Below are 72,089 nucleotides of genomic sequence, written 5' to 3'. Positions count from 1 at the left end.
AGCATAGGGAGGATTTAGTTGACTTCAATATTCGTATCAGGAAGATAAGATGTTGACACACTGCTGGGCAAGGAACAGCTACATTCTAGGCTTCATTCCCACTATCCTGTCAGGGTCCTGCGCTCACCTCTGCTGTACGTTCCATCCCGACATACCTCAGTCTCTTTGAAAAGCCCTGCTTATTCTTAAAACTCTCCCTACGTATGTTATCTAACCCAGACTCCAGAACTCTCCCTATCTCTGTCGGAACTAGACAGTCAAAGTGGCTCCAATAACTTCAAATCTTCCTCATCTTTCTAACTCCCTTCGGTTGTGAAACTCTCCCCAACTCTGTAACGTCATATCCTACAGGGTCGAAAGCCCTACCTATCATGTATGCTCATCCAATCCCTACAACTGTCCTTATTTTTGCAACATTGTCCTGACTCTTGAAACCTGTTTGTTAACCCTTTTCAGGCACTGCACTTTCTATGTTTCTGTTACTTTCCCCTGCTCTTAACTCTCCCTATCCCTATGATCCCCTGCAGTGTCTGCAGCCTTCCCTATCTCGAACTACCAACTGCCTCACAACCCTCCCTACATCATTCATCTCTTCCAGTCCCTTCAGCACATTCTATATCTGCAAACGTCGCATGTTCCAAGCTACTCCAGCTCCCACAATGTTGGTCAGAATCTGAAACTCATACTCTGTCTAACCTGCAGCTCTCTCTATAATCCGTGAACATCTGCAGCCACCATGACTGTCCGTGCCTTCTTTCGGTCATCCAGTCCCATTAAGCTTCTATGGAGCCCCTTTAATCTTCCTTTGTTGGGTAATCCCTTGAAATACCTACCAATTTCCCGATCTTAGCAGCAACCCCAATCTTTGTGACTCTCCAGTTCCTATAAGACTCGCATTCAATGCTAGCTCATGTAGTCTCTAAATCCACCTGTAATCGACTTATTCTTCTCTAATTCTTAGAAACTAACCTATTTCAAATTCACCCCCCTAACCTCCTCACAATAGGAAGCTCTCTCAATTTGTCGAACGCTCCCATTTTTCGAACTGTCTCCAAACCAGCAACGTTGGATCCTCCATTGCCTTTCTATCTAAACAGCCTCAAGAACCGAGAAGCCTTCTTATATCAGTGAACATCTTCAGTCACTACAATCTTCCATATCTCAATATTATGTGCAATACTCTTCTCCCTGAAGCACCCCTGTATGTGCCACTCAGTTTGCCTGCCTCTCTCTATATCCATCCCTATCTCGATGTTTAGAATTTAATCCAGCTCCCTCTACTTCTGTAAATTCCTCTAGTCCCCAAACTCCTTTGTCCACTGACATTCTTGACTAGATGTAACTCTGCTAAATGATAGCGTCCTCAAGCCCCTGTAAGCCTCCCTATCCCTGTACCCTTTACCCACCGTTCATTTCCACTCCCCCAACTAAGGAATGACTCCCGACATTTCCCAAAAGGCAGATTATTTTATAGGCACCAGACAGTGAATGTAATCTAAATATGGTTACAGTCAGGACACTGAATGTACTTGCAGCAAGGGCAGTACTGTAACGATGCATGACAGTGGTCTCCATGTCGACTGGATAACTATTGAGTGTGACTGCTGTAATGGATAGAATCCTGGATTGTATACGAGATGGTTTTCTCATTCATATCAAGAAGCCACGAGAGTTCAGGCCATGAGATGTAGGAGTAGAATTACGCCATTTGGCCCATTGTGTGTGCTCTGCCTTTCAATGGGATCCTGGCTGATCTGATGATCCTCAACTCTACATTCCTGCCTTTTCCACAAAACTATTGATGCGCTGATTTATTAAAATCTGACCATCTCTGCTGTAAATATTTTCAATGACCCTGCCTTGACAGCCGTCTGTCATAAGAAATTCCTACATGGTAATTACCCTCTGAGTGAAGACAATCCTCCTCTTCTCCATGTTAAATGAGTGAGCACTTGCTGGGATTTCATGTCCTCTGGTTACAGATTCTCCCAAACGTGAAATAAAAAGCAGTGACAAAGATAATTATTGCAGATGACATGAAAATTAGTGGAGTTTGGGTGAATGTGCAAGAATATCAAGGTTGCAGGAGGTTACAGATTAGTTGGAAAGATGTGCAGAGAAATGACGAATTGAGTTTAATCTGGACATGTGTCAGATGATGGAGTTCAGGATGACCAATTCAAGAAAAAATAGGATACTGAGGGACATTGATGTACAGAATTATCTTGGTGCAAGTCAGTAATTCCTTGAAAATAGCAGCAGAAGTGTTACAGATGGGAAAGAAAGCAAATTGAGCACTTCCCTTCGCCAGTCACAACGTTGGGGATAATGGTTTGCACTTTATGTTATAATTGTATAAAATGTTTGTTTGGGCACATTTGGGGTGCTGTGTGCAGTTCTCCTCTCCATACAATAGGAAGGATGTGGAGTGTTGGAGAAGATGAAAAAAGGGGTTGATCAGCATTGTATGTATGTTCGGTTTTTTAAAGTGTATGTTAGGTGTAAGAGGAAATTCAACAACGTTGGATTGCTTTGCGAGAGTATCAGAGGTTTGGAGGCGACCAGGTACAGGGTTACAACATTAGGACATGGACAGATATCATGGATAGTCAGGATCTGTTTTCCAATGTGTATGCTTCAAATACTAGAGCGTATCGTTTTAAGGTGAGAAAGAGAAATTTTAAACGAGAGATGTGAGACAAGTTTTTTTTTAACAGAGACAGTGAAATTTACTGAGAGAGGTCAGAGAAGCAGAAATGTGAGTAACGTTTTGAAATGACATTTAGACAGAAACATGAGCAGGCAGAGAGTAGAGGGATATGGATCATGTACAGGCAGATGGTATCAGTTGAGTCATGGTCATGGTCGGTACAGCCATTGTGAGCCAAAAAGCCGATTGCTGTGCTGTCGTGTTCGGTTTTCTAACTTCCCAGCATCTACCCTGAATCGTGGATGCTTCATTCAATTTCTCTCTCATTTTATCTAAAATTCAATGCGTTCAACCTCAATCTACACCACCTCTTCTCATTTAAAGAATCCCTCCATTCCCAGGATCAGCCGAATGAACCTTCTCTGGCCTATTTCCAATGCGACAATATCTTTCCTTATGGTACTCATAGAGTTTATAACATTCTGGGTGTGGTCTGACTCGTACCTTGTATAGTTGTGGCAAGACCTCCTTCTGCTTGAACTCCATTCCCTTTGTTATTACCTGCTGACTTTGAAAGCTACCTTTTTCAGATTGATAAACAAGAAATGCCACAACCCTTTCTTCTGCAGGTCTGAAATCAAATAGTGTTAGCCTGACAGTAAATCGTGAGCTGAAATGTGTTAGAAAGGATATGTCAATAAACAATAACTAGAAACTTAGGAATACTTTTTTTATAAACGAGAATTTGTTATTGAGCCTGTTGGATTTTGATTGTTGGTGTGAATATAAATGGCAGAGTAGATAAGGCTGAAGAGGGGTGTGGTGGTATGGGGCATATGTTTTATTTGGATTTTCAGAAGCCTTTATTTATGTTTCAATAATGTCTAAAGAGTAAATTGATCGAGAATTGGTCGACTCCTTCATTATCAGTAATTTCCTCTATGCGTGGAAACAGAGGAGGTGGGTGCGATATTAAGCAAGAAAAGTTACCGTCAGAATTTACTGTGGAGAAAGACATGGAAGCTCGGGAACTTGGGGAAATAAATAGTGATGTCTTGGAAAGAATTCTCCACATAAAAGAGAAAGCACTGGAACCTTAAAACAAATAAAGGCAGATCAATCCTCCGTAGCTCATTAGGTCGATCCTAGAATATTGTGGGAAGCTAGGGAAGAGATTGCAGTGTCCGTAACAGAAATATCTATGCTATCAACAGACACAGTGAGGTGCCGGAGGACTGGAGCGCGGCTAATGGCATTCCATCACTTAAGGACTGCAGGGAAAAACAAGGAAATTACAGACCAGTGAGACTGGTTCCAGGACCTCTGCTCTTTGCGATTTCTAGAAATGACTTGGATATGGGTGTGGAAGAGTGGGTTAGTAAGTTTGCAAATGAAACGAAGGTTGGTGGAGCGGTGGCCAGTGTGGACATCCGTTGCAGTTTGCAACGGGATATTGACAGAATGCGGACCTGGGCTGAGAAGTGGCAGATGGAGTTCAAATTGGAAAAGTGTGAAACGATTCATTTTGGAATGTTGAACTTGAATTCAGAGTACAGTGTAGTGTAGCTTAACAGAGAGACCTTGGGGTCCATATCCATACATACCTCAAAGTTGCCACGCAAGCTGACATGGTTGTTGAGAAAGACTATGTTGTTCTGGCTTTCATTAGCTGGGAAATTGAGTTTTAAAGCCATGAGGTCATGCTGCAACTCTATCGAGTTCTGGTTATACCACACTTAGATACTGTGTTCATTTCTGGTGCTCTCATTCCAGGACGGATGTGGAAGCTTTAGAGGGGGTACAGAGGAGATTTAGAGAGCTGCTGCCTGTACTAGAGAGCGTGACTTATGAAGAAAGGTAGAGGAGACTAGGCTTTTCTGATTCGAGAGAAGAAGGGTGAGGGGCGACTTGGTTGAGGTGAACAAGACGATTTGATGATTCGGAGATGATGTGAGGCATAGATAGAGTGAATAGTGAGAGACTTTTTTTCCCATAGCATAAATGGCTATTTTGAGGGGGCACAATGTTAACATGATTGGACGAGGGTTAGGGGAGCTTTCAGTGGTAGGTTCTTTACCCAGAGTTTGCCAGGTGCGTGCAATGCACTGTCAGTGGTGGTAGGAGATTCAAATAATGTGGGACATTTAATGCACTCTTGCATAGGCACATGGATGATAGTAAAATGAAGGAAATATCGATTAGTTTGATCGTACAGTCGGATAAAAGGTTTGCATGATGTGAGGGGCTGAAGGGTCTTGTGCTGTACTGTTCTGTGTTCTACATTCCGAATGGTAAACTGGATAATGAGTTCTGATCAACATAAAAAGATATGGCATTCATGTGGAGCTAGTGAACTGGATTCAAAATGCAACATGAGCTGAGGTTTTGGAAACATGCTCTGGCGATCACACCACTAGATCATCACTTCGCCTGCACACTGTTTGCTCATCCCCGAGCGCTCATACCAGTGCACCAAAAAGCAAAACCCGTTCTTCATACCCAATTGCTTGATTGTGAAATCATGCTGAAAGCTGGTACTCTAACTCAGTATCTCTCCATGTGGTATCCCTCACTGTGTGGGTCTAATTGCTGTCTCTGTCAGCGCCTCTCGCTCTTGCAGCTACTCCAGATCCTGAGCCAACAGGATTCTCCACTCCAGAGAGACGAGGCAGCACAGGATAGGGATGGGGACTGGGATTTTCCAGAACTCTGTCGGACACAGTACCATTATTCATGTGCAACTCTCACTACATCAGTCTAATTTGGCATTCTGTCTATTTCTCTGTCTCCCGTAGGTACTCAGGAAGTGCGTGACTGAATAAACTTCCAAACTGCTGGGTGTCTTGTCCATCGCCACATTGAAAATGTTTGGTCAGCCAGGGAGACAAAGGCAGGGAGATCTGGAGCCTTTAATAAATCCTAGAGCGAATTAAGTTCGCTCACGTTGAACAAAGCAGAGAGCAATGAAAGGGTTCCAAACATCAGCTAACAAGATATGACTTAGATACAGTGCTGGAGGTGAAGCACAGTACAAACCCGACCGAGGCTAAATCACCACCACTACTGTAAGTTATTGTGGCACTGGGACACCATAGGGAGTGCCACACTTATCAATCCAAGCCTATTCTGTCTTCGTGAACAGAGGGGAAAGCAGGCATCCCACGAGAGGGCTGGAATTCTGCCTGGGATCTTTCTGTTCCGTGTTCCCCCTTCAACACTGTGTCTATGGCATGTCTTGCAGACTAGTGTCTTCATTTTCTTTTAATTTCCTCTAACAGTTCCTGTCCCTGTAATCTCCTTTATTCCCGTAGGGCCTCCAAATCTTTTTAAACAAAATCTTTACAGTGTGAAAACCGGCCCTTCAACCCAACTATTCCACATCACACTCGGAATACTAACCCACCAAGACACATTCCGCCGAACTTATAATTACCCCTGACTAATGCACCTCACTTACATATCTTGGGCAACCTACCAATGCACAGCCAATTCATCGAACCTGCACATCTTTGGGCTGTGGGACGAAACCGGAGCAATGCCACACAGACCCAGGGAGAAAGTGCAAACTCTACAGAGGCAGTCACCCGAGGCTGGTATCAAACCCGGGTCCCTCGCACTGTTAGGCCACCGTGTCGCCCCCACGAAACATACCGCAAACCAGATTACCATCTCTATTGCTGTAACTTGCTTCACTGTCTACACTCCTCCAATGAGTAACGACAGAGTCATACAGCACAAAAACAACGCATCCAACTTCTCTGTGCCAACCACTGTTCCTCAACTGAACGAGTCGCATTTGGCTGCATCTGGCTCATATCCCTTAAACCTTCTCCTTTCCATGTGTCTGCCCTAATGTCTTTTACTGTTGGCACAGTAGATTTCTCTACCAATTCCCCTGGCAGCTCATTCAGTACGTGCACCATTCTCTGTTTGGAAAATGTTCTCCTCCAATCCCTTTTACCAATCTCCTCTCTCACCTCATATTAATACCCACCAGCTATGGTCTCCCCAAAGTGGGGTAAAGTCTTTGGTTGTTCACCTTACGCGTTCCCCTCATGGTATTATAAACCTTTATAAGGACAACCCTCGGCTATCGATGCCCAATGCGAATAGGAAGGACCATATAAATATCTCTGCTCGCGTCCCCGCCACGACTTTGCCACAATGTTCTTTGATACACTTGTTCAATACCTTGGGCTTTCTCTACCTTTGTGTTGTAAAACCTGCAGCACCACCTCTTCCGTAATGGGGACCCTTTTTTAAGACATCGCTGTTTCTTTCCCTTTGTTTCCAAATCTGGGTCCACAGAACGTTCTGACACAAAATATTCATTTAGGCTTTCGCCCATCTCCTTTCGTTGCACATATGGATGGCGTCATTGATCGTCGAGGGGCCTGTTGTGTCTCTAGCTACTTGTTTGTACATGCATGCCATAGAATCTCTTTGGATTTTCCTTAACCTTATCTGCCACAGCTGTCTCATCCCCTCGTTTTGCTTTCCAGTTAGTCAAACCCTCCTGTATCAGTGACATCTTTGTCAATATTTGCTTCATTTACAGTTTCGGCAAAAAAGCTTCCTAAAGCAGGATGATCAGAAGTCGATACAGTACTCCGAAGTGAGACCCAGCAATGTCTTGTACAGCCGTAGCATGATTTACCAACTCATGTACTCAAATGTCTGACCCATGAGGCCAGTTGTACCAAATGCTTCTTTCACCATCCTGTCCGCTTCTGATGCCACTTCAAAGGAACAATATAACTGCACCCCTTGGTCTCTCTCTGTTCAACAACACTGCCCAGGGCCCAATCATTAACTGTGTTACTCCCCCCTGGTTTGTCTTAACAAAATCCAACAACTGAATTCAACTCCTTTATTCATTGCTTATCCCACTGGTCCCTCACGATAACTGCATTCACTGCTCACTATAACAGTAATTCTGTTATCCACAATATGATTAACAATGAATCATTTGTTTAAATGATACGCAACAGTGGACATAGCACTGCTCCTTATGGCACATCGCTGGACACAGGACACCACAACCTGCTCTCACTAACCTCTGTCTCCTGTTCTCAAGCCAATTTTGTACACACTACTAACCATTCTACCCAACAACACCCAGTCAAAGGGCTTGCTGTAAACAGTACAGGCAACGTTTACTGCTCTGTCTTCATCAATCTTTTTGGTCATCACCTTAACAAAATCTGTCAAGTCAGAGAGACACTATTTTTACGCACAAAGTTGTGCTGACTCTCCCTGATCAATCGTCGCCTTTCCAAATGCATGCAACTTCTGTACCTCAGAATCGCTTCCAACAACATTCACACCACTGACATCAAGCTCATTGGTGTTTCTGTACGTCGCTTTCCCTCACAGCCTTTCTTAAATACTGGCACATTAGTCACCCTCCAGGTTTCCAGGTCACCACCCGTGGCGGTAAGTGATTCCCTAGCTTCACACAATGTCCTTGAACACACTTGATAAGTTCCCAGGTGTTCGTCTATTTTGAATGCGTTTTAAAACATCCAGCACCTCCTGTCCTCCAATGTAAACTGCTTTGAATACATCACTGTTTATATCCACATTCACCAGTCTTTTGCCACAGTAAGTTCTGACGTGAAATTTTCTTTTAGGATCTTCCCCATTAATAGTCGTTCTCATTGGTCTTTCAGGGGTCACATTCGGTGTCAAGTTCATCTTCTGTTGTTCATATTCATGCAGAGTGCCTTTGGATTTTGCTTATGCTTATCTGCCAAAGCTCTCTCAGGTCCCCTTTGGGCCCTCCTGATTTCCGTGTATTACTACACCAGTAAAGTTCTTCAAGGGATTCACTTAACCCAGCTGGCAACATATGACATTTGCCACTTTTTTTCTTGGCCTGAGCCTCGATATCACTATTCATTCAGTGTTTCCTACTTGTGTCAGCATTGTCATTCTCATTAAAAGGGATATGCTTGCCCTGAACTCTCATTTTATCTCTCTTTTGAAAGCATTCCACTTGCCAGACGTCCTTTACCTGCTAATAGCCTCCATGAATCAATGTTTGAATGTCTTGTCTAATACCTTCTGGATTGAAGCAAGGCCAATTTTGATCTTTCACTTGTGGAGCACGCCAGTCCCTTTCCATAGCTATTTCCCCACTAACACTTCAGACCCTTTCCCTATCTTGTTCCTTGAATACGCTGAACAAATCCAAACCATCCAAGCTCTGAATACCCTGGCAGTGCCAGTGGAGGTTTGGAAGGTTACAATCCCTGACCATTACAATCCTATCATACTTACACATACCTGAGATCTCAAGACATATTTGCTGCTCAATTTCCCGCTGACTGTTGCGGGCCTGTAGTACAGTCATACCAAAGTGATGACTCATGCTTATTTCTCCGTTTCATTAATATAGCTTCACTGGATGGTACACAGGAATATCCCCTCGAAGTGCTGCAGTGATGTTTTCACTGATCAAAAACTCCACTTCACCACCTCTCTTCTCTTCTCTTCTTTTCCTTCAGGTAGTAGATTTATTCTGGAACATTGAGCTGCTTGGATGTCCCTACCTCAGCTGTAGTTCTGTAATTCATTTGATTTTCCAGTCCCTTGTTCCCATCCATGTGGTGACTTCATCTGACTGAATTGCAGGCATTTTACATCTAGGTAATTGCAGTTTAATTGAGGAGTTTTCCTCGTTTTCTGCTGTGTTCTTGCCTGCCTTGTCTATTTAAATTATTCCCTTGAAGTTCTGTCCCAGCCTCAACAATCAGTCTGTATCCTGACACCATCCGCTTCACTGTGAACAACACCTCACTTTTCATGTCATCTGCAAACCTGCTAACGATACCTTGTGGTTAGCATCCAATTTATTAATGCATATAATAAACAGCAATGGTTCCTGAATAGATGCCAGACGAACAGCAATTGGTGAAAGAATTTCAACACATAAACATCCCTCCACCAATTTTAGATCCAATTTACCAACTTGACTTGGATCCCATCGGCTCTTCTCTTTTGGACCAGCCTTCCAAGTGGGATATTGTCAAAGGCCTTACTGGAGTCGCTGTCCTCGTCAATATTTTCAATTGTAATTTCAAAGATGTCTCAGCTGAATTTATCAGACAGGACCTTCCTCTGTCAAATTCATGCTGACTATCTCTAACAGACCCCTACCATTCCAAATGTTGATTCATCCTGCACCGCAGAATTGTTTATACTAATTTTCCTCCCACTGCTGTCAGACTATCGGCTGTGTAATTACCTGGCCTATTCCTGCTGCCTTTCTTGAACAAAACAACCACATTAGCTGTCATCAAGTAATTTGGCACTTCACCTGTGGCCAGCAAAGTATTAAATATACTCACCTTTGCCCCAGAAAATTCCTCCCTTTCCTCCCATAGCATTCTGGATACATTTCATTGTGCACGGGGAATATTTCCAACTTTATGCCTGTGAAAACATTTAATACCACCTCCTTATTGATATTAACATGTTCTAGAACCTCACCATCCCGACTGAAATCCCGACTACAATGACTTTCGCCTGTGTGAATACAGATAGGAAGTATTCATTGAGGATCTCACCTTCTTCCCCTGGCTCCATGCAGATTGTCCCTTTTGTTTCTAACAGGCCCCACTCTTCATCTAGGCATCTTCCTCCTTTAAATATACAGATAAAATACCTTGTGGCATTTCTGCAATCGTGTCTGTAAAATATATTTCATGGCCATTGTTTGCCCCGCATTTTCCACAGTCCCCTTGCAGTCTTTATACTTGTGAAAGGCTTCACCTGTTTTTTACTGCACTCTAATTTATTCATCAAACTCACGATATCGATTGATCAGTATTCACTGGACATGTTGCCTTTACGGTTCCCTTGTGCACCACAACCACCTGATGAAGATGCGCGCCCCAAAAGCTCGTGCCTCCAAATAAATCTGTTGGACTGTAACCTGGTGTCCTTTAATTTTTAACTTTGACTACTCCAGTCGAATACCAGCAACTCTGCATTATAAACTCCCATCGGTTGACTGAATCGTTTTGAAAGAAATGGAACCACTGGCAAATAGAAGTCTTTTATAGGTGTAATATGAGGAATCAAGGGCCAATACGTCCCTGTTAGAGTGAAGGGAAAAGCTGGCAAATTGAGGAATTCCTGGCTGATGGAGGCGTAGAGGCTCTAATCAGGAAACAAGAAAGCTTTAAGCTCTCATTATCTATGTAACCTCTTCCATTCATAGACACGATCAATATGTGGAGTCCCTACAATCCACTCAGGTCTCTGTAACACTCGTGATCTGTCGACCTCACTCAAATGCCTGTGATTCACTAGATCCAGTTCCGAAAAGACTCACTATCTGTGTAACATCCTCCCGTCAATCGCACCCCACCGTCAATGTAATATCCTCCAGTATCTCCATCTATCTACTCATCTCCATAACCTTTTCCAGCTCTTACACACCTATCTGTGTAAACGTCACCATCCCCTGCAAACCTACCCACTGTGACCAAACTAGAGGAGGTTACTAATCTCCCTTATCTGTGAAACTGTGTCCAACCAAAATTGCTGTACTCATCTCCTGGGAAAAAAAAAACTGTTCAAGGCCACACCCTCTACATCTAAATAACTGGCAGAACATCAGCTTTCCTATGTCAATAAACATGTTCAGTCCAAACTACCCTCCACATGTTTGTTTGTTCTTCTAGTCTATACAAGTCACACTATCTCTCTAATCTACTTCATTCCCTAAACAGTCCCTGCCTGTGTAAACCAGCCCTGTCCTACCAAAACCCTTATCCCTGAAAAATGATCCATCCCTCCCAATCTCCCCATTTCCATGAACACCTGTGCGTCCTACAGCTCGCCACATTTCTGTAACCTCCTGTGGCTCTGTTGTCCTCCGTTCCTGTGAAACCACCTCCAGTCTCCACAACTCTCCCAGTCTGGATCGTCTGCTCCAGATCAGCCCATTGCTATCACTGTTCCTCCCAACAATCCGAGCAAGCCTTCCTAGTCGTGTGTCTTCATTCAGACCCAATTCTCTCCAGCTTTCCGAAACCTCTTCCTGTCATTGTGATTCTCCCTATTTCAAACATAGAACAATACAGCAAGCAACCGGCCCTCCAGCCCTCGATATTGTTCTGACCTTTAATCCTACTGTCAGATTAAACTAACCTACAGATCATTAATTTCATTGTCATGCATGTGCCGATCGAAGAGTTGATTAAATGCCCCCAATGTATTTGAATCTACTACCGCTGTCAGTGCATTCCACACACCCACCACTCTCTGTGTAAAGCAGCTACGTCTATCATCTAAGCTAAACTTTCAATTACCTTAAAATTATCTCCCCTTGCGACAGCCATTTCTGCCTTGGGAAGATGTCTCTGGCTATCTACTCTCTCTATGCCTCTCATTACCCCTACCAAATTACTAGTCTTCCATCTTTGCTCCAATGAGAAAAGGCCTGGCATCATCAACGGTTCCTTCATAAGAAATGCCCTCTAGTCCAGGCAGCATCCTAGCAAAAGTCATCTGCACCCTCACGAAAGTGTTCATATTTTCCTCACAATGTGGCAACCAGAACTGAACACAGTATTCCAAACGTGGTCTAACCAGTGCTCTATAGAGCTGGAGCATAACCTCGCAGCTCGGAAACACAATCCTCTTGTTAAGGAAAGTCAACCCTATCAGCTTGAGTGATCGATGGATGTGGACCCCGAGATCTGCTCGTTCCTCCACACTGCCAAGAATCCTGACTTTAACACTGTAAAGGTTTCTTGCTGAATCCTTCAATCTTAAACCCTCCCTATTTGGTAAATCCCTCCAGTCCCAAAAAACTCATGAACTGTGTAAACCTTCCTCCTTTATTAGCAGCAACGCTCAAAATCATTGAAGTCTCTTTTGCCACTTCAATATTCCTAATACCTGCAAAATCCTTCCATTCTGATATCTCTCCATATCTCTGTAGCCCCCCACAAGCTCCAGTCCCCTTCTAGAGAATATTGCAGGGGAAGGAAGAGTTGCAGGATGTGGACCATGTTATGGAGGTAAGAAGGGAGAATGATACAAAGGATGTGGATTCTCAGAAGGTTAAAGATAACAGAATTCTTGGAACCTGCAAGGTGAGACAGGGCATAGGTTGTGGAACGTGAAGGATGTCACAATTTGAACAGAGATCTTTTTGAATCGGATCGTTCAGCCGATCTTGTTGTCCTAATTCTGGAGATCTTTGCTGGAATGGGTGAGCACAGCTACAGATTCCAGGCTGGGATATGTGAGTTCAGATGTGAATCTATTTGCCCATTCTATCTGTGTGCCTGATACTAACCTGGTACTTCTGTATGACTTCCAGATCTGCATGACTTACCAGAGCTCACCTCAAAAAAACCTTCAGTCGGAATGCTCTTTATTTTTTCATTATTTTTAATTGCCAGTTTTGTGAGATGCAGGAATGGGGAGTTTCCGTTTTTGAGAGAATGAAACTTTTATCATTGAGTCTGATACATGCAGAGGAATTTCGTGGATTCTGCTGTTCGAGGAAGACTATCACACAGAGGAATATCCACGGAGTGCCGATGGTCTTTGGTTGGTAGAGTGTGAATTCACCAGTTTATGTCGGCTAGGGCGCAGTGTTTCTGGAGAATGTATAGGTGTGTCACTACCTACCGTGTGGTTAAGGGGTGAGTGCCCGGGCCCTGAGCACCAGGAGCTGGGCAATCTCATGCTGTTTGCACGTGGGGCTTGGTCACTAGACTGGGTGAGAGCAGCTCACTGAGTAAATGTCAGGTCAGAGATTGGAGTCCTCCTGTATATTTGACCTTATGCCTTTTGGTTACCTCCCTCTCATGAGTGAGCGTGTCATGTTCTCCACTCCTGACAGTGTCCACTTCCTGTAAACCCTTCCAGCTGTTGAACATCTTTTCCTCTCACTCCCCCTTGGCTTTCCAACCTGGCCTTCGCCTCATATCTCCTAAAGTCCCAAACGTCCTTGCTCTTTGCTATCTCATTGTATTCCTTTGAACTGTGTGTGAACAAACCTGAAGTCGGTTTGAGCCACTGAAAACAAGATGACTTTTCACCTCTCTATCTCTGTCAAATGGAGTGTTCTTGTTTGTCTCTCTCCCATAAGAGAAAGGAAACATCCCTTCAGCATCCACCCGGCCCATCCCCCTGAGGATCTGTACAGTTTAATGGGGACAAATATCTTCCTGATGACCCTCATTGGCACAGCATCGGAGTGACATGTTTGTGTTCCTCTATTTGCTGCAACCTTTTCCTGTTTCGCAGTGTCACTTCCATTCCGAAACCTCCCCCAGTCTGGACAGTACTCAAAATCACTAAGTACTGAGAATGCTCCAATTTCCCTACCTCTGTAAACTCCTCACATTCTTGCAATCCTCCTTGGTTGTGTACCCTTCCAGCATCTACAGTCCTTCCAATTTCTAGTATCTCCTACAGGCTCCACCATCTCTGTATCGTCCAATTGCTATATTTCTCACTGCCTCTGTAAACGGCTCCAACACCTTCAAACTTCCCTATCTCTGGCATGGTTTGCAGTTCCAATAAAAATCCCTCTAATAGGAACTTCCAACCACCACCCTCCATGTCTCCGTAACCCCCCACAGTTCTCTCTATTTCTGTTCCCACCTTCAGTCCCAACAAACATACTTGCATGTACAACCTCATCAAGTTCCTATATCTCTCCCAGCTGTGTAATCTCCACCAGACTATACAACTCTCTCGCTGTCCCTGATGATTGCAGTGATTTCAAACCTCCCCAATTCTATAACATCTCGTGTCTCTGTGTCCCTCCCTTTCATGGTGAGCTGCTCCAATTGCCACGACATTCCTGCCTGTGTACACCATCAAGTTGATACAACACTTCTCATTTCTGTAGCGTCTTGCAGACCCTACAATCCTTTTCATGTTTGTTAATTCTGCCTACCGCTAGTACTTTCTTTATTCGAGTAAATTCCTCCAGTCATTACAATCTCCTCTAGATTCTACAGCTATTGCTATCTATGTAACCTCATTCGGGCCCACATCATCCATTGTGCTGAATCCTGCATTGCCATTGCAGATCCCTTATTGCTTAACATTGTTCAGCCTCTAAAACAATCCCTATGAGTGTAATATCCTCCAGTCCCTACATCACTCCCGATCTGTGTAACCTCTTCAAATACCAACAATCCTCCCTATCTGTTTAAGAGTTCCTATATGCCTTACTATTGGTTTAACTGTTTTGAGTCCATTATATCCTGACTAAAGTACTGATGAGTATCAGTGCTGTAATAGAATCCTGGACTGTATACGAGGTAGCTTAAGTAATACCATGTCAATGAGCCATTAAGAGAATGGACCATTCTATAACAAATTTTGTGTATTGAGAAATACCTAATAATGTAATTGAAAAGGAGCTTTGTTTAAAGAGAAGCAGAATATTGTGCATTTTTTTTCGAGGTGAAACATGATTTAGATCACTCAGATGTGAGAGTGGAATTTGACGATTTGGCCCAACAATTATATTTCACCATTCAACGAGATCATTGCTGATCAGGTAATCCCCAACTCTACATTGCTGAATTTTCCAGGTAGCCTTTGTTTCCCTGATGAATTAAACTCTGACCATCGTTATTCTAAATATACTTAATGACCCAGCCTCACTAGCCTTCTGCAGTAAGAAATTCCCACAGATTCACTATTCTTTGAGGGAAGAAATTCCTCCTCACTTCTATCTTGAATAAGTGTACCCTTGCTGGGATTTTATGCCCTTTGGTTGCAGATCTTCATACAAGGAAAACCAAAGGAAGTGGCAAAGATAATTATTGAGTGTAAGGCTATGGATAGTGCCTACATGGGCTTTAGTAAACCTTATGCAACGGTAGGTTGGTCCGAAAGATCAAATCACAATCCATGGAATCCATGGTCTTTGGTAAGTTGGATACAAAATTTTGTTGGTCATAATAGACAGCAGAACCTGGAGGCGTATATTTCTGATTGTATCTCTGTGGCCAGAGATGTTTCATAAAGATCAGTATTGCGATTTCTGATTGGAATTTATATCTGTGACTGAGATGAATTTCTCAGTAGTCAGATGAGCACTTTTGCAGAAGACATTTGAATAGGCATGTACTAATTATGGATAGTTGGTGAAATTGTGGGAAGTGAGGAAGTTTTTAAAGGATGCAGCAATGTGTAGATCAAATGGAACGTTGGATGTAGAAACAGAAAATTGAATTTCATCGTGACAATTGTGAGGTGATTTATTTTTTAAGTGAAATGCAAGAGAAAATTACACTGTAAATGACCAGACCCTTGGGAACATTGATATGCAGAGGGATCTTGAAAAGAAATCCATAACTCCCTGAACATAACAACACAGCAGGATGTATGATTAAGAAGGAGTGTGGCAGCATCGAGTAGACACATTGGCATGTCATGTTTCAATTTAATAAAAAATCAGATTGGCCACACATGCGTATAGTTCTCATCGCCACACAATAGGAAGCATATGGAGCTTTAGAAGGGGTGCAGTAATGGTTTACCAGAATGTTGCCTTGATGAAAATGTGTTTAATATAAGGAGGTTGGACGCAAGTCGATTGTTTTGCGAGAATATTGGAGGCTGTGGGGTACATTAGTACAGGTATATAGAATTATGATTGGCGTGGATAGTTTGGATAGTCGTAACCTTTTTTCCAATGTGGCAATGTCAAATACTAGGCCGCCTTGGTTTATGTTTGCGAGTGAAAAAAATTAAATGAGATGAATGAGGCAAGTTTTTTTTTCCATAGAGGGTGGAAGCTGCTCAGGATGTGGTAGAAGCTGATATGTTTGCAAAGTTTTGATGTGGCATTCATACAGACACGTGAACAGGAAGAGAGTAAAGGGATACGGACCATGTGCAGAAGATGAGATTAGTTTAGAATAGCATCAGAGTCAGCACAGCCATGTTGGGCTGAGGGCCTATTGCTGGACTATACTGTTGTATTTTCGCACTTCCCAGCATCTACCCTGGCAAAGCCCCTTTGAATCTTGCATGTTGCATACAATTTCTCGCCCATTCTTCGCAAATACTAATGGGTTCAAACTCAACTTACTACGTCTCTTTTCATTAGAAAATCGCTCCATCTCCAAGATCAGATGAGTGAACCTTCTCTGGGCTCCATCCAATACAAGAATATCTTTCTTTAGGACACTCACACTCTTCAGAATATTGTCGGTGCGCTCTGACTCGTATTTTGCACAGTTTTTACAAGACCTTCCTACTTTTAGACAACATTCCCTTTGTACTGAATTTCAGCATTTGATTTATCTTCTCTATTACCTACTGAACCTGTAAGCTACCTTTTTCGCATTGATACACAAGGACTCCCAAAACCGTTTGTGCAGTTAGTCTGAAAGCAAACAGTATTAGCCTGACAGTTAGTTGGGAACGTGCAGAGTATATTATAAAGGATATGACAATGAACAATAACTGGTCCCTTGGAAACAATGAGAGATTCATGGTTTTATAACAGGGGAATATTTTTAAATCTGTTGGATTTTATATTTTAGTGTGACCTCCAATGTTAGAATGGATAAGTGTGGAGAAGAGAATGATGGAATGGGGATATTTGGAGATTCAGAAGCATGCTGGCAAGTTTCAACAAGAGCTAAAGGTTAGCTAGGGAGAGGATAGGGCCGCTGAAAGGTCAATGAGGTTGTCTATGTGGAATCACTGTTTCATGGGCGAGATCCGAAACAAATGTTTTGCATTAGGTTTTACTGTGGAGAAAGACATGGGAACTCGGGAACTTGGGAAAATAAATTGTGATGTCTTAAGCAGAATTCACATTGGAGAACTGGAGGCGTTGAATGTCTTTAAATGCAAAAAGGTAGCTAAAACATCGGGCCATGGTCAGATGTATCGCAGCACCTTGTGAGAAGCTAGCGAGGAAATTATAGGCCTCATCGTAAAGAAATTTGGATCATCGACGGCCACTACAGACCTGTAGCATGGGTAAGTTGTTGAAGGAGATCCTGAAATTGGATCTTCATACATTTGGAGTGGCAATGACAGAATTGCGATCGTCAGCATGGCTTTGTGGGAAAAATGTCTCTCAAACCTGATTGAGTTTTTGAGGTCGTAGCCAAATAATAGGTCAAGGCAGAACAGTAGTCGTTATGTACATTAACTTGAGCAAGACCTTTGACAAGGATCTGCATTGCAGACTGATTAACAAGTCTAGATCACACATAACCAGGAAGCACTCACCACCTGGGTACAAAATTGGATTGACGGTAGGAGACAGGGCATGTTCATAGAGGGTTGATGCCCAAACTGCAGGCCTGTGATAAACAGTGTGCCATGGGGTTCGGTGCTGGGTCCACTGTTGTGCCTCATTCATATAAACGATTTGGATAAGAATACAGGTGTCGGGCTGATCATATTTGTGAGTGAAACTGAAACTGGTGGTAATGTGGGCAGTGAAGATGATTATCTAAGAGTACGTGATCAGCAGTGCTCCTGGGCCAGTGAGTTTCGGAATAGCAGGTGGAGAAATGCATGTTTTGCATTCTGGTAAAACAACCCGAGGAGGGAAGGGGAGCTTGTCTAGTTAATTTTAGGTCCCTGGGTAGTTTTGTCAAACAGAGAGATGGAGGGATGCAGGTACACAGTTCTTTGAAAGTTGTGTCAAATGTGGACTGTCTGGTGAAACAGGTGTTTGGATGCTTACCTTCATTGTTATGAGCATTGAGAATAAGACTTGGGACGTCATGTTGTGGCTGTACAGGGCATTGGTGAAGCCACCATAACAGCATTGTTCATTATCTGAAAAAAAAATCTAATCTGGTTCACGTACGTCCCTTTGAAAGGGCATCTGACATTCTTACCTGGTCTGGCTCACATGTCACTCCAGACCCACAGAAATATGGCTGACTCTGAGCCACATCTGGGCTATTTTCTGTGGACAAAGAATCCTGGTCCAGCCAGTAGACTCTTCAGTCCATGAATGAACAAGGATAAATACGTATTTTCATTGCTGCCTCTTCAAATACTTGCAGCTGCAGCAATTCATACTGGCTTTGTGACACTGTTCTGGACATTACCACTCTCCGTAACACACTCGCCACCTTCAGCATCTTTAACTCTGTTTGCTCCTTTCAACTCATTAAATCCCGAGAAAGTTTCTCCATTATACCAGACTCCTCCTGAGAGGACACCCCTTGAAACCCGTTTAAGAAATATTTCCATGGTTCCTTCAGAATTGTTAGGTTATTTGTCTTCTAAACATTTCAGAAGCACAGGCGGGAATGTCCGGCTGAGATTTTGTCATTTTGTTTAATATTTAAATATTTAACTGTTAATATTTAACAGTTCCGTCAATTCTTTTCCACAGTTCATTTACAGCCAGTTATATCGATCTGTTTCCCCTGTTTAGCTTGGTCAGTTCTTCTCTCAAACTTCAGGGGATTGGCATTTTTTCTGATCGTCGGGTGCGCTCAGCGGTCACTTAAAAATTCACAATCTCTTTGACTTCCACTCTATTGCAATTTCCCATCGGTTCGCTCAGTGTGACATCACTCCTTCACTCAGTTTCATCACCCAACGGTCGATCTGAAATAGTTATGCTCTTAGCTAGTTGCAGAAACCCTGATAAAAAATATTCTTTGAACTCCTCCCCGAGGATCGCTCTTGCCAGTGTGATTTTCCTAGATTATACAAAGTTTGATGTCTCCCCAAATTATCATGCTACATTTATTTAAAATTCCAACCGATTCCTGTTTAATCCAGCGATGAGAAATTAAATCCTGCACGGCACCATTAAAAAAAACTGTTCTCCTGCTTGTGTTTTTGACACGTAGTGGCCAGAATTTACACTGATTCTATTACAAAATCTGAGGCCAAATATTATCTCTGTCATGCCTTTGTTACCCACTACGATCAGGTTACCCTTCCTGCTTTCCCATTTTGCCTGAGTTCCCGCTAGGTTGCCTACCATTGAATTGAAATGTTCAATTTTTTCTTCACTCTGTAACTGCATCTCTCTGGTGTCTAAATCACTTTCATATCTGTACCACAAGTCCATCTACCTAATTGCAGAGAATTTTTCCATTCAAAAAAAGTTATAATTTATATTTTCCAAATCTTTCCTCTCACAAACCTATTCGCTGATGTACAGTGAGAGGAAAACTCTTCCTTCCTATTACTTTCTGCTTGTCTTCATTCACATCCTCATGCTGTTCCAATGCTTGACATGTTGTGTTTGAATTTGGAAAGCTTCTTTTACCTGAACACTGTCTCAGAATTCTCTCTGTGAGTTTAAAGCCCTGGCTATAATCCTACCGACATGATTGGCCAGGACTATGGCCCCAGCAGATTTAGGTTTTAATTCATACGTGGAATGTGAGCATTTATGGCAGGCCAGCATTTCATGCCAACCCATAGCTGTCCTTGAGCTGAGCAGCTTGCTCGATTAATTGAGAGTGCAGTTGAGATTCAACCCCTTGATCAGGACGTGGAGTCATATGTAGGCCAGACCAACTGACTATAACAGATTTCCATCATTAAAGGATATTGAGCTTTCAGATGGGTATCCCTGACATTGGCATTAAGTCCTGGATGAACAGTCTAATGAGAGTAAGACGAGGCCATCGCCTATCCCCCTGATAGCTGCCTCATTCCTGAGTACTGATCCCAGTGCACCATGAATCAAACCCCTCCTTCCTGACTGTGGTTTGATCCTGTTACCTTCCTGCAAATGGATATATCAATCAATATCTCTCCATGTAGGATCCTTCATTGTGATGGTCTAATTGCTATCTCTATCTGCAGCTTTTTGCAGCTACTCCAGATCCTGAGCCAACAGAATTCTTCACCTTGAAGAGACGAGGCATCACAGGCCAGGGATGAAGACTATGATTTTCCAGATCTCAGTTCGGCTCAGTGCTGTTTCCCTCATCGCCATGTGCAACCCTCACTGCCTCAGTCTAATTTCCCATTCTGTCTATTTCTCTGTCTACTGTCGTTACTCAGGAAGTTCCTGACACTCAATTTCTAATTCCTGTATTGCCCAACACCTCATTGAACGCAGTTTGTCAGCCAGAAGGCAAGGAGATATGGAGATTGCAATAAATCCAGCAGCGAAGTAAGAACACTCACATTCAACAGGGCAGAACGCATTTATAGCGCACGAAACATCTACCCACAAAACATGATATTGACACAGTGCTGAAGGATGAGAACACAGCAGTAAGAACCCAGGCTCAACCTCCACCCACTTGTGAGAGGACGACGATCAGCTCTGCTGTACTGAGCCTTCCTGAGACAGCATATGGAGTTCCCACTTATTGATCGAGGCCTGCGCTGTCTTAATGAGGATCAGTGCAACAGAGCTGAAGGCAGTACTCTCATGACAGACTGCTAATGCTGCCTGGGATTTTCCTGTTTTGTATTCCCTCTCCAAGACTCTATCAATTTCATGTCATAGAATCATACAGCAAGGAAACAGGAGAACACATCTGTTCCAGTGCCTTAAATCCTTCTAACTCCTAAAACTGTTCTTATCCCTTTAAACTCTTCTGCTTTCCAACTCTTCAATGCATCATCTCCCTGTAATCGCCTCAAATACTACCACGCCCTGTTTTTGTAGTATTTTACAGCATCTGCCACCATCTCGATTTCCGTATCCTCATCCAGAACAGCACTCCACATCTCTGTGTAACTGATGGGAATGCTGCAAACCTGCCTTCACAGCCCTCATTAACCGTCTGAAATCCTGCCGCCCTACTGTCCTCAGCATCTCTGGTCCTCCAATTCCTACAATTTTCCTGGATCTGTGAACTGATTAAGCCCCTTTAAAACTCCCAACCTCAGTAAACTCTTGTCCCTACAACTAACATGACAACTGTGTCGTGCCCAGCCACTACACCCTCCCTATCTCTGTAAACTCGTTGGTAAGCTCCAAATACCAACCCTATCAGTGTAATCCCCGTTCTCTATAATTCCCCCGATCTCTGTAACTTCTTCAGGACTGATAAGTCTGTACCTGTCCCGACAACCTATCTGACCTCTAAACAACATCAGTGATCTCACAATATCTGACCTCTGTAGCATCCTCCAGTCTGTACAGTCCTGCTTTTCAGTGTTAGCTTCTCTTGTGCCTGCATTCCCCTTTATCTCTGGTTATAGACCTTTGCTCAGGAGAACAACACCTCATTATCCACCCTGTGAGAACGCAAGAATCTTTGGTGTATCAACACATTTGCCTTGTTTTCTCAATAAATTCTAACCAGTTCAAAGTACAATTTTCTCCGCCTCTTCTCATTAATATCTCAGCTTGAGGATCTGTCTGGTGAATCTTGTCTGAACTGCCTCCAGTGCAAGAACATTTTCCCTTTAGATAGGGGACTAAGTGTTTTCTGTTGTGAGTTGATTCCTGCCTTCTGTCGTTGTTGCATGCCTTCGCTATTATTATTTTCCATTCTCTTTGGAATCAATGCCAGCATTACATTTGCCTTCTCTATGACCGGCTGATCCTGTATGCCACGTTTCTGAGATTTATGCACAATGATTCCCAAGTTTTTTTCTGTGGTGGAGCTTTCTCCAATCGATCTGAAACCAAGACATGACAGTACTAAGAAGGAACGTGTCGGAATTCCTGATGAACATGCCCGAAATGATAATTCACACTTCAAACCCAATGGAATAAGGACAGTCTATAAGTCCACAAGATATAGGAGTAGAATGAGACCATTCGGACCATTGAGTCTGCTCCACCATTCAATTATAGCTGAAATGTTTCCCAACCCCATTCTCTCTTCTAGTCCCTGAAAGCCTTGATCCCCTTAGTCATCACGAACTAATCTATCTCTGAGTTAGGTATGCAGAATTACTTACCTCCACAGCCCCGTGAGGCAGTGAGTTCCACAGATTGATCATCCTCTCGCTGAAAATATTCCTCCGTATCTGCATTTTAAAGGATCATTCCTTCGCTCTGAAACTGTGTCCCTAGTCTCTCTTACTCGTGGAAACATCTCCATGTTCAGTCCATTCAGGCCCCTCACCTACAGGCGGATGTAAGAACATAAGAACGGAGGAGCAGGAGTAGGCTATCTGGTCCTAAGAGTCTGCTCTGCCATTCAATCAGATCATGGCTAATGTTTTCATGGACTCAGCTCCACTTGCCCACCGTCTCAACGTGCCCCTTAATTCTTCTCTTCTTAAAAAAGTAATCGATCTTCACTTCATACTTCTACCCAACTTTGAAACGCGTTCAACCTTCAACCTACCCATGTCTGTCACCTTCTCTGGTCGCCTTTAACCTCCCAGTTCTGTCACCTTATCCAGCTGGTTCAACCCTCCAAATCTCTATCACCTTCTCTAGCCCGTTCAACCCTCCATATCTGTGTAACCTACTCCACCCCCTTCAACCCTTCCTATCTCTGTAAACTTCTCAAGATTCTTCAACCATCCACATCTCTGTAACCTTCTCAAGCCGCTTCAACTCTCCGTATCTCTGTAACCTTCAAAGGCCTCTTCAACCCTCCGTATCTCTGTAAGCTTCTCCATCCCCTTCAAGCTTCCATATCTCTGTGTACTTCTTAAGACGCTTCAACTTTTCATATCTCTGGAACATTCTCAGCCCCTACAACGCTCACTATGCCTGTAATCCTCTCCAGCCCCTTTGACCATCCATATGTCTGTCACCCTCTCCAGCCTCTTCAGCCCTCCCCATCTAGGTAACCTTCGCAAGCTTCTTCAACCTGATATCCCTCCTTATCATTGTAACATTCCCAGCACCTACACCCCTCTCTGTCCCTGTAACATTCTCCAGCACCTGCAACCCCTTCCTATCTGTGTACCATTCTGCAGTGCCAACACTCCTCCCTGTAATCTAATCCAGCACCTATACCCCTCCCATTTCCTGTAACATTCTCCAGCACCTACACATTCGCCCTATGCCTGTAACACTCTTTAGGACCTTGGCCGTCCCTATCCCTGTAACATTGTCCAGCACCTACACCTCTCCCAATCCCTGTAACCTAATCCAGCACCTGAAACTATGCACTAACCCTGTAACGTTCACCAGAGCGTGCCCCCTTCTTAGCACTGTTACCTTATCCAACACCTCCCTCCCTCCCTGTGTATGCTTCTTCAGAACCTATAACTCTTCCAATCTCTGATACCTACCACAGCATGTAAATGTCTCTTTATTCTCTGCAACCTCCTCCAAATACTAATATCTTCTGATCTATGTTGCCCTCTCCACACTTCACTCTGATCTCTCTTTGTAATCTCGTCAAGTCCATATACTCCAAGTGGGAATTCAGAGGAATAGAGCAATGCAGCAGTTGTTGATAGTTTGATGTTTCGTCTGTATATATACAGGAAATACACTGATAGTTTCCCACATTGTCAGGTAGATGCCAGTGCTGTAGCCCGGCAGGAACAGCTTGAATGGAATGTAATCAGAGCACAAACACTTCGCATTATCCAAAACCACCAGCCATTTGCTGATACTACACAAAATGAACCGAATTAGCTGAAGACTGACATCTAGAGGAATCTAAAGCAGATCATCCCATCGACCCTTCTTTCTATACATTGTTGGGAATGGTTCAACCTTATCTTCTCTTGTTGTGCTGGGCTCTTTCATTATTGAGAAGGCGACATTTATGGATCCTCCACCAGTAAGTTATTTGATTGTCCACCAGCATTCACCCAGACTGCAGTCGACAGGAGTGAAGAGATTAGGTCTGATTTGTTGGTTCAATCTGTCTATCACTTGCAGTTTTCACTCTTTGGTGTGTAAGAGATCCTGTTTGTTAATGTTACCTCATTTTCAATATACCTTCGCAGGCCCTCCTATGTTCCCCCTGGCCTGATGGTCAATTTAACGAGGAGGATACGCCAGGCAGTGTCAGTGAAAATTGTGCTGGAGGGTAGCAAAGCGGGAAGAGGAGAGGGAAAAGGTATTGAGAGAGTGGGGAGCGAGAGAAAGAGAGACAATCAAGAAGTAAGAGATACAGAACAGTGAAAACAAAAACACAAATAAAGAAGATAAATAAAATAATTTAAATAAAATTACCTGAAGTTTTTTGAATTCAGCAACTTCAGACAATTTTACTTCATTTTTTAAATTTATCTTTTTTATCATTTCACCTGCACTATCATAGAGCCATTAGATATGGACAGCACAGAAAACACAGTCTTCAGTCGAACTCGTCCATTCCGAACAGATATCCTCACCTGATCCAGCCGCATTTGCATGCACTTGACCCATTTCTCTCTAAACCCTTCCTATCCAAGTACACATCCAGATTCCTTAACAGAATTGGAATTATACCATCCATCACCAGCTCGTCTGGCAACTTATTCCAGAAACGCACCACCCTCTGCGTGCAGCCGTTGCCCCTCACTGCCTTTCGAATTCTCACCTGCCCACACCAGATTTATACCCTCTAGTTCTGCACTGCCCCACCTGAGCGAAAGGAACTTGTCTATTTACCCGATTCATTCCCCTCATGATTGAAAAACCTCCATAAGATCAGCTCCCAGCCTCTGACGCACCAGGCGAAATAGTGAGTGAGTGTTCAGCCTGTAAACCTTTGCACCTTTTCCATTTTCAAATATAGGATGTAGCATGCTGTCTGAAGCAATCATTTTAGCAGCTGACCTGTCGCTGACAAACTCTGCAGGAAGGCCTGTAAAACTTGCTAAATATGCTGTCAAACGAAGATTGCATAAGCAGCATGAGTCATTGAGCAAAACGTGCAATTGACTTCTGAGCTGTTGCTGACACCAAAGCAACTGCGTCGTTCGGGAGCAGAAAGAACCCCACTGATAGATTACAATTCAAATGCATTTGGCATAAGGTTCGTAGCAGTTTATAAGCAGCACATAACCCTGATTCCAAAGGTCTGTGAGTATCCAGAAGAACAGTGAGCGATCGTTGAAGGTACGTTTCTCCAGACGAAATTTGTCAACGTGACAAGCTGCAGCTGAGCTGGTGGCGTTGCGATTGAAATTACATGCGTCCGGACATTGTGCTGAATTTTAGATATCAGAGCAAATGGTTAACTCGAGTATGCGCGTTCGGAAAAGTAAATGTCTTTTTTGTTGAAAAGCTTTGCAACGAAAGGAAATGCTTCAGACTGTCGTGCGATCGATTAGAAGCAGAAAATGCCCAGCCGCCGTGGTTGTGAGCACCGGCAATATAGGCATTTGCTTTCACAGGCACCCACGCTTTGGTCCGTTAGTTCAGCTGGTTAGAGCGTGGTACTGATAACGCCAAGGTCGTGGGTTCAACCCCCAAGCTGACCATGTATTGCGCTTGTGTGGTTTTGCTGTGTTTCCAAACAACGTGCTCCACAAAGCAGGAAGCGTCACCTGCGCAATAAAACATTGGACAGGGATAGACGCACGACTTGATCGCCGTACCCGTGATGACTGGTAGATGTTGTCTGCAGCAAAACAACCAGTCTCAATTGTTTTCACCAACAAATGCAAAACGTGAAGTATATGCAGTATTAGGCAGACCTGGCACAGTGTCGGAGGAGAACCAGAGTTCAGGCTTCAATTCAAATCAAAGATTCGTTCATGTTATTTTCCTGGATCTCTGTTAATACTTGTCACACGACTTCCAGAGGGAATTCGTTCGCTTGCTCACCTCTCATGCATCGACACTGGAGTTATCATATCACCGGCAAAATCATAGAGCCATTAATAAAAGCAAATTACTGCGGATGCTGGAATCTGAAACCAAAAGAGAAAATGCTGGAAAATTCTCAGCAGGTCTGGCACCATCTGCAAGGAGAGAAAAGAGCTGACGTTTCGAGTCTAACTGATTAAAACTGATAAAAACAAAGGGGGAGTATTATGGAGCTATTTATACCACGCTGAGAGAAGGTGAGTCAAGGCTCCAGATGCAAAGGTGATAATGACAGTGCATGGAGAGATTAAAGGGAGATTAAGAGGCGTGAATCACCCAGGCTGAAGCCAGCGCTATGTGACAAAATATGTGAGGGATGGGTGAAGCAGAAACAAAATGGAAAACAGGGGAGAAGGATAGCAAAGCGGGAAGAGGAGAGGGAAAAGGTATTGAGAGAATGGGAAGCGAGAGAAAGAGAGACAATCAAGAAATAAGAGGTATAGAACAGTGAAAAAAAACACAAATAAGAAAATGAAATAAAATAATTTCTTCAAGGCTGCAATGTTTCCTGCATCTATCACCATTTCAGATGCTGACAGACCTGCTGAGGATCTCCAGCACTTTGTTTTTTTTTGCAGATTTCCACCATTTTGCTGTAGCACAGAGACATCGACATGTATACAGCTCCAGATTTTGTTGACTCTCCTTCCTGGGATGTCAGGAATGATGGCTGAAGAGGGACTCAATCTTCGTTTAATCCTCCTTTCCTTTGGCTTTCTGAGCCGCTACCTACATCACTAATATTCTACCTCCCATTCCCTGTCCTGAATCTGACCCATCTAAGCCTACACTTTCCTTCCCACCCCCCTGCCAGACTTGTTACAAACTCACCAATGGAACTGGAAAAAGCCACCAACATATTTGTCTCAGCTCTGGCCGGGGGTAACCGATCAGGCTGGTACAGGTCCCACCCAGAAACAGTCCCAGTGCCTGAAGAATCATAACCCTTCTCTGGTACACCATTTCCCCAGCCACACATCCAGCTGATCTACCTTCTCATTCCTGCTCTCATTAGCACATGGCACTGGGAGTAAGTCTGACATTATTACATTTCAGGAGCTACATTGTAATGTATCTCTGCTCTCCCTATGTCCAGCTTTCAGGCCCTCATCCCTCTGTTTAGCGATATCTTTGGTATCTGTATGTTGCACGACAACGGCCTGTTTACCTTCCAGCTCCAGAACGTCCTGCAGCCACTCCATGATATCATGGATCTTGGCACCAGGGAGATTACATACCATCCTGGATTCATGTCTGTGGGCACAGAAATGCCTGGCTGTACCCCTGATTATTGAATCCCCTGTCACTATAGCCCATCCACTCTCATTCCTCTTGTTCTGATCAGCAGAGCTCTCTGGCTGATGCTGATTTCCCAAGAAGCCACCCCCACCCATTCCCGCCCTTACAGAATCCCAAGCGGTATACAGTATCTGTATGAGAAGGGGATAACAACGGGGGACTCCTGTACTCGCTTCCTGAGCCTTTTACTAGATCTGATGGTCACCCATTCCCTTTCTGCCTGTGTAACCCTCACCTGCAGGGGGACTAACTCACTAAACGTGCTGTCCATAACCTTCTCTGTATTGCAGATGCTCCACAGTGAGTCCACTCTCAGCTCCAGCTCTGAAAGGCAGTTTCACAGTAGCTGCAGATGGGAACCCTTGCTGCACAAATAGCCGTCAGGGACACTGGAAGCGGCCCTTGTTTCCCACATTGTGCAAGAGGAGCACACCACGGGTCTGAGGGCTCCTGTCACAATGTCTCTCTACATTCATCTAGTTACTCCCATTAGGAGAATTTAAATGAGTGAGTAACCTTCCTTCACTTCAAACGTGTCCAATTATAATAACAAAAAAAATCTTTACTTAAGCTGATATGTCATACTTTAAAAACTTAAATACTCCACAGGTATCACTGACAAATTGGCTATTACCATTGGGACTGTGAATTTCTGAAAGGCCTGAAGTAAAATGGAGTTTCAGCTTCACCTTCTCCCTGTTTCACCTCACTATTTCCACCCAACTCCAAAACACTCTCATTGAGTCAAGCAGCCCTCACAGTGCAGCCCTGTCATTTTCATTGTCTGCTCATACCTACACTGCCCTCAGCCTCCTGTACTGTTCCAATGCATCTCAATGGGAGCTCAGGGACGGCACCTCATCTTTCAATTCAGCCCGTTGTAACCCCAGAGTCAACATGGACTTCAGCAGTTTCTGAATGAACAGACAGTTGTCAGAATCTGGAACGTTCCACCTGAAATGGTGCTGGAATTTGAGTCCACGAGAAATTTGCAGAGAATTGGAAGTAGGGAGTTTACAGATTAACATTATAAAGTGGATGATTGAGACTAAATCTGACAGTTCCTGCAAGAAGACGAGGTGTAATTTGGATAAATCTGTGCTGTCTCTCAGGCCAATACCTCCTTCCACAGCTAGAGGGCCAAGAATTGAACACATACCCCAAGGGGGATCCAACCATGGACTTGAACATCTGTCTGCTTTTGGCTTGACAAAAATATTGAAGATATTTTCCCCACACACAGAACAGACAAACCTTTCTCCTTCCACAGTTAAATGCCAATGACATTCCGATCCTGATGACTCCGCTGACTGTAGAAACTTGTTTATTGAGATCCCAGTCTCAATTATTCTCAATTAATATCCTATAAAATGAATTCACAAAACAAAGCTCACAGTCAGTGCAAGATGAATAGTGAAGGCAAACACTTCTCTTGGTATGTGTGTGATGTCTAAATGCTCCTCTTCAAATCACCCCGCCCCCACCCAGGAAGAGGACACGTCCATGCTCCTTGCTGTACCTTGCCCCAAATGAAGATGGTGGCTATAACCCAGGACCTCTCACTGCCTGAGGCCCAAGCCATCTTCCCCTTTGCTGCAAACGTGGGACCAAGAGTTTCTAATTCAGACGAACGACCTGCACAGAGTGTAACTAAACCCTCCCAGTCTACACTGATACATTTCATCCGGTTTCTGCTGCCACTCTCCCCTTTCTGCCTCCTACACACACCATGGGTTATCACGGGTCCAGTGACCCTTCCTCAGAACCGATGACAGCTGGGAAAATTAGAATCCCTTCAGGAAACAGACCCTTTGGCCCAACAATTCCACACCCACCCTCCGAAGTTTATCCCACCCAGATCTGTTCTCCTACTCTATCACTCTCCATTTCCCCGAACTAATGCACATCCCTGAACACTACGGGAACCTTAGCTGGGCCAATTCACCGAACCTACAGATCTTTGGGCTACAGGAGATAGGGGTTAAAGAGTAAATAATAGGTGGGGACAGAGCCCAAAGAGACACAGGAACATTTGGAAAGATAAAGGAGTGGGAAGGTGGAAAGCTGTTAATGGAGGAGACAGGAACCTTCTAGCATCTCAGTGGCGGTGGTGGAAATGGCGGCTGATGATCTACATTGTGCCTGCAAAAAAGACCCTGAGCTTCCAGTTGCCTGCTCTTTAACACACAAGACTGTTCCCTGTCCAACATCTCTGTCTCATGCTTACTGCAGTGCTCCAGTGAAGCTTGACGCAAGCTGGAAGAACACTTCAGAACATACCAAATGGCTTCCTATTTCAAGGACTGCAATTTCCCCTCACATGTGGTCAGCAACGCCCTCCAGCGTATCTCCTCCACTTCCCACACCACTGCCCTTGAACCTCACCCCTTCAAATGCAACAAATTGGAATCCCGCCATCCTCACCTTACACCCAGATACAACACATCATCCTCTGCTATTTCCACCATCAGATCCAACCACCTGAGATATATTTCCCACCCCACCCCTTTCATTTCATTTCCACAGAGACCATACCTTCTGTGACTTCCACGTTAGATCCACACTCCCCACCAACCCACCCTCCACTCTAAGCACTTTCGCTTGCCACTGCAAGAGGTGGAAAACCTGTACCCACACCTTCCCCTCACCTCCATCCAAGGCACCACTGGATCCTACGACATCCAGCAGAGAATTCCCTGCCCACCCAAACACCTCACCTATTGTGTCCCTTGCTCTCGGGACGCCAAATTGTGGAATATTTCAGGGAACACTTCTGGGACACATGCACTAACCAACCCATCGCCCTGTAGCTGACCATTTCGGCTACCCCCGACTCCCTCCGCCACCACGCTGGCAAGGACATGCAAGTCCTCCATCCCACAAATCCGAGCCACCCGACACCTGGAGGAAGAACACCTCATCTTCCACCTTGGGAACTTTCAACCCCACGGCATCAAGGTTTCCTCATCTCCCATCCCCCAACTTATCTCAGATTCAACCCTCCAACTCGGCAAAGCCCTCTTGAACAGTCCCACTTGCCTATCTTCCTTTCCAATTGTCCATTCTGCCCTCCATCTACAACCACCTATTGCCAACCGAGCTCTCTTCCCCCAACCCCAAACACCCGTCCCTATTTATCTCTCAGCCATATTCCAGCACCCACATTTCTGATGAAATGCTGACATGCCCAATACGTCAATTCTCCTGCTCCTTGGATGCTGCCTGATCTGCTGTGCTTTTCCAGCGCCACACTTTAACACAAGCTGGAAGAACACCACCTCATCTCCCACTCGGGGACCCTGCAACCCTCTGGCTTCAACATCAAATTCAATAATTTTATGTCCTGAACTCTCCCACATCCTAGTGTCTTTCCCCCCTACCCCACATACCAGGCCTTGTTATTACATAGCCTGCCATTACACACTACCTATGATTAGCCACTAACAGTCCCCATAAAAAGCTATTCACCCTCCCCGCATCAGATCGTTATCCACTCCTTTGTCCAACTGCTCTTATCTCTCTCTTTGGACTCTATCCCCACTTATCATTTACTCTTTAACCCCTACCTTCTATATAAAAACGGACATTTTTTTCTCAGTAACATCAGTTCCTGAGGAAGCGTCAATGGATCGAAAATGCAAACTGATTTCTTTTCACAGATGCTGACAGATCTGTTGAGCTTTTCCAGTACCTTCTGGTTGTGTGTGATTTACAGCATCTGCAGATCTTGTGGTTCTAATTTACCCAGAGTATCTCATTCAGGTCCAGCAGACTGAAACAGTTTTTATCAACCTTCTCAGTCCACACTAACTCCATCTCTCTCCCAGTATCTGCTGTCTCTCCCACTCCTGAACATTCAGTCCCCCCTCACAGTGACACTGCGCCTGCAAAGCTGATGGTCATGTGTTGGCCTGCTGGACCCACCCCTCATTCACTCCCATTGGCTGGAGGATCACGCCATCTCTCCTATTGGTCTGAAGCTGTGTCAATCAGCCAGGCCCCATTGTGACATGAGTGGTGGGATCCTCCCAGGTGCATCAGAGGCTGAGGGGTGACCTCATAGAGATTTATAAAACAATGAGGGGCATGGGTAGGATAAATAGACAAGGTCATTTCCCTGGGGTCGGGGAGTCCAGAATGAGAAGACATAGGTTTAAGATGAGAGGGGAAGAGTTTAAAATGGATCTAAGGGGCAATGTTTTCCCACTGAGGTTGGTGCGTGTATGGAGTCTTCTGTCAGGAAGTGGAGGATGTTGGTACAATTAAACCATTTGGCATCTGGATGGGTATATGAATGTGAAGGGTGTAGAGTGATATGTAAAAACAAGGACTGCAGATGCTGAAAACCAAATACTGGATTAGTGGTGCTGGAAGAGCACAGCAGTTCAGGCAGCATCCAACGAGCAGCGAAATCAACGTTTCGGGCAAAAGCCCTTCATCAGGAATAAAGGCAGTGAGCCTGAAGCATGGAGAGATGAGCTAGAGGAGGGTGGGGGTGGGGAGAGAGTAGCATAGAGTACAATGGGTGAGTGGGGGAGGAGATGAAGGTGATAGGTCAAGGAGGAGAGGGTGGAGTGGATAGGTGGAAAAGAAGATAGGCAGGTCGGACAAGTCAAGGAGACAGTAACTGAGCTGGAAGTTTGAAACTAGGATGAGGTGGGGGAAGGGGAAATGAGGAAGCTGTTGAAGTCCACATTGATGCCCTGGGGTTGAAGTGTTCCGAGGCGGAAGATGAGGCGTTCTTCCTCCAGGCGTCTGGTGGTGAGGGAGCGGCGGTGAAGGAGGCCCAGGACCTCCATGTCCTCGGCAGAGTGGGAGGGGGAGTTGAAAGGTTGGGCCACGGGCCGGTTTGGATTGATTGGTGTGGGGGTCGCAGAGATGTTCCCTAAAGCGCTCTGCTAGGAGGCGCCCAGTCTCCCCAATGTAGAGGAGACCACGTGGGGAGCAACGGATACAATAAATGATATTGGTGGATGTGCAGGTGAAACTTTGATGGATGTGGAAGTCTCCTTTAGGGCCTTGGAGAGAGGTGAGGGAGGAGGTGTGGGCACAGGTTTTACAGTTCCTGCGGTGGCAGGGGAAAGTGCCAGAATGGGAGGGTGGATCGTAGTGGGGTGTGGACCTGACCAGGTCGTCATGGAGGGAATGGTCTTTGCGGAAGGCGGAAAGGGGTGGGGAGGGAAATATATCCCTGGTGGTGGGGTCTTTTTGGAGGTGGCGGAAATGTCGGTGGATGATTTGGTTGATGCGAAGATTTGTAGGGTGGAAGGTGAGCACCAGGGGCGTTCTGTCCTTGTTATGGTTGGAGGGGTTGGGTCTGAGGGCGGAGGTGCGGGATGTGGATGAGATGCGTTGGAGGGCATCTTTAACCACGTGGGAAGGGAAATTGCAGTCTCTAAAGAAGGAGGCCATCTGGTGTGTCCTATGGTGGAACTGGTCCTCCTGGGAGCAGATACGGCGGAGGCGGAGAAATTGGGAATACGGGATGACATTTTTGCAAGAGATAGGGTGGGAAGAGGTGTAATCCAGGTAGCTATGGGAGTCAGTGGGTTTGTAAAAAATGTCAGTGTCAAGTCGGTCGTCACTAATGGAGATGGAGAGGTCCAGGAAGGGGAGTGAGGTGTCAGAGATAGTCCAGGTAAATTTAAGGTCAGGGTGGAATGTGTTGGTGAAGTTGATGAATTGCTCAACCTCCTCGCGGGAGCACAAGGTGGCGCCAATGAAGTCATCAATGTAGCGGAGGAAGAGGTGGGGAGTGGTGCTGGTGTAATTACGGAAGATCAACTGTTCTACATAGCCAACAAAGAGACAGGCATAGCTGGGGCCCATACGTGTGCCCATGGCTACGCCTTTGGTCTGGAGGAAGTGGGAGGATTCAAAGGAGAAATTGTTAAGGGTGAGGACCAGTTCGGCCAAACGAATGAGAGTGTCAGTGGAAGGGTACTGTTGGGGATGTCGGGAGAGGAAAAAACGGAGGGCTTGGAGGCCCTGGTCATGGCGAATGGAGGTGTAGAGGGATTGGATATCCATGGTGAAGATAAGGCGTTGGGGGCCAGGCAAACGGAAGTCTTGGAGGAGGTGCAGGGCGTGGGTGGTGTCTCGAACGTATGTGGGGAGTTCCTGGATTAGGGGGGATAGGACAGTGTCAAGGTAGGTAGAGATGAGTTCAGTGGGGCAGGAGCATGCTGAGACAATGGGTCGGCCAGGGTGGTCAGGCTTGTGGATCTTGGGAAGGAGTTAGAACCGGGCAGTGCGGGGTTCCCGGACTGTGAGGTTGAAGCTGTGGGTGGGAGATCTCCTGAGGTGATGAGGTTCTGTATGGTCTGGGAGATGGTGGTTTGGTGATGAGGGTGGGGTCATGGTCGAGGGGGCAGTAGGACGAGGTGTCCTCGAGTTGGCGTTTGGCTTCAGCAGTGTAGAGGTCAGTGCGCCAGACGACCACTTCGCCCCCTTTATCCGCTGGCTAGATGGTGAGGTTGGGATTGGAGCAGAGGGATTGGAGGGCTGCGCGTTGTGAGGGTGAGAGGTTGGAGTGGGGGAGGGGGGACGACAGTTTGAGGCGGTTAATGTCCCGGCGGCAGTTGGAAATGAAGAGGTCGAGGGCAGGGAATAGGCCAGCGCGGGGTGTCCAAGTGGATGCAGTGTGTTGGAGGTTGGCGAAGGGGTCCTCGGAAGTTGGGCGGGAGTCCTGATTGTGAAAGTAAGCTCGGAGGCGGAGGCGACGGAAGATTTGTTCGATGTCAAGTCGTGTATTAAATTCATTGATGCGTGGACGGAGGGGGATGAAGGGGAGTCCTTTGCTGAGGACTGATCGTTCGTCCTCAGTGAGTGGGAGGTCTGGGGGGATGGTGAAAACTCGGCAGGGCCGGGAGCTGGGATCTGGTGTGGGTGTGGAGCTGGGAGTGGGGTCGGAGCCAGTACCTGAAGTTGGTGTGATGGTGGGGGGAATGGGGGTGGAGGCATGAGCAGGGGTAATGTTGCCCTCGGGGTTCTGGGGGGGGGGTGGGGAAAGTGACAGTGGGGTCTGTGGGGGCCGTGTCAGCAGAATGCAGGTGAGTGGCGCTGGTGTGGGTGGAAGTGGTGGTGATCATGGCAGTAGGGGTGGCGGGAGTTACTGAGCATGTGGCATCAGCGATGATGTGAGGGCCGGAAGTGGCTGTGGGAGTGGCCATGATGTGAGCGGAAGTGACATCATCACTCAGCGTGGGGGTGGTAGCTGCGTCAGCCGCATGGCTAATGGCGTTTCCGAGGCCAGGGGAATCTTCTGGAATGTTTGAGGAGCGCTGGTTATGGAGGTGGGTGGATAAAAGTTTGTTGTACATATAGTTTTTGACAGATCTGCCTATCTTCTTTTCCACCTATCCACTCCACCCTCTCCTCCTTGACCTATCACCTTCATCTCCTCCCCCACTCACCCATTGTACTCTATGCTCCTCTCTCCCACCCCCACCCTCCTCTAGCTTATCTCTCCATGCTTCAGGCTCACTGCCTTTATTCCTGATGAAGGGCTTTTGCCCGAAACGTTGATTTCGCTGCTCGTTGGATGCTGCCTGAACTGCTGTGCTCTTCCAGCACCACTAATCCAGTATGTAGAGTGATATGTGCCAAGTGTTGGCAAATGGGACTAGATTAAGTCGGGATATCTGGTCAGCATGGACCAGTTTAACCAAAGGGTTTATTTTCATGCTGTACATCTCTACAGCTTTACACTGTGATGAGCTTCATCATTCACAGTGAATGGGTCAGTATCACAGAGCACAGGGGCTGGGGGCTATTCAGCCCATTGGGGCTGTACTCTCTCCCTCTGGAGATGGTGCCAGTCAGTCCCAACTCACCTCCCATTTGGATATAGCCCTCCAAATCCTTCCTTAAAAAAGTTAAATTTCAAATTTGTTTTGACAATAACTACTGAATCTGCATCCAGCTGTCAGTCAAACTGTTCCAGAAGCTCAGAACTTAGTGAGTAAAATAATCTTCACATTTTTAACCTGCATTATTTGCCAGTTACCTGAAAATAGTTACTAAAAATTGTGACATTAAAAATTTCTCACTCTGTCTCTCTGTAAATGAAATACCCTGGAAACAAATCAACTCCTGGTCAAAATCACTGCTTAACCTTCTCAGCTCCAAGGAGAATTGTCTGACCTTCTGCTAAATCTTAATTTTAATTTATTAGTGCCATAGAGATGTACAGCACAGAAACAGACCCTTTAGTCCAACTTGTCCATGCTGATTAGATATCCTAAATTAATCTCGTCCCATATGCCAGCAGTTGGCCCATAGCCTTCTAAACCTTTCCCAATCACGTATCCAATGAGATGCCTTTTAAATGTTGTAACTGTACCAGCCTCCACACTTTCTCTGGCAGCTCATTCCATACACGTGCCATGTTCAGCTTGAAACTTTGCCCCTAATATCCCTTTTCAATCTTTTCCCTCATGCCTGTGCTTTCTAGTTTTGGACTCACCTAAACAGGAATAAGACCCTGGCTGTTTACCCTATCCATGTCCCTCACGATTTTATCAACCTCTATGGTCACCTCTCAGCATCCGATTCTCCAGTGAAAACAGCTTCAGTCTATTCAGCCTCTCCCTGTAGCTCAATCCCTCAACCCTGGCAACATCTTTGCATCTTTTCTGAATCCTTTCAAGTTTCACAATATCATTCCAATAGCGGGGAGACCAGGACTGAAAGCAGAATTCCAGAAGTGGCTGAATGAATGTCCTGTACAGCCTCAAAATGACGTCACAACTCCTGTACTCAATGCACAGACCAATAAAGGCAAGTACACCAAACACTTTCTTCACTACCCTGCCTATCTATGATTCCACTTTCAAGGAACTATGAACCTGCACTCCAAGATCTCTTTGTTCAGCAATACTCACCAGGACCTTCGCATTAAGTGTAGAAGTCCTGCCCTGATTTGCTTTTCCAAAATGCAGAACCTCATATTTATCTAAGTTAAACTGCATCTGCCACTCCTCAGCCCATTTGATTGGAGTCTCATTGTACTCTCGGGTAACTTTGCTGTCCACTGCACCTCCAATTTTGGTGTCTATTGTAAACCTACTAACCATAGCTCCTATATTCACATAGAAATCATTTATATAAATGGCAAAAAGCAGTGGACCCAGCACCCAGCCTGACAGCATATTGCTCATCACAGGCTTCCAGTCCAAAAAGCACCCTCCACTATGACACTGACTTCTCAGCAAGGTTAGAGCTCATGGCATATAGGGAGAAATAGCCATTTGGATACAGAACTGGCTCTTCAGACTGGAGGCCTGTGACTAGTGGAGTGTTACAAGGATCACTGCTGGATCCACTACCTTTCGTCATTTATATCAATGAGTTGGATGTGAACATCGGAGGTATAGTTAGTGAGATGACACCAAAACTGGAGGTGTAATGGACAGTGATAAATAGTACCTCAGAATACAATGGGATCTTGATCAGATGGGTGAATGGCTGAGGTTTGGCATTTTGGAAACTCAAATCTTAGCAGGACTTATCCACTTAATTGTAAGGTTCTGGTGAGTGTTAATGAACAAAGAGACCTTGGAGTGCAGGTAGTTAGGATAGTGAAGGCGGCATTTGGTATGCTTTCCTTTATCGGACAAAGTATTGAGTACAGGAGTTGAGAGGTCATGTTGTGGCTGTACAGGACATTGGTTAGGCCACTTTTGGAACGTTGTGTACAAATCTGGTCTCCCTCCTATTGGAAGTATGTTGTGAAACTTGAAAGGGCTCAGAAAAGATTTCTAAGATCTTTGCCAGGGTTGGAGGATTTGAGCTAGGCTGGGGGTTGAACAGATTGGGGCTGTATTCCCTACAGCGTCGGAGGTTGAGAGGTGATCTTATCTATGTATGTAAAAACATGAGGTGCATGGATAGGATAAATAGACAAAGAATTTTCCCTGGCGTGGGGGATCCCAGCACTAGAGGGCATAGGTTTATGGTATGAGGGGAAAGACTTTCAAGAGACTTGAGAGACAACGTTTTCACACAGAGGGTGGGACCTGTATGGAATGAGCTGCCAGAGGAAGTGGTGGTGGACATTACGATTGCAACATTTAAAAGGCATCTTCATGTGTATATGAATAGGAAGGATATGGGCCGAGTGCTGACAGGTGGGACGAGATTGCATTGGGATATCTGATCAGCATGTACTGGTTGGACCGACGGGTCTCTGTTTCTGTGCTGTCCATCTATGACTCTTTGACCTTCTGGCCAATTCCGTATTCAAACAGCTAGTTTCGGCAGAATTCTATGGTATTGAACCTGCTAACCAGTGTGTTATATGAAACTTTGTGTCTTTCTCAAGTCCAAGTTACTGATTTCAATGCACAAAGCCATGCTGACTCTCCCTAATATTTTCTTGCTTTTCCAATGACATGTAAATGTCATTGGAATCCATTCCAACAACTTCTCTGCCACTGACTTCAGGCTCACCGGTCTATAGTTCCCTGGCTTTTCCTTATCACCTTTCTCAAATAATGGCACCAATCTTCCAGCACCTCACCTGTGGCGATCGATGATACAAATATCGCAGCGAGAGGCCCGGCAAAAGCTTCCCTAATTACCCACAAAGTTCTGGGATACACCTGATCAGATTCCAGGGATTTATCCACCTTTATGCATTTTAAGACATCCAGTACCTCCTCCTCTGTAATATGTACACTTGCCAAGTTATCACTATTTATTCCCCCAATTTCTCTAACTTCCATATCTCCTTTCAGTAAAAACTGACATGAAATACTTACAGAATCTCTCCCACCTCCTACTGTCTTGTTGATCTTTGAGAGTCGCTATTCTCTGCCTAGTTATTCTTTTGTCTTTAGTGTATTTGTAGAATCTCTTTGGATTCTCCTTAAAGATTCTTCCCAAAAGCTATCTCATGTCCCCTTTTTCGCCTCCTGGTTTTCCGCGAGTACACTCCTACTGCCCTTATAGTCCTCTAGGGATTCACACCAACCCAGTGGTCTGTACCTGCCATATCCTTCCTTCATTTTCTTGACCAGAGCCTCAATTTCGCAGGTCATGCAGCATTCTCGACGCCTCCCAGCCTTGGCCTTAACAGGAACATACTGTCTGTGTACTCTCATTGTCGCAGGCCTATGAAGGCAATGGCAGATGAGGACAGAGAAACAATCATTATCATTAAAGAGGTAGTGTTGGGAAAGCTAACAACTCATCCTTGTCTCTATAATTCCTCTCTAGCCTCAGAACTATCACTATCTCTGCATCAAAGACATCTCAATCTCTGCAACATCCTCCAATCTCTAATCTCCTCCAGTCTCAACACACTCTCGATCTTTAATCTTGTCCACCCTCACAAATCTCTGTGATGTGCCTTTCTTTAATTCCAGCGTTCAGGATAACCCATTTTTATTTCAGATTCCTGCACCCAGAGCTCCACAATGTCCCGCTTAACCTCTGTCACGTTTTCCTCCAAAAAACATTAATCAATTCCGTATCATCTATTCTAATATCACCTTCTCTGACCTGGTTTCTATTGTGGCTTGTCATACTCCTATATTACGCTTCTGTGGTCTACATTACAGAAAACAGTTTTGTGGTCCATTGGGTTTTTGCTGTAAAGAAATCTCCCAGATGACTATTTTAATCCCATTTTCCAGCACAGAGCTCATAGACCTGTCAGCCTTGGCATTGCAAGTGTGTTCCTAAATAGATTTTAAATGCCTTCGGGATTTCTGTCTCTCACTCTCTTCCTGACAGAGACGTTTAGTGCAACTGTTGCTCGATGCTATCACCCACAGGGTTCAGAGCAGCTGGGTCTGTGCGAACCACAGATCGCCCACACATTGTGATGGATGGCAGGGTCCCTGAGAGGGGGCACAGGAGATTTACCAGGATGGTTCAAGGAATGGGGGATTTTAGTTGCAGAATTTGTGGGGCTTTTTTAAGATTAATTGTTCACGTGACATGTGTGTTGCTAATACTCATCAAGAACAAACTTCCACAATTAATGGACTCTCCTTTTCAAACTCCCCCCTTGCCTGCGCTGTGGTAATATTCAGGTTAACCACCACCGACATCTCTCTCTAATGAGAGAGCAGTCCTATGGTCGGGTAGGACAATGCTGACTTGATCTTTTACACAGTGATGCCACTGTGCCTCGAGGGTGGGGAGAGAGAATGCTGAAGGTGGTGGATGGGAAACCACTCGGGTACAGTACTTTATACTGGAGGATGTTCACTTTCTTTAATATTGTTGGGGGGGTGGGGGGTGCACTGATGCAGCAAGTGGAGAATGTTCCAACACAATCCTGCTGTGTACCTTATAGAGAGCAAACAGACATTGGGGAATCAGGGATTTGGAAAAACAGAGTATTCTCCTTGTAGCAAAGGAAATTTGGGGAGCTGTGACAAAGTGGTTTACAAAAGTTACACGTTGTAATAATAAACCTTACACCCATCAGCTCATTATACAAGGATTACAGGACACATGTTGAAGATTTGGGAAGATCTATTGAGAGGATGGTTTGATTCAATGGAGAACCTTTATTCAGCAAATGGTATTGATCTGGAACACAATACTCTCACACAATACGAATATCCAGGTCCTGATGTATTGAGTAAATCTGTCAGAGTTTGGCGTTACAGTGACTGAGATTACCATAAGAATATCTACCTTTAATACAAGTTTATAAAATCCGTCACTGTCAGTTCAAGTTTGAAACTCATACAATCCCCTCTTCCTGGCCCAGGAGGACTGTACACATTACCCCTGGTGGAGGTTAGCAGGCACTTCAAGGGCAAATTTATGTGGGTTTCTATGAGTTTCCACCTTGGGACTTCATGTGACTGAACATGGGACAGAATGTCCCAAGATTCAGTGAGATATGGAGAACAGGATTTGCTTCCTTTTCTTTCCTTCAGTGCTGCCGCTGTGCCTCCTCAATAAGACATGGGTGTGAAAGGCTCATGCAGCTTGATGGGCAAGATGTCTCCATTCTGACCAATGGGCAGCAAGCTCCTCCCAGTCATGAAACAGAGTATCCCTGAAAGATAGCAACTGCGCAAGCTTCCCACTGCCCAGTGCTCACAGTACATGTTTCGAATAATGAGGGGGGAAATCTCCTAGAAAAGGCATAACAGGAAAGTTCCAAAAGGTTATAAACAGTTTACAGAGAGATATTCACAGGAAACCTGGGCAACAAGTTGGCTAATTGAGTATAACTTGGGATAAACTGTAGAAAGCTGCACCAAAAAGGGACTGGGGGAAAATGAGCAGGAAACACAGAAAGCGAGCACACAGTTACAACAGGGAATCAGGAAAGGGAATGGAATGCTGTCCCTTATTTCAAAGAGTTTGTAATATAAGAGTTTGGAGTATATACCTTAGGGCAACTAAACAAATGGCGAGCGAGACCACATCTGGAGTAACGTGAACAGATTTGGTCACTTTAGTTAATGAAATAGAGCAGTTTATTGGAGGCATTTCAGAGAAGATCCATTGGGATGATCCTTGTTTTGAAGGGATTATTCTGTAAGCAAAGGCTGAATAAGTTGGGAATATACTCACTGGACTTTGGAAGAATGAGAGGAGATCGCTTTGAAACATACAGGATTCTGTCGAGGTTTGACAGGGTAAATATGGAGAGGATGTGTCCCATTACGGGTGAGTCTTGAACCAGATTCTGGGTCAGTCGCGGAATCAAGGGTTCTGTTTCAGATTTGTCAAGTTAAAGGCAACACCGACACAGGTTAGGGTTTCAGGAGCAATGGAGCTGGGGTGAAAAGGAGACAAGCAACGTTTTAGAGATTGGAATTTGTGGTGTTTGTGATTGTGTAGATGTCTGATCAGAAGGTCACCTTGGGGTCAGATATGAAAGCAATATTGTGAAGAATGTAGTTCTGCCTCAGACACTTCCTAGTGAGAGGGAGGGACACAGCAGTAAGGGAAATGAATTTGGAATAGCAACTGAAGGCAATGGGTTTATCAATTACAGTGTTGCATTGGAGTGAATTGCAGCTAATCGAAGCGTGGTAAGCAGTTTGATAACTGAGTAATAGTGGAGTAATGGAGAGGGATGATGGGGAGGGAGAGCTGGACATTGTCAGTGTATACATGTGAAAACTAATAGTGCTTTTGGGCGATGTTACCTACTGGCAGTGTGTAGGTGAGAAACAGGACGGGCCAAGGATAGATCCTGGAGGGACACCAAATACAATGAACTCAGAAAGGAAAGGGAGAGTGGAGACGGAGCAGGATTTCCAATGATGGTGAGGTCAAATATTAGGTTTTAGCAGAATGGGAGAGAAGGATATAACCAGAAAAGACAGATAGATCATGGAACAATATCTGTGAATTGCGAAAGGGGAGGGGGGTGATGATAAGCAGGAGGATGAAACAGTGATTTGGAATGTCCATGATTTAGCTACACTAGGGTAAATGGTCAAGATGACCTCTAATAAGGCTTGACAAGGGACTCCAGGAAATGCAAATTTAGGACTAAAATGAGGAGCACCGTTGTGAGGCAGTTTGGCTCGGTGGGCTAGTGGAGAGGGAGGAAAGAAGCAGAGGCAGCTGATCGGATTGTCTCAATGTTATGGACAGAGAAACTCCATGTGCTCCTCACTCTTGTTGTTGGAGGGGAGGATGGAGGAGACAGGATAATGGAGTGTTTTTATCTCCAAAACAATAAACAAAACCTGTGATAGTGATTCTAAAAATAAGTGAACAAACCTGTCATATTTATCAAGAATATTAAAATATACAACTGAAGTTCAGGTTCGAATCCCAAATCGGTAGAGGTTGGCTCTGAATTCAAGAAAAATATAACTGGAATGAAGAATCTACTGTTTGCCATGGAACCAGTGGGGATGTTTTTCTGCCATTGACAATATCCTTGAGGGAAAGAAACCCGACAGTGGCCCATCAAGTCACTCATTGTATTAATCATTGCACAGTCTCAACAAAGGAATGAAACTGGATGGACCACATTACATCTACCAATGCACTGGAAGATACAACCACACAATCAGCCCTCTTGACCCTGCAACTTCTGTCTCACTGTGGGCCAACAACAGAATTGTACTCCAGCCCAATCTGAAATCTCATGGCCTGATATCCCCCACTTAACCATTAACATCAAGCCAGGGGAATCAAACCTGGTTCAATGGTGAATGCAGGAGGGCATGTCAGGAGCAGTACAAGGCATACCTAAAAATGAGGTGCCAACCTGGTGCAGCTACCAAACCTGCATGCCAAACAGCAAAAGCAACACCAAATAGAACTAAGTGATCCCATAGCCAATAGATTAGATCGGAGTTCTGCAGTTCTGACACACCAAGTCAAGAATAGTGATAGACAATTGAACAACTCACTGGAGGAAGCATCACAGATATCCCCACCCTTACAGATGGAGGGGTCTCACACATTCATGCAACAGATAATAGGACAGCATTAGCAGCGATTTTCAGCCAGCAGTGCCAAGTGTATGAGCCTTCCCCATTGATATCTGTGATGTGAGGGACCAATCGACTTGGTTGAAAACTCATTTCCAATCAGATCACGAAATGGATAAGCAGTGTAAAGGTATGGGCCCTGCCAATATTCTGGCAATAATACTGTTGGCTGTGCTCCAGAACTTGCTGTCCACCAAGGCAAGTATTGCTCCAGCACTGGCACCTACTGACTTTGTGGAACATTGCTCAGGGATGTTCCAACACAAAAACACAGGGCAGATCCAACTCAACCAATTCCCCTCTATCAGTCCACACTCGCTCAGCAGTGAAGTGATGGAAGGTGTCATCAACAGTGCTGTCAAGCAACTGCTCAGCAATAACCTGCTCAGCGATGCCCAGTTTGCGTTCTGCCAGGACCACTCAGTTCCTGAGCTTGTTACAGACTTGATTCACAAACTGACAAACAGCTAAACGAGTTGAGGATGACAGGCCAGACCCCCTCCAAGTCCACTATTTCGACTTCAGTGATATCACCTGACCTCACCACAGTCTCAGCTCAGTTGCTGAAACTCTCATTCATTCCTTTTGTTGACTCTAGATTTCATTGTCTGAACCCACTCATGGCCAGCATCCCACCTTCACCCTCCCGATAATCTCAGGAATATTGAAAACTCTACTGCCGAAGTGCTCACTTGTACCAAAACTTGCTGATCAATCAAAAGACTCCCATTTATAAGCAACAACAATTTACTTTCGCACCTTTGAATTAATTCCTGGCTGTAATCATTCCTAACTCCCTGCACCACACATCCTTTCATATCTCAATAACTCATTTTAGTTCAGACTCTCAATCATGTGTTTATTTTTGAGTTCTCCTGTGTGAATGTTTCTACAGACTCCAAGGGAACATGGTCTGGAATCCCCACTCTAACTCTCTAAGATCTACTTTCTTCCTTTAAGACATTCTTGAAAAACTGCTTATTTGGCAATGGTTGTGGTCACTGGACACAATATTCTTCATCTGTAGCCTTATGTCAAAACTTCTCAATAATATTTTTGCGAAATTAAAACCATGATGATTTGTACAGATATCTTCTACTCTTCAATATCGCTGAGTGAATAATCTGTAACGTCTCTTACCCAACCACGTTGTGGGAGCACATTCACCATACAAACTGCAGCAGTACAAGGAAGTCAAACATCACCCTCTCCACAGGCAACAAGGCTTTGGCATTGATCGCTGGTTTCTGTGGAAGGAGAAATACACAGTTGATGTTTCAGGGAGTGCAATGTGAATCACAGGGAATGAAAATGGTGCAGAATTTGACTGTCGGAAATTGAAGGAAAATGCACTCGCTTATTGGAAAAAAGAATTCTTGACTGTCAAAGATATTGTGGAAAAAAAATAACCTGATAATGGAACAGCGTATGGTCAGGAGCCGGGCAGCAGTGGACAATTCATTTACATTCCTGAAGAAGGGCTTATGCCCAAAACGTCGATTCTCCTGCTCCTCGGGTGCTGCCTGACCTGCTGTGTTTTTCCAGCTCTACATTTTTCAATTCATTTACAAAACAGCTGTGAAAGTAATTGTAAAATACTATACAGACCAAAAATACACCCATGAGAGACTGAGGAAGCTAGATAATGAACAAGTGGACATCAGAGAACCCAGAGGTGAAGCAGAGCAGAGTTCACTTGTATGATCCCACAGTCAAAAATGTCTAGCACAGAAACAGACTTCTTCGGTCCAACCTATGGCAACCAGATATCCTAACCTAATCTATTTAAATTAAATCCTATCTGCCACTCCTCAGCCCATTGGCCCATCTGATCAATATCCCACTGTACTCTGAGATAACCTCCTTCATTGTCCACAACACCTCCAATTTTGGTGTCACCTGCAAACTTACTAACTATACGGCCTCTATTCACATCCAAATCATTTAAATGAATGACAAAACAAATCCAAAAAAAAAGTCCATTTTTCTGGGTTTGAATGTGCTCTGTGTAAACCTGCCCTTTGACTCTTTTTACCAGGGAAGGCTGTACATACATCCCTCTGAACTTTGCCCCCTACAAAGCTGGCGGCCGCGCACGTGTCCAGTGAATCATTGCCCCGAATAAAGATGGCGGCACTCACTCGGGCCGATTACTCAACGAGGCATTTTCCCGTTTGCTTGAAAAATGAGACTGAAAGTTTCAAATTTGTATTTTCCGATGTGTACCAAATGATTGTAAAACCTCTCATACCAACACCATTTCCCTCCCGCTTCCGGCTGTTTATTTCTTTCCTTACCGACAGCTCTCCGCACATACATCCCCAACATCCGCGCCGACCGCGGAGGATGATCACGTGGTATAGTCAAGTCCCGCCTTCATTCACTGATTGACTGGAGGACCAACTGCCCCACCAGGTCCTCCAGCTCTACCCCTGCCTATCCATTGGTCCACCACTGACATCATTAACCTGAAGTAAAAACACTGACTGCAGATGCTGGAAACCAGATTCTGAATTAGTGGTGCTGGAAGAGCACAGCAGTTCAGGCAGCATTCAAGGAGCAGCGAAATCGACGTTTTGGGCAAAAGCCCGAATAAAGGCAGTGAGCCTGAAGCGTGGAGAGATAAGCTAGAGAAGGGTGGGGGTGGGGAGAAAGTAGCATGGAGCACAATGGGTGAGTGGAGGAGGGGATGAAGGTGATAGGTCAGGGAGGAGAGGGTGGAATGGATAGGTGGAAAAGGAGATAGGCAGGTAGGACAAGTCATGGGGACAGTGCTGAGCTGGAAGTTTGGAACTAGGGTGGGGTGGGGGAAGGGGAAATGAGGAAACTGTTGAAGTCCACATTAATGCCTTGGGGTTGAAGCGTTCCGAGGTGGAAGATGAGGCGTTCTTCCTCCAGGCGTCTGATGGTGAGGGAGCGGGGTTGAAGGAGGCCCAGGACCTCCATGTCCTTGGCAGAGTGGTAAGGGGAGTTGAAATGTTGGGCCACGGGACGGTGTGGTTGATTGGTGCTGGTGTCCCGGAGATATTCCCTAAAGTACTCAGCTAGGAGGTGCCCAGTCTCTCCAATGTAGAGGAGACCGCATCGGGAGCAACGGATACAATAAATGATATTGGTGGATGTGCAAGTAAAACTTTGGATGTGGAAGGCTCCTTTAGGGCCTTGGATAGAGGTAGGGGAGGTGGTGTGGGCGCAGATTTTACTGTTCCTGCGGGGGAAAGTGTCAGGATGGGAGGATGGGAGGGTGGGTTGTAGGGGGGCGTGGACCTGACCAGGTAGTCACGGAGGGAACGGTCTTTGCAGAAGGCGGAAAGGGGTGGGGAGGGAAATATATCCCTGGTGGTGGGGTCTGTTTGGAGGTGGCGGAAATGTCGGTGGATGATTTGGTTTTGCGAAGGTTGGTAGGGTGGAGGGTGCGCACCAGGGGCATTCTGTCATTGTTACGGTTGGAGGGGTGGGGTCTGAGGGCGGAGGTGCGGGATGTGGATGAGATGCATTGGAGGGCATCTTTAACCATGTGGGAAGGGAAATTGTGGTCTCTAAAGAAGGAGGCCATCTGGTGTGTTCTGTGGTGGAACTGGTCCTCCTGGGATCAGATACGGCGGAGGCGGAGGAATTAGGAATATGGGATGGCATTTTTGCAAGAGGTCGTGTGGGAAGAAGTATAATCCAGGTAGCTGTGGGAGTTGGTGGGTTTGTAAAAAATGTCAGTGTCAAGTCGGTAGTCATTAATGGAGTTGGAGAGGTCCAGGAAGGGGAGGGAGGTGTCAGAGGTGATGGTAAATTTAAGGTCAGGGTGGAATGTGTTGGTGAAGTTGATGAATTGCTCAACCTCCTCCCACCCGGGCCCGATTGTTGGCTCGAGCATGCGCACTGCTTCATGACTTTTGTTGCTGTTTATCAGTTACAAGTGTGAGGGACAAAGTTAAAAATCACAAAACCACCTGATGAAGAAGCAGCAAAGCTCGTACTTCCAAATGAACCCATTAGACTATAACATGGTGTTCTGTTAATTTGAATTTTGTACATCCTACTCCAACACCAGCACCTCGAAGGTAAAAACAAAGACTGCAGATGCTGGAAACGAGATTCTGGATTAGTGGTGATGGAAGAGCACAGCAGTTCAGGTAGCATCCGAGGAGCAGTAAAATCGACGTTTCAGGCAAAAGCCCTTCATCAGGAATAAAGGCAGAGACCCTGAACCGTGGAGAGATAAGCTCGAGGATGGTGGGGGTGGGGAGAAAGTAGCATAGAGTACAATAGTTGAGTGGGGGAGGGGATGAAGGTGATGGGTACGTGGGGAGGGTGGAGTGGATAGGTGGAAAAGAAGATAGGCAGGTAGGACAAGTCAAGGGGACACTGCTGAGCTGGAAGTTTGTAACTAGGATGAGGTGTGGAAAGGGGAAATGAGGAAACTGTTGAAGTCCACATTTCAACCCCAGGGCAACAATATGGACTTCAACAGTTTCCTCATTTCCCCATTCCCCCACCTCACCCTAGTTCCAAAATTCTGGCTCAGCACTGTCCCCATGACTTGTCCTACCTGCCTATCTTCTTTTCCTCCTATCCACTCCACCCTCCTCCCTGAACTATCACCTTCATCCCCTCCCCCATTCACCTATTGTACTCTATGCTACTTTCTCCCCACCCTCTTCTAGCTTATGTCTCCACACTTCAGGCTCTCTGCCTTTGGTCCTGACAGAGGGCTTTTGCCCGAAACGTCGATTTTACTGCTCCTCTGATGCTGCCTGAACTACTGTGCTCTTCCAGCACCACTAATCCAGAACCAGCACTTCCAAGTCGAGTGAGGGAAGAATGCATAACATAACAAAAGAACTAGGAACAGGAGAAGGCCGTCCTGCCCTTTGAGCCTGCTCTGCCATTCAATGTGACCATGGCTGATCATTTCGTGGATGCAGAACCATTTACTCACATTCTCACCGTATCCCTTAATTAATTATTTCTTTTTTAAAAAAACCTACCTTAGCTTTATAAACGTTTACTGAACTAGCATCAACTACTTCCCTGGGCAATGAATTCCGTAGAGGTCAAGAAGTTCCTTCTCAATTCAGTCTTAAATTTGATGCCTCTAATCTTGAGATGATCCCTCTTGTGCCAGCTTCACCTGCCAGTGGAAACATCCTCTCTACTTCTATTTTATCCATTCCATTCATTATTTTATATTTTTCCATTCTTCTGAATTCCAATGAATATATTACCAATCTACTGTTAAACCAAATCCCTCAATTCCGGAAACAACCTAATTAACCTCCTCCTTATCGATGCGGCGGGGCAAATATAATGCGATTCAGCAAGAATTACGATGCATAAAATGGGGTCGCAAAATGCAGGGGATACAGACTATTGAAATGTGGAGCTGGTTTAATGAACAGATATTACATGTCCTTGACAGGTATGTCCCTGTCAGGCAGGAAGGAAGTGATAAGGGAAGGGAACCATGGTTTACTGCGGAAATTGCATCTCTTGTTCAGAAGAAGAAGGAGGCTTATGTGTTGATGAGGCAAGATGGAACAGATGAGGCAATGGAGAGTTACATATCAGATAGGAAGGATTTAAAGAGAGAGTTAAGAGCAAAGAGAGGACATGAGCAGTCTTTAGTGAATAGAACAAAGGAGAACCCTAAAGCTTTCTATAGGTATGTGAGAAACAAAAGCATAGGGTAGGAATATGGCCAGTCAAAGACAGAAGTGGAAAGTTCAGTGTGGACCCTGTGGAGAACGGAGAGGTGCTAAATGAACATTTCTCATCAGTTTTCACTCAGGAAAAGGAGAATATTGTAGAGGAGAAGAATGAGGTACAACATATTAGACTAGAAAGGATCGAGGTTAGTTACGATCAGGTGTTATCAATTCCAGAAAGTAGACAAGTCCCCTGGGCTGGATGGGATTTATCTGAGGATTCTCTGGGAAGCTAGGGAGGAGATAACAGAGACTTTGGCTTTGATATTTGAGTCGTCATTCTCTACAGGTTTGGTACTAGAGGACTGAAGGATTGCAAATGTTGTGCCCTTGATCAAGAAGGGCAATGGAGATGACCCAGGTAATTATAGACCAGTGAGCCTTACTTCTGTTGTAGGAAAGGTTTTGGAAAGGATTATAAGAGATAAGATTTATAATCAACGAGAAAACAACAATTTGATTTCAGATAGTCAACATGGTTTCGTCAAGGGCCGGTTATGTCTCACAAAACTCTGAGTTTTTTGAGAAGGTGCCCAAGCATGTAGATGAGGGTAGGACAGTTGACATGATATACATGGACTTCAGAAAAGCCTTTGATAAGGTTCCACATAGTAGGCTGTTGGAGAAAATGCAAAGACATGAAACGAAGAGTGATATAGGAGTTTGGATTTGAAACTGGCTTTCTGAAAGAAGGCAGCGAGTGGTGGCTGATGGAAAATATTCAGCCTGGACTCAGGTTAGTAGTGGTGTGCCACAAGGATCTTTTTTGGCACCACTGCTGTTTGTCATTTTTATAAATAACGTATATGCAGGCATAGGTGGCTGGATCAGTAAACTTGCAAACGAAACTAAATTCCGTGGAATGGACAGTGTGGAAGAATGTTACAGATTGCAGGTGGACTTGGATAAACTGCAGAATTATCTGAAAGGTGGCAAATGGAGTAAAATGCAGCTAAATGTGAGGTGATGCCGTTGAGGAGAATAACAGGAAGGCAGAGTACTGGGTTAATGGAAAGATTCTTGGTAGTGTGGGTGTGCAGAAGGATGGCGTAGTCCATGTACATGGATGCCTGAAAATTGCCACCCAGGTGGATAGTACTGTTAGTGCAGTATATGGTGTGTTAGGTTTCATTCATAGAGGGATTGTGTTCTGGAGCTGCAATATCATGCTGCAACTGAACAAAATGCTGGTGCGGCCATACTTGGAATATTGTGTGCAGTTCTGGTGCCCATAATACGGGAAGGATGTGGAAGCACTTGAAAAAGTGCAGAGGAGATTTACCAGGATGTTGCCTGGTCTGGATGGAAGGTCTTATGAGGAAAGGTTGACAGACTTGAACCTGTTCTCATTGGCAAGAAGCGACTATGAGGGGATTTGATAGAGACATACAAGGTAATCAGAGGATTAGATAGGGTAGACAGTGAAAGTCTTTTTCCTCGGATGATGACGCTAGCATGTATGGGGGGTACAACTACAAATTGAGGGGTGATAGATTTAAACAGATGTCAGAGGCAGGGTCTTTACTCAGAGAGTGGTTAGGGTATGGAATGCACTACCTGCTAATGTAGTTAACTCAGCCACATTAGGGAAATTTAAACAATCCTTTACTTAAGCACATGGGTGATTTTGGGTTAGTGTAGGGGGATGAGCTGAGAATAATTCACAGGTCGGCGCAACATCAAGGACCGAAGGGCCTGTTCTGCACTGTATTGTTCTATGACTATAGTGCTACAAGAGATTTCTGCTGTCTTAAACAGAGTGATGGAACTTGTATTGTGGGCTTTCAAAATGTCAGCGATCTCTGCCAACAATGTACAAGGTAGAGTCAGGGCAATAATATGATGCTGCAACAGGAGGGGAATAGGTAACTCCATACAAAACCCTACACCTTCTCACCTATTTTCACCTCTAAAACTGAGGAAATTTTACAAAAGCACCTCCATATCCCACCACAACACTTTGCCCCACAATCGTGGTATCTGGCTGTGCACAAGGCGGAGTGCAACAGTCTGTATTGGGACCAATGGGGCCCTGAAACACTTGGTAAAGAGTTAAATCTTCTGAGCATTGAGAGCCCCACCACATTGTATGTATTTTCTATATGTTTTCCTTGGTTCCTAACTTCCCTTGTTTTTCCGAATGAACCTGTTCAAAGTACTTATTACACACACCTGCACTAGCTGTGAATTGAACTCAAGCCTCTCGATCCAAGATTCGGGATATTTTCACTACATCACAAGACATCGACTTTAACTTCCTTTGTCCCTTATTGTTTCTTGTGCTGAACCTGCTGAGTCACGTCTAAATCAACTCTGCAATTGGGAGGAAGGGGTGGAACTGATGACCGAGCAGCGGCCGGTCCTCCAACCAGAAGTGAGTGCGGATCGGGGCCAAAGCATTCTCGGGGAGTAAACGCTTCAAGATTGGTCAGAAAGCAAACTGTTTTGCAGGATTGATAATTCTCATTAACATAGTGGAGCATTAAACCTCTCTCAAAAATCTATGTGAAATTTTAACGAACAGTTGAGATGCAAATCTGATAACGTACATATTTCCAAACGATTTGCACAACTCGAGTAAGAAACCTTTTTTCAAACTCCCAGAACAATTGTTAATTTACATACCTGGCCGGTATGGTTAAATTGAGGCGACCAGTCTATCTACATGCTAGATAACGCCATGACTATAACTCGACAGAGCAATTGTTAATGAATAATATTTCCCCCATGATTCTGTGCGGGTATGAATATTCTCTGTAAACTCATTGATAACTTCAGACGCACGCGTAGTTTGCTTTCTATGTGGAGCATGCGCAATGTCACATTGACCAGGACGGAGAGACATGGAGCTACTTTCTCCGGCAGCGGCTGCGATCGGCTTCAAAGAGCGGCGCTCAGAGCGGTGTGAGGGATCCTCGCTGGGAGAAAGGAACGGAGAGAATTCACAAGTCCCAAGTAAAAGTTAAAAACCCCGAAAAAGACCCTTCAGGCCCGGGTCAGGATGTGGCGGTCTCTGATCAGGGAAACGGCCCAGGATCACGGCCGCCATTTGTTTGAGGGAAAAGGGAGCACGGGCCTGAGGGCCGCCATCTTGAGAAGGTCAAGTTGCAGGAGGGCGGGGCTTTGGGGTCTGTGGAACAATCAGAGGAAAGGGAAGGCCCATTGTTATTGATTAATTCCACGAAGAGAATGTAAGGACTGAAGATGCTGGAGATCAGAGCTGAAAATGTGTTGCTGGAAAAGCGCAGCAGGTCAGGCAGCATCCAAGGAGCAGGAGAATCGACGTCGATTCTCCTGTTCCTTGGATGCTACCTGACCTGCTGCGCTTTTCGAACAATTAATTCCACGAACACAGCTTCACTGGGCGATCCCACAGGAATATCCTCTCTCAGTCCTGCTGTGATGTTTCACCCAGTCAGAACCAGCAGCTCTCCTTCTCTCTCAGTTCCCCTTCTGTCCTTCATTCAGCATCTGTCCCCTGGAACATTGAGCTGCCTGTCCTGTCCCTCCCTCACCTGTGGTTCTGTGATACCTGTGGTATCCCAGACCCATCTTAGATTACTTCACTTAAGACTTGAATGCACTCTATGGATATTTCTTAACATCAGCAATTATTTAATACTCACCTATGGGTTTTTAATCTAATCTTTTTTGAAACATTTAATTCACATCCAAACATTTGCAATGGTGGGATTTGAACCTGTGTCTAGAGAACATTTGCTGAGCTTCTGGATTAATTATCTCACAATAATGCCATTAGGCCATCACTTTGCCTGCTCACAGGTTGCGCATTCCACTGCAGCATGAATCAAAACCCTTTCTTCCTGCACAATTGTTTGATCCTGCACTCTGGTGATATGACTCAGTATCTCTCCATGTGGTATCCCTCACTGTGTGGGTCTAATTGCTGCTTCTGTCAGCGCCTCTCACTCTTGAGGCTACTCCAGATCCTGAGCCAACAGAATTCTCCACTCCAGAGAGATGAGGCAGCACAGGCCAGGATTGGAGACTGGGATTTTCCAGATCTTTGCGGGGCTCAATGCCATTCTACATGTGTAACCCTCACAGCATCAGTCAAATTTCCCATTCTGCCTATTTCTGTGTCTTCAACAGGTACTCGGAATTCATGACTCAATAGACTTGCCAATTGCTGGTTGGGACGATGGTTGGTTAGCCAGAGAGACAAAGGGCAGGGAGGTCGGGAGTCTTCAATAAATCCTGCCGCCAGGTAAGATCATTCCAGTGCACAGAGCAGAGAGCAATTAGAGGGCTCCAAACATTAATTAACAAGACATGACATAAATATAGTACTGGAGGGTGAGTACAGTCCAGACCCACACCAGGCTCAGTCACCACCTTTACTTTAAGTTTGGTTTTGTACTGAGACAGCATCAAGAGTTCCCAGTTTTCAATCCAGGTATGTGCTGTCTTGGTGAGCATCAGGACAACAGAGGGGAAAGCAGGCCTCCCAAGGGATGGTGGTAATGCTTCCTGGGATCTTCCTGTTCCCTATTCCCTCTCCAACACTGTTTCTATGGTTTGTCTTGTGGACCAGTGTCTTCAATCATTCTAACTCCTGTAACAGTTCCTATATCTGTCTTCTCCTCCCCTCTCACCAATTATTTCACACCTCCAGTCCAGATGACCATCCGTATCGCTGTAACTTGCTTCAGTCTCTCCAACATGCCTTGTCTTGATAGTCTCCTTCTCCAACAACTGGAGACACAGGGTCTGTGTCTGTGCTGCATGACTCTTCGGCTGAGGTTTCCTAAATGGAATGAGTTGCATTTGCCTGTGTTTGGCCCACAGCCCTTCAAATCTTCTCCTCTCCATGTACCTGCCCGAGTGTCTTTTCCATGTTGTAATTGTACTTGTTTTTACCATTTCCTCTGGCAGTCCATTCCGTCTATGCACCATCCTCTGTGGAAAATGTTGCCCCTCAGCTCCCTCTTTAAATACTTGCTCTGTCACCTCACATTTATGCCTCTAGCTTTGGACTCCCCTACCCTTGGCAATTCACCTTACTTAGGCCCTACATGGTTTAATCAACCTTTATAAAGTCACCCCGTGGCCTCCTGTGCCCAGGAGAAATATTGACGACAATGTAACAAATATCTTCAACTCATGTACGCATTGCTCTGACCAATGAAGACAAGTGTGCCAAATGCTACTTTCCCCACCACTCTGTCCATCTGTGATGGCACTTCCAACTAACCATGTTACTGCACCCCTTGGTCTCTCCCTGTTTGACACCATACTCCAGGGCCCGACCATTAAATGTATTAGTCCTCCCTGGTTTGACTTAATTAAATCCAGCACCTGAATTAAATTCCATCTTTCATTCCTTGGCCCACTGGCCCAGTTGGTTAACATCCCCTTCGATAAATATATTCCCTGCCCACTCTTCCACTAATCTTGGTATCCGCAAACATACTAACAGAGACTGCTATATTTTCACTCAGATTGTTTATGTAAATGGTGAACCAATCCTGAAAGCAGACTGCTGGTTAGAGGCCTCCAGTCTGAACAACAACCCTCTCCCACCTCCCTCTGTCTCCCACTGTCATCCCATTGTGTATCTAGTTGGCGAGCTCTCCCTGATCCCTTGTGATCTACCCTTACTTACCAATGTATCATGCAACACCTTGACGTCTGTTGCTCTGCCTTCGTCTTCTTGGTCACATCTTAAACAAACTCCAGTCAAGTTTGTGGGACATTTTTTCCCACGCGCAAGTAAGTACTACCTCTCAGACTGACCTTCAACAACTGACCCACCCTGATGTCTGGCTCACCAGTCAGTATACCCCTGGCTTTCTCTTGCATCCTTCCTTAATTAATGACACAATATTATAATCACAGTCAGACAGTCAAACCGCACTGTTGGTTAGCGCAAACCATACTCTAAAACTGATCTCGTCCCACCTGCCTGTTTCTGGATCATATTCCTTCAAACCTTTCCTATTCCTGGAGTAATCCAAACGTCTTTTAAACATTTTAATTGTCTCCATGTTCACCCCTTCCTTGGGAAGTTCATTCCACACATAACCCACCCTCTGTGTAACAATGTGCCCCCATTTTTTAAAAATGTCTCTCCTCTAAACTTAAAAATGTTGTGCGTTGTCTTCAAACTCCCCTGTCCATGGGGAAATATAACTCCATCTATCCCCTTCACGATTTTATATACTTCTATAAGGTCATCTGTCAACATTCAGGTTGCAATGAAAAAATACCAATCTGTCCAGCCTTTCTTTATAACTGAAACCTTCCATACCCATCCACATCCCAGTAAATCTCCTCTGAAACCTCTCCAGCTTAATAATAACCTTCTGATATCCTGGGCGAACAGAACTGGGTACAGTATTCCAGAAGAGGTCTCAGCAATGGCCTGTATAATCTCAATATCACTTCCCAACTCCTATATCCAAAGGACTGAGCAATGAAAGGAAGTGAAGCAAGCACCTTTTTTTGACCATCCTGTCTCTCCATGTTGCAAGCTTGAAAGAATTATGGACCTGAACCCCGAGTTCTACAACACACTACCGAAGGTCCTATCATTAATTGTATAAGTCCTGCCCGTGTTTGTTGTACCAAATGCCTTACCTCACATTTATTCAGATTGAACTCCATCTCCAGTTTTTCAGCCATTCACACATTTCATCAGGATCCCTTTGTAATCTTAGAAAACCTTCTTCACTGTCCACAATGCCATTCTCCAGTCTACCTGCCTATCACACATAGCTCTCTATGGTACAAATATCTCTACAATTTCTTCACCAGCTTCCCACAATGTCCTAATATACATTTGATAAGCTCCTGGGGATTTATCTACCTTTGTTTATTAAAACCTCCAGCACCTCCTTTCCTATAATGTGGACTCATTTCAGGACATTGAGTCACAGAGATGTAAAGCACGGAAGCAGAACTTTCAGACCAACTCCCGCATGACTTATCTAGTCACATTTGCAAGAATTTTGCCAATATCCCTCTAAACCCTTCCTGTTCATATACCCATCCACATGACTTTTAAATGTATTTCTGTCAGCCTCCACTATTTCCTCTGGCATCTTATTCCATCGACTCTGCCGGAACCAATTGTTCTTTACGTCCCTTTGAAAATTTCCCCTTGCACTTTAAAGCTATGGCCTATTGGTTTGACCTGGGGAAAAGACCTTGTCTATTCACCCTATCGATGACCATCATGATTTTAAACACCTTTATCAGGTAACTCCTCAGCCTCCCATGTTCAAGTGAATTCAGCACCAGCTTATTCAGCTTTTCCCTGCAGCGCAAACCCTTGGTCATCTGAACCCTTTCATGTTCCACAACATCCACAGCATTGAGACCAGAACTGCACACAGTATTCCAATAGTAGTCAGGCCAAACACTGTTTAACCCCCGAGTGCCCCAGTCTTTATCCACAGTAAGTTCCAAAGTGAAATATTTGTTTTGGATCTTGTAGTTTCACACATCGTTGCCTTCATTGATCATTCAGGAGACCGGGTTTGTCCCGAGCTCTTCTTTTGCTCTTAATACACTTGTCGAGTCTCTTTGGATTCTCCTTATACTTCTCTGCCAAAGATATCTCGTGTTCCGTTTTTGCATTCCTGATTTCCATTCTAAATTCTACAGCCCTGAATCCTGAAGGGATTCACTTGAGTCAGTCAGTTATATCTGACATGTGCCTCCTTTCTTCTTGACCGGAGCCTCGAAACTCAGCCAGTATTTCCTAATTCAGTCAGCATTGAGCTGCACACTAACAGGAACACGCTGGTGCTGATCGCTCCTTTTATCTCAATTTTAAAATATTCCTACTTGCCAGACTTCCCTTTACCTGCAAATATCCTCCCCAAATCTACTTTAAAAATTCATGTCTATCTTGCTCCATTGTATAACTTGAACTTGTGGACCAGGCCTGTCCTTTTCCATCGCTATTTTCAAACTAATACAATTCTGGTGACTTTCCAAAGTGCGTCCCCGCGAACACCTCAGTCCCGTTCCCGACCTTGTTTCCCAAGGGGAGGTCAGGTTTAGCCCCATTCTCCAGTTGGGCCATTTACATAATGACTGGGAGTTTCTGGAACACTTAACAAATTCCTTCCAACCAACTGCTTAACACAATAGCAATCCCAGTCCAGGTTTGGAAAGGTTAAAATCCCCTACCAATACGACGCGATCATTCTAACAGATATCAGATATCTCCTGACATATTTGCTCCTACATCTCCCATTGCCTATCGCTGTAGGACAATCGTAGTAAACTGATGACCAATTTTTATTTCTCAGTTCCTCTAATATCATTCCACTAATATCCTATCATTGAGACTAGGACCCGTGGACACAACCTTAAAATTAGAGGGGTTCAATTCAGAAGAGAAATGCGGAGACATTTCTTCAGCCAGAGAGTGGTGGGCCTGTGGAATTCATTGCCGCAGAGTGCAGTGGAGGCCGGGACGCTAAATGTCTTCAAGGCAGAGATTGATAGATTCTTGTTGTCTCGAGGAATTAAGGGCTACGGGGAGAATGCAGGTACGTGAAGTTGAAATGCCCATCAGCCATGATTGAATGGCGGAGTGGACTTGATGGGCCGAATGGCCTTATTTCCACTCCTATGTCTTATGGTCTTAACTGGGCGATCCTGAATGAATATTCTCTCTAGGTACTGCAGTGATGTTTTCCCCCAATCAAAACCACCAGCTCTCCTCCCGTTCTGCCTCCTGTTCTATCCTTCATGTTGCCTCTGTCCCATGGAACATTGAGCCGCCAGTCCTGTCCCTCCCTTATCTGTGTTTCTGTAATATCTATGGTATCCCATTCCCATGTTCCCTTCCATGCTCTGGGTTCATCTGCCTTATCTGTGCGGCCCCTTGCATTGAAATAAATGCAGTTTAATTAATCAATTTTCCCTCATTGTCTGCTATGTTCGTGCCTGCCTTGTCTGTTTAAATTGCTCTCTTGAACATCTATACCAGCCTCAATCTTCTTTCTGGCTGTACGACTGTTTGCGGTTCCACTTCCCTGCCAGACGAGTTTAAATCCTCTCGAGCAGCTCCAGCAACTCTCCCCACCAGGATATGTGTCCCCCTCCTGTTCCCAGTTCAGGTATCTTCCCCACTCTGTCTACCTGTGCTGACACCTTCAGACATCCAAGGGACTTGTCCACCAAGGTCCCTGTGTTCCTTAGTACTTCAGGCAGACCTACCTATTCCCACAGTGCATTACCTCACAGTAAACTCCATCTGCTATTACTCTGCTCAGTTTATCATCTGATCAATATCAGACTACAGCCTGAGACCAGGCTCCTCACTGTGGACAATACCCTCACCTTTCATATCATCTGCAAACCTACCAATGATACCTTCTGCTTTCACATCCGAGATATTAATGTACATAATAACCAGCAATGGTTCCTGTACAGAACCCAGTGGTACACCCGCTGGGCGAAGATTTCCAGTCGTGAAAATCCTTCTCCACCAATTATGAATCCAATTTTCCAACTTGCCTTGGATTCCATGGGCTCTTTCCTTTTGGACCGGCCTTCCATGTGAGACCTTGTCAAAGACATTAATAAACACCATGTTACCACATCATCTGCACTGCCCTCAAAAATATCAGAGGCCAGTCCTCTACCAAGTCCATACAGACAATCCCTAATGCATTCCTGTCCATTCGAATGCTGATTCATCGCGTCCGTCACAATTGTTTCCAATAATTTCCCTCCCCCTGCTGTCAGACTATCTTCTCTGTAATTACCTGGCCTATCACTGCTGCTCTTGAACAAAGGAACCACATTTGCGATCCTCCAGTCATTCAGCACTTCACCTGTGGCCAGCAAAGTATTAAATATACCCGCCAGGGCCCCAGCAATCTCCTCCCTTACTTCCCATAACTGCCTGGGATATATTTTATTGTTACTGGGGATTTCTCCACCTTTTTGCCTGTGAATACATTGATCGCCTCCTTCTCATTGATCATAAGATGTTCCAGAATCTCACCATCCCAACTGAAATCCCCGGCAACAATGTCTTTCTCCTCTGTGAATACACATGGGAAGTATCCATTGAAGTTCTCACCTACTTCCTCTGGTTCCATGCACAGATTGTCCCTTTGGTTTCTAACAGGGCCCACTGCTTAGTTGGGGATCCTTTTATGCTAACTGTATTTATTAAATATCTAGTGGCTTATTCTTTACATTATCTGCTAAGGATATTTTGTGACCATTGTTTGCCCGTTTATTTTTAAGGAACCCCCACCCCCACCCCCCGCGCTTTCTATCTAACGCCTTTGTTACCCATTATTGTTAGTGTTGTCCATTTTGCCTGAGTTTCCACGAAGTTGTAAACCATTGAATATTTATGTTCCACATTTTGTTTACCCTGTAACCACATCTCTCTGGGATCTAAATCTCTTTCAGCTGTGTCTCAAATCCAGCTAACTTATTGAAGATACTTTGTCTAAGCGGAAAAAAAGTTTCTGTACTCTTTTCCACAATTTCCAATCACAAACCAATTCGTTAATGTAGAGTTTTAGTTAAACTCTGGCCCATTCTGTTCCTTTCTGCTTGTCTTCAGCCACATCCCCATGCTGTTCCAATGCATCACCTTTTTCTATTTGGATTTGGAAAACACTTTGCTGTGGGTATGTCGTGCAGACCATGGGAGGATGGGCAGATGTCATTCTCGAAAGGACAAGTGTTTGGGTTTTTTGTACATCAGCAATGGTTTCATACATATTTATGGATGGTTAATTATAATATTTGAATTTATTGATTTCAAATTCCACCACTTCAGATGGTGGGATTCAAACCTGTCTCCCCTGAACATTAGCTGAGGTTTTGGATACACGCTCTAGCAATAATACCACTCAGCCATTACTTCACCTGCTCGCACGTTGCTCATGCCTGAGCACTGATACCAGTGCATCATGAAGCTAAACATCTTAGAACATAGAACATAGAACATAGAACATTACAGCGCAGTACAGGCCCTTCGGCCCTCGATGTTGCGCCGATCAAAGCCCACCTAACCTACACTAACACACTATCCTCCATATACCTATCCAATGCCCGCTTAAATACCCATAAAGAGGGAGAGTCCACTACTGCTACTGGCAGGGCATTCCATGAACTTACGACTCGCTGAGTGAAGAACCTACCCCTAACATCAGTCCTATATCTACCCCCCCTTAATTTAAAGCTATGTCCCCTTGTAATAGCTGACTCCATACGTGGAAAAAGGTTCGCATGTTCAACCCTATCTAACCCCCTAATCATCTTGTACACCTCTATCAAGTCACCCCTAAACCTTCTTTTCTCCAATGAAAACAACCCCAAGTGCCTCAGCCTTTCCTCATAGGATCTTCCTACCATACCAGGCAACATCCTGGTAAACTTCCTCTGCACCCGTTGCAGTGCCTCCACATCCTTCCTATAGTATGGCGACCAAAACTGCACACAATATTCCAGATGCGTCCGCACCAGAGTCTTATACAACTGCAGCATGACCTCAGGACTCCAGAACTCAATTCCTCTACCAATAAAAGCCAGTACGCCATATGCCTTCTTCACTGCACTATTTACCTGGGTGGCAACTTTCAGAGATCTGTGTACATGGACACCAAGATCCCTCTGCTCTTCCACACTACCAAGTATCCGACCATTAGCCCAGTACCCCATCTTTTTATTACTCTTACCAAAGTGAATCACCTCACACTTAGCTACATTGAACTCCATTTGCCACCTTTCTGCCCAGCTCTGCAGCTTCTCTATATCCCGCTGTAACCTGCCACATCCTTCCTCACTGTCTACAACTCCTCCGACTTTCGTATCATCCGCAAACTTGCTCACCCAACCTTCTAACCCTTCCTCCAGGTCATTTATAAAAATGACAAACAGCAATGGTCCCAAAACAGATCCTTGCGGAACACCGCTATTGACGGCACTCCAAGATGAACCTTTGCCATCAACTACTACCCTCTGTCTTCTTCCAGCCAGCCAATTCCTAATCCAAACCTCCAACTCGCCCTCAATGCCATATCTCTGTATTTTCTGCTGTAGCCTACCATGGGGGACCTTATCAAACGCATTACTAAAATCCATATATACCACATCTACCGCTTTCCCCTCATCTACCTCCTTAGTCACCTTCTCAAAGAATTCAATAAGGTTTGTGAGGCACGACCTGCCCTTCACAAAACCATGCTGACTATCCTTGATCACATTATTCTTATCCAGATGTGCATAAATCCGATCCCTTACAATTCTCTCTCAGACTTTGCCCACAACAGAAGTGAGACTCACTGGCCTATAGTTACTAGGATTATCCCTACTCCCCTTCTTGAACAAGGGAACCACGTTTGCTAGCCTCCAGTCCTCTGGCACTACTCCTGTAGACAAAGAGGACACAAAAATCAAGGCCAATGGCTCTGCAATCTCCTCCCTTGCTTCCCAGAGAATCCTAGGATAAATGCCATCAGGCCCAGGGGACTTATCTATTTTCACCCTTGCCAGAATTTCCAACACCTCTTCTCTACATATCTCAAAGCTATCCATTCTACTTATTCATGCCGCAGTATTCGTATCGACAACAATGTCCTGTTCCTGAGTGAATACTGACGAAAAGTATTCATTCAGTGCCTCCCCAATCTCTTCAGCCTCCACATGCAACTTCCCATTACTATCCTTGATTGGACCTATTCCTACCCTAGTCATTCTTTTATTCCTAACATACCTATAGAAAGCCTTAGGGTTTTCCCTAATCCTACCAACTAAGGACCTTTCATGTCCCCTCCTTGCTGCTCTTAGCTCTCTCTTCAGGTCCTTCCGGGCTACCTTATAACTCTCAATTGCCCCTATTGAACCTTCACGCCTCATCTTTACAAAGGCCGCCCTCTTCCATTTAACAAGGGATTCCAATTCCTTATTAAACCACGGCTCCCTCACACAACCCTTTCCTCCCTGCCTAATAGGTACGTACTTATCAAGGACACTCAATAGTTGCTCCTTGAACAAGTTCCACATATCAATTACGCTCTTGCCTTGGAATCTACTTTTCCAATCCACACATCCTAAGTCATGCCTCAACGCATCATAATTTCCCTGCCCCCAGCTATAACTCTTGCCCTGTAGTACACACTTATCCCTCTCCATCACTAGAGTAAAAATCACCGAATTGTGGTCACTGTCCCCAAAGTGCTCACCTACCTCTAGTTCTAATACCTGGCCTGGTTCGTTACCCAGAACCAAATCCAGTATGGCCTCACCTCTTGTTGGCTTATCTACATATTGTGTCAGGAAACTCTCCTGCACACATTGCACAAACACTGACCCATCTAACGAACTTGAGCTATAGCTTTCACAATCAATATCAGGAAAGTTAAAGTCTCCCATAACAATCACCCTATTACTGTCACTCTTCTCCTGAATCATCTTCACAATCCTTTCTTCAACGATTCTAGGACTATTAGGAGGCCTGTAAACGACTCCTAACAGGGTGACCTCACCTCTCCTATTCCTAACCTCAACCCAAACTACCTCAGATGGCAAATCTTCATCCATCTTCCTTTCCACCGCTGTAATACTATCTTTGACAAACAAAGCCACACCCCCCCCCCCTCTTTTACCTCCACCTCTGACCCTACTAAAACATTTAAACCCTGGAACCTGCAACAGCCAATCCTGTCCCTGATCTAGCCATGTCTCTGTAATAGCCACAACATCGAAGTCCCAGGTACCAACCCACGCTGCAAGTTCACCTACCTTATTTCGTATACTTCTGGCATTAAAGTATACACACTTTAAGCCACTCTTCTGTTTACAGGCACCCTCCTTTAAGATTGATGCCATATTCCTAACCTCCCTACACTCCAGGTCCTGCACCCTAAAGCTACAGTCTGGGTTCCCATGCCCCTGCAGAGTTAGTTTAAACCCCCCCCCCCCCCAAGAGCACTAGCAAACCTCCCCCCAAGGATACTGGTGCCCCTCAGGTTCAGGTGCAGACCATCCTGTTTATAGAGGTCCCACCTTCCCCAGAAAGAACCCCAGTTATCCAAGTACCGAAATCCCTCCCTCCTGCACCATCCCTGTAAACACGTATTTAACTGTTCTCTCTCCCTATACGTCGACTCTCTATCACGTGGCACGGGTAACAAACCAGAGACAACAACTCTGTTCGTTCTAACTCTGAGCTTCCAACCTAGCTCCCTAAAAGCCTGTCTAACATCCTCAGCACTCCTCCTACCTATGTCATTGGTGCCAATATGGACCACGACTTCAGGCTGCTCCCCCTCCCCCTTAAGGACGCTATATCTTCTTCTGTCACAATTGTTTGATCCTAACACCTTCTTGAACTCTGGTGATATCACTCAGTATCTCTCCATTTGGTATCCCTCACTGTGTGGGTCTAATTGCTGCCTCTGTCAGTGTCCCTCACTCTTGCAGCTACTCCAGATCCTGAGCCAACAGAATTCTCCAATCCAGAGAGATGCAACAGCACAGGGACTCTGTGGGACTCAGTGCCATTCTACATGGGTAACCTTCACTACATTAGTGTAATTTTCCATTCTGTCTATTTGTCTGTCTCCTGTAGGTACTCAGGGAGATTCAATAGACTTCCCAGTTGCTGGGCGTTTCATCCATCACCACATTGAAGATGGTTGGTCAGCCAGAGAGACAAAGTGCAGGGAGATCTAGAGCCTTCAATAAATCCTGCAGTGTGGTAAGATCACACACAGTGCACAGAGCAGACAGCAATGTGAGGGATCCACACATCAGCTAACAGGACATGACATAGATACAGTGCTGGAGGGGGAGCACAGTACAGACACAACTCTGGCTCAATCACCACATCTACTTTAACTTACGTTGTACTGAGACAACATCGAGAGTTCATAGTTATCAATCCAGGCCTGTGGTCTCTTAGTGAGCATCAGTACAACAAAGGGGAAAGCAGGCCTCCCACGAGAGGGTGGGAATGCTGCCTGAGATCTTTCTGTTCTGTGTACCTTCTCCAACACTGTAGCTATGGTATGTCTTGTGGATCAGTGTCTTCAATAATTTTTAACTCCTATAACAGTTCCTATCTCTGTAACCTCCTTCTTTCCATATAGGCCCTCTGCATATTTGAAATGTACCGCATTGCAGACTACCATCCCTATCACTATACCTTGCTTCAGTGTCTACAACATGCCTTATCTCTGTATTCTCCTCCTCTTTAACTGGGTACAGGGTCATGCTGCATGAAAACAGAACCTTCAGTCCAAGTCATCAATGCTGACTATTTTCCCCACACCTGAACGAGTCGCATTTGCCTGTGTTTGACCCATATCCCTTCAAACCTTCCCCTCTCCATGTGCCTGCCTAAATTTCTTTTCCATGTTGTAATTCTTCTTGTTTCTCCCATGTGCCCCTGGCAGTTCGTTTCGTCTATGTACCATCCTCTGTGGATGTTGCCCCTCAGCTCCCTCTTTAAATCTTTGTTCCCTCACCTCACGTTTATACCCTCTAGTTTTGGACTCACTTACCCTTGGCTATTCACCATTCTTACACTCCGTATGGTTTTATAAACCTTTATAAGGTCACCCCTTATAAGCCTCTTCTGTTCAAGGGAAATATTGAAGACAATGTTACAAATATCTCCAACTCATGTATCAAAGTGCTGGCCAATGACAGCAAGCGTGCCAAATGCCACTTTCCCCACCCTGTCCACCTGTGATGCTACTTCCAAAGAACAATGTAACTGCACCTCTTGGTCTCTCTCTGTTTGACAACACTACCCAGGGCTGTTCCATTATCTGTGTTAGTCCAAAACTCAATACCTGAATTAAAATCCATCTTTCATGCCTTGGCCCAATGGCCCAGTTGGTCTAGATCCCCTTTGATAACCGTATTCACTGCCCACTACACCATTCATTTGATCATCCACAAAATTACTAACAATGACTCCAATATTCTCAACCAAATTGTTTATGTAGATGATGCACATCAGTGGTCCCAGCCCTGATCCTTGTAGCACACCGCTGGTCACAGGCCTCCAGTCTGAACAACAACCCTCTCCCACCAACCCCTGTCTCCTACTGTCAAGCCAATTTTGTGTCCAGTTGACGAGCTCTTCCTGATCACGTGATCTAATCTTACGAACCAGTATATCATGCTAAATGCAAGGTTTATGAAGGTTTGTTGCTCAGATTGAGGTTTAGGATGTAGGTTTGCTCTCTGAGCTGTAGGTTTGATATCCAGATGTTTCGTTACCTGGGCACAGTAACATCATCAGTGGCGACCTCCAAGTGAAGCGAAGCTGTTATCTCCTGCTTTCTATTTATATCTTTCTCCTGGATGGGGTTCCTGGGGTTCACCACGAACCCCAGGAACCCCATCCAGGAGAAAGATATAAATAGCAAGCAGGAGACAACAGCTTCGCTTCACTTGGAGGTCGCCACTGATGATGTTACCTAGCCAGGTAACAAAACATCTAGATATCAAACCTACAGCTCAGCGAGCAAACCTACACCCTAAATCATGCTAAATCCCGTCAAAGGCCCTGCTGACGTTGGTGTAGACAATGTCTGATCACCAATTCAACAAAAGCCATCAAATTAGTGAGACTTGACTTTGTATGCAAAAAGCCCTGCTGACTATCTTTCATCAATCCTTGCCTTTACAAACGAATGTAACTCCAGTCTGGCAGAATCACTTTCACAACTAACCCACCACTGACGTTGGGCTAATTGGTTTTCAGTTCCCTGGCTTTCTCTTGCAGCCTTTTTTAAATAATGGATCAAAACCACAGTGTTGTCAGAGCTCTACAGCATGGAAACTGACCCTTCAGTTGACACCAACCATAATCTCAAACTAAACTTGTCCCAGCTGCCTGTTGCTGGCCTATATCCCTCCAACCCTTTCCTATTCATGTACTTAACTAAACGTTGTAATTGGACCGACATCCACCTAAGGAAGTTCATTCCACACCCAAACCACCCGCTGTGTAACAATTTGCACCTTATATCCTTCTTTTTGAACACCTCTCTCCTCTCACCTAAAAAATGTGGCCCCTCCACTTGAGACTCTGTCATCCGAAGGGAAAGGCAGCTATCACTGACTCTATCCAAATCCCAACTTTTTTTCTTAAACTTCTATAAGGTCACCTCTCAACCTCCCGGCTCCAGTGAAAAAGAAAACTCTGCATATCCAGCCATTTTTCAGAACTCAAGCCTTCTATACCCAGCAACGTCTTGGTAAATCTCTTCTGAACACCCTTCAGATTAATAATATCCTCCCTATAACTGGGCGACCAGAACTAGATGGGGTATTGCAGAACAGGCCTCACAAATGTCTGTACAATCTCAACATGACGTCCCAAATCCTCCACTCAATGGACTGAGCAATGGTCAGGCATGCCAAGCACTGTCTTATCCATCCTGTGATGCAAGTTTCAAGGATTATGTACCCGAACCCGGGGGTCCCTCTGCTCTAAAACACTAACTGAGGCCCTAACATTAATTGTATAAGCTCTACCCTTGTTTGTTTTACCAAATGCATGAAGTCGCATTTATTGAAATTCCATCTACAGTTTTTCAGCCCATTCACCCATTTCATCAAGATCTCTTTGGAATCTTGGAAATCCACTATGCCACCCTCCAGCCTTCCAGCTGATCACACATGGCTGTCAATGGTACAAATGCCCTTGCTAGTAGCTCCACAATTTCTTCCCTCGTATCCCACAATGTCCTGTGATACACTTAATCAGGGCCTGGGGCTTTCCATTCCTTTGTGTTTTAAAACCACCAGCACCACCTCTTCTATACACTCTTTTCAAGTAATAGAGGTGTGCAGCATGGAAACAGAGCCTTCAGTCCAACTCATCCATGCTGACTAGAAGATGTAAATAAATTCATCCCATTTACCAGCATTTGGCCCATGTACCGCTAAACTCTGACTATCCATATATCCATCCAGATACAATTACAACATTTAAAAGGTATCAGTCTCTATTACATTCTCTCTCAGCTTATTCCATACACACATCACCATGTGCATGAAAAAGTTGTCCCTTCAGTCCCTTTTTAAAACTTTGCTCTCTAACCCTAAACCTGTGTCCTCTAGTTTTGGGCTGCCCAACCCCTGGGAAAAGACTTTGAATGTTTACCAAATCCATGCCCCTCATGTTTATCTCAACCTCTGTAAGGTCACCCCTCAGTCTCCGACGCTCTAAGGAAAATAGCCCCAGCTTATTCAGCAACAACCCTGGTAAAATCTTGTCAATCTTTTCTGAGCCCTTTCAAGTTTCACAGCATCCTTCCTATAGCAGGGAGACTGGAATGGCAGAGAACTCCAATTGTGGTCTAACGTATTACTCTTGTTCTCTGCGTTCCCCAGTCTTTGTCCACAGTAAGTTCTGGAGGGAAAAAAAATTGTTTAGGGTCTTAGCCATACCTGCTAATGAAAGCCAACACACCATACGCCTTCTTAACACCTCTCAACTTGGGTGGTAACTTCAGGTACACAGGATCACTTTGTTCGTGCACACCGCTAAGGTTCTTGCCTTTAACCATGTAAACTTTTTCTGCAGAATCTTCCAATCTGAAACCATCCCTATCTTTGTAACTTCCTACAGTCCATATAACACTCATAAACTGTGAAACCTCCTCAAGTCCCTTTATTCCTAATGCCTGCAAAATCCTCCAATCCCGATATCCCTCCCTAACTCTGTAAATGCCACCATCCTCCGGTGCCTTTCTGGGGAACATTGCAGAGGAAGGAAGATTTGTAGAGACCGGGCCATGTTACGGAGGTAGGAAGGGCTGCAGAACCTGGAGGATGGTACTAATGTAGGAAGGAACGTGGATCCTGCAGGAAGTTAGACAGTGTGGGATTCATAGAGCCTGCAGGTTGGGATCAAGAATGGGTTGTGGACCCAGAAGGATGTTACGATTTGAACCACAGATCGTCTTTGATTTGACCATTCAGCTGATCTTAGAGTCAAAGAGATGTACAGCATGGAAGCAGATCTTTTGGTCTAACCTGTCCATGCCGACCAGATATCCCAACCCAATCCAGTCCCACCTACCAGCATCTGGCCCATATTCTTGCAAACCCTTCCTATTCATATACCCATCCACATAGCTTTGTATCAGACTCCACCACTTACTCTGGCAGCTCATTCCATACACGTACTACCCTCTGCGTGAAAAAAAAATGCCCCTTAAGTCTCTTTTATACCTCTCTCCTCTAACCGCAAACTCGTGTCCTCCAGTTCTGGACTCCCGTTCCCGTGGGTGAAGACTTTGTCTCTTTAGCCTCTCCATGCCCCTCATGATTTTATAAAGCTCTATATGGTCGCCCCTAATGATTTTATAAACCTCTATAAGGTCACCCCTCAGCCTTCGATGCTCCAGGGAAAACAGCCCCAGCCTAATCAACCTCTCTATAGCACAAACTCTCCAATCTTGGCAACATCCTGGTAAATCTTTTCTGAATCCTTACAAGTTTCACAACATCCTTCTGATAGGAAGGTGACCAGAATTGCACACAGTATTCCAAAAGTGACCTAACCAATGTCCTGTACAGCCACAGCATGACCTCAAAACTCCTGTACTCAATATTCTGACCAATAAAAGAAAGCATACTAAATGCCGCCTTCACTATCCTACCTATCTGCGACTCTGCTTTCAATAGCTATGAACCTGCACTCCAATATCTCTATGTTCAACAACACTCCGTCAAAACTTACCATTAAGTGTATAAGTCCAGCAAAAAAGATTTGCTTTCGCAAAATGCAGGACCTTGCATTTATCTGAATTAATATCCATCTGCCACTTCTCAGCGCATTGGCCCATCTGATCAACATTCCATTGTAATTGGAAGTAACCTCTTTCGCTGGCCACTACACCTACAATTTTGTTGTCATCTGCAAACTGACTCACTATACCTCTTATGCTCACATCCAGATCATTTATGGAAACAATGCAAAATATTGGACCCAGCACCGATCCTTGTGGCACTCCACTGGTCACAGGCCTCCAGTTTGCAAACCAACCCTCCACCACCACTCTTTGTCTTCTACCTTTAATACAGTTCTTTACCAATTGGCTAGTTCTCCCTGTATTCCGTGAGATCTAACCTTGCTAACCAGCCTCCAATGGGGAACTTTGTTGAACGGCTTACTGAAGTCCATATAGATCACATCCACTGCTCTGCCCTCATCAATCTTCTCTGATACTTCTTCAAAAAACTTAATCACGTTTGTGAGACAGGATTTCCGACTCAAAAAGAAATATTGACTATCCCTAATCAGTCCTTGCCTTTCCAAATACATGTATATCCTGTCGCTCACGATTCCCTCCACCAACGTAAACACCGATGTCAGGCTCACCAGTCTGTAGTTCCATGGCTTTCCTTACTGCCTTTGTTAAATAGTAGCAACACGATAGCCAACCTCCAGTCTTCTGGCTCTGATGTCCTGTTTCTAGAGATCTTTACCGGAATGGTGAGCACAGCTTAAGATTACCAGGCTGGAAAATGTGAATTCAGCTGTGAATCTATTTGCCCGTTCTCTCTGTGTGCCTGACACTGACCTGGAGGTGCTCTGGTAAAAAGCACTCTCCGTGCATCTTGGAACAAACAGATCTCCAGGACTGACCAGAGGTCACCTCATCAAAGCCTTCATTTAGAATGTTCTTTATTCTAAATGGCAGTTTTATGAGATGCAGGAATTGAGGAGTTGTCATTTTTAAAAGAATGAAACTTTTGTCATTGACCCTGACACATGCAATGGGGATTTGTGGACTCTGTTGTTCTCTGCAGACTGTCACTCAGAAGGTTGTCTCACCGGGGAATCTGAGTGCAGATGGTCTTTGCTTGGTAGAGTGTGTATTTACCAGTTTATTACAGCTCAGACACAGTGTTTCTGGAGAATGTATAACTACGTAAATACCTCACCGACAGGTTCAGGGGTGAGTGCACTGGGCCCTGAGCACAAGCAGCTGGGAAACCTCATGCCGATTGTATGTAGCAAAAGTGAGAATTACTGATACTGGAGTTCAGAGTCGCGATTAGAGTGGTGTTGGAAAGGCACAGCAGGTCAGGCAGCATCCGAGGAGCCTGACGTTTTGCCTGATATCGATGTTCTCACTCCTCGGATGCTACCTGACCTGCTGTGCTTTTCCAGCACCACTCTAATCTAGACTCTGTTTATATGTGGGACTTGGCACAGACTGGGTGAGAGCAGCTCCCTGAGCAAATGACAGGTATGGAGCTAGGGTTCCTCCTGCTGTGTTTGACCGAGTGCCATATCGTTATCTCCTTCTCATGAGTGAGCATGTCATGTTCTCCAGTCCTGACAGTGTCCACTCGCTGTAAACCTTTCCAGCTGTTGAACATCTTCCTTCTCTCTCACTCCCACCAGCCCTTCCAATCTGGCCTTGGTTTCGTATGTCCTGCAATCCTAAATGACCAATATTATCGTATTGCTTTCCTTTGAGCTGTGTGAGAACAAACCTGAAGTAGGTTTGGGCCATTGGAAGAAAAAAACAACTCCCCCTTCTCCACCTTTGTCAAACAGAGTCTGCTTGTTTGTCTCTCTCCCATAAGTGTAAGGAACCATCATTTCAGCATCCACCCTGTCCATTCCCATGAGGATCTGTACATTTTAATGAGGACAACTGTCCTCCTGATGACCATCAGTGGCAAAGCACCGAAGTGACATGTTTATGCTCCTCGATTTTCTGTAACTGCTTCCTTTTGCTCGACCCCTCCCTCATTCTGAAACCTTCCCCAGCCTGGACAGTGCTCCAAACCACTAATTACGAAGAATGCTCCAACCTCTGTTAACTCTTCACACCCCTACAATCCTCCTTGTCATGTGAACAGCTCCAGCTTCTACAGTTCTTCCAAACTATTGCATCTCCTACAACCCTCACCATCTCTGTATGCTCCAGTCACTAAATTTCTCCATGCATCTGTAAATCCCTCCAGCCCCATCAAATCTGCCTATCTCTCCAAGGTCCAGCAGTTCCACAACACATCCCTCTACATGGAACTTCCACCAGAGATCACGAGCCTCCAGATCTCTGTAATCCCCTGCGGTTCTCTCTATTTCTGTTCCCACCTTCGGTACCGACAACCCTACTTCCATATATAACATCATCAAGTCCCTACAATCCTCCAGAACAGTGTAACCCCCAAAAGACCTTACAATTCTATCTCGATCACTGACTGCCTGCAGTGATTTGAAACTTCAGCAATTAGAGTCAGAGAATCATAGAGATGTAAAGCATGGAAACAGACCGTTTAGTCCAACTTGTCCATGCCAATCCAGTCGCACCAATCAGCACCTGGCCCATCTCCCTCTCAACCCGTCCTATTCATATACCCATCCAGATGCCTTTCAACTGTTGCAATTATTCCAGCCTCCTCCACTTCCTCTGGCAGCTCATTCCAAACGTGTACCACCCTCTGTGTGAAATATTTGTCCCTTAACTCTCTTTCATATATTTCCCCTCTCACCCTAAACCTGTGCACTATAGTTCTGGACTCACCAACCCCAGGGAAAAGACTTTGTCTATTTATCCCATGCCCCTCATAATTTTGTAAACCTCTATAAGGTCTCCCCTCAGCTTCCGACGCCCCAGCCGATGCAGCCTCTCCCTATAGCTCAAATCCTCCAACCTTGGCAACATCCTTGTAAATCATTTCTGAACCCTTCAAGTTTCACGACATCCTTCTGATAGGAAGGAGACCAGAATTGCACACGGTATTCCAAAAGTGGCCTAACTAATGTCCTGTACAGCCGCAGCATGACATCCCAACTCTTGTACTCAATACTCTGAACAATAAAGGAATGCATACCAAGTGCCTTCTTTGCTATCCTATCGACCTGTGACTTTACTTTCAAGGACCTCTGTAGTTCATTTGCAAAATTGGATAGACTGATGCAGTGGCCTGAGGTCTTGTGGGTGAAGTTAGTTCAGTCTAAGCTGTTAGGCAGAGCCAGTGAGGTATTTGCAGCGCTGTCTCCTGAGTGGCCAAGAGATCATGCACATGTCAAACAGGCTATTTTAAGTGCTTTTGGATTAGTACCAGAAGCTTATCGACAGCGGTTCAGCTATATAAAGAGCCAGGACAGACCTTTGTGGAGTTCTATCCAATTAAACGTAGTAATCTTTCTGCAACATCTCCAGCCTCCACACATCTGTCTGTCATGGTGAGCTGCTCCAAACCCCACAAGCATTCCTGCCTGTGTACACCATCAAGTTGATACAACACTTCTGATTTCTGTCGTGTCCTGCAGACCCGTTTTTGTGAATTCAGCCGAACATAATTCTCTCCCTATC

At 45.0% G+C, this 72,089-nt stretch overlaps 1 long non-coding RNA gene across 2 annotated transcripts; it reads right to left on the bottom strand.

Moving 5' to 3' along the window:
- Nucleotides 1-22,609: 22,609 nt before the first annotated feature.
- On the bottom strand, nt 22,610-45,412 carry LOC140489135 (uncharacterized). 2 transcript variants are annotated; one of them, XR_011963080.1, is made up of 5 exons: nt 45,367-45,412; nt 44,210-44,316; nt 38,625-38,750; nt 23,816-24,560; nt 22,610-22,689 (listed from the first exon to the last, which is right to left on the bottom strand). It is a non-coding gene; the product is annotated as an uncharacterized lncRNA (long non-coding RNA). The 2 variants fall into 2 exon arrangements; XR_011963079.1 differs by lacking the exon at nt 22,610-22,689 and having other exon boundaries at nt 23,099-24,560.
- Between the last annotated feature and the right edge of the window lie 26,677 nt (nt 45,413-72,089).

Source organism: Chiloscyllium punctatum, chromosome 18 (genome assembly GCF_047496795.1).
Source record: "Chiloscyllium punctatum isolate Juve2018m chromosome 18, sChiPun1.3, whole genome shotgun sequence".
Lineage (NCBI taxonomy): Eukaryota > Metazoa > Chordata > Chondrichthyes > Orectolobiformes > Hemiscylliidae > Chiloscyllium > Chiloscyllium punctatum.
Note: the sequence above shows the minus strand (reverse complement) of the source record. Positions and strands in the feature narration are given on the sequence as shown.